Below are 72089 nucleotides of genomic sequence, written 5' to 3' on the forward strand. Positions count from 1 at the left end.
ACTGCTATCCAGAGATCAGCTACCTAGTCTAGCCCACACACTAGCCTCTATCAGCTACTCTCCATTCCCTCCTGGGGGAAGACGAAAAGGTAACTCTCTTAACACAGAACTGTGACAGCAGGGCTATCGGAACCTGGTGAGGGGACACATATGTACTGCCCTCTGTTCTGGGGGGACAGCGCCAGCTGGTACTCCTTCCTGTCCCATCCCCAGGCTAGGCCCTCCTTTATTGCAATCATCCCCTCATACACTGATCAATGCTTTCCTTGGGCTAGACCTTCTTCTGGGAGCTGAGGCCCCATGAAGGGACAAGGCAAAAGAAGCTCCACCTTCGTGGAACTTATGATCTTGTCAGGAAACCAGGCAACAAGAACATGGACTGAGTGAGGTCAGGGGTTCTAGAGACCATCTGAAGTGGGGTACAGGAAAGGATTGGAGTGGGGTGCAGCTAAGAAACAAGTGACTCTGGAGAAGTAAGGGGAAGTGGAGCGACGTGAATGGCTGAGGGAGGGGCAGGGGCACACACAAAGGCTGTGAGGTGGGGCGAGGATGTTCAAGGCTCACACAGGAGAAGACGACCCATATGGAGGGAGCCCTGGAACCAGAAGAGATCCTGCAAAGCCCTCCTGTAGGTGGGCCATGGCGATAATGGCTTTGGGTTGATTTCAGTGCAGTGGAGCTGCTAGGGAGGGAAGGACGTGAGGGCAGGCCTGGAAGGGCACCCTCCATCTGCACCTGCACTGTCTTGGCATAGACTTGGGGAATGGTTTCCATGTTCCAGAGGAGGCCCCTCCCTAAGCCTCCTCACCATCATTTCCCCTAGTCTTGGGGCCAGGCTCACCGAGTTCACACTGGCTCCACAGGCCTTCCATCTTGCCTGGAAGGCTCTGGTTTCTCTCTCAGGACCACTCCCTACTACCCTCTTCCACTTCTCCTTGCAGTTTAAGCAAGGCAGTCAGGGACTGTCTGGAAACTTTCCACGGTGTGGAGCTCTGGACAGTGTATTAGGCTCAGTAAACACGTGAAGCTTGCTAGTTCCCAAGAACTGGTGGGGGATGAAGGTGGGGGGTGGTCAGGGCTGAGGCAGCCAAAGGCTTGGGATGAGTCTGAATCTCAGGCGGGAACAGGCTGCTGGGCGTGGGAGATGTCAGGGGTAAAGGTTAGAAGCTCAGGAGTCTGTCTCTGGGGAGATGGTTACCTACCAGGCCCCAGATGAAGTTCTGCCCTAAGCAAGCTTTTTGCAGTTACGGGGTGGAGGGAGCAGGGGTCTGGATTCCAGGAGCCCATCTTCCCCCATCCCAAGTCACACCCAATCCTGAGGAACTCCTGCTTGTCCATGCCACTCCAGGAAGGCTCTGTAACAAGGGGGGCAGTTCTTCCCATATTCCCCACCAGCCAGGCTTACAGATAGTACACACCCTTAACTAACTGTAGTGACTGGCTCACTCTCTGTATTGATCGCCACGGTGAGCAGCTGTCCGCTCTTTCCACCACCTAGGTAGAGCGCACTACCAGCACTTGCAAAAGAGGCCCAGATGACAACTGGCCAGGCAGTTCAAGCTCTACTCCCTTTTCCACTGTCCCTTCTGCGGCACTGGTACTTAGAACTGTTCCTGAGTAGATCTGCTCGTAACAAAAAAATTAACCCCCAAGGTGCAGCCTGCAGTGGCCACGAGACATAGAGGCTCCGCAGGCACTGTCCAAGGTGAACTGGCTTCTCCTTGGCCAGGTAGGCCAAGCTTCTCACCACCATTTCAACACACCTAGATGGGGTGTTTCCAGGATGCTATCCAAGCTGCCCAATGTGATAAGGTATACGGTCCCTAGACCCCCTGGCAAAGATGAGCAACCTCAGACAAGCCACTGCCATTCAATTACACTGGGTGGAGGAACATTCCTAAAGGGCATAGGGAAGGAGAAATCAACAGGCCTCAAGTTCTTTTGAACAGTTAACCTCCTTTTCTGTGTGTGTTGAAAGGTAGTTAGACATAGTTTTTCTAGTCTCATGTCAGCTTGACACACAAACTAGAGTTATCTGGAAAAAGCAAACTTTAATTGAGAAAATACCTTCCTAAGATCTGGTTGTAAGACATTTTCTTAATTAGTTATTGACGTGGGAAGGTCCAGCCTACTGTGGGTAGTTCCATCCCTGGGCTGGCGGTCCTGAGTTCTATAAGAAAGCAGGCTCAGCAAGCCATAAGAAGAAAGGCAGTTAGCAGCTCCCCTCCATGGCCTCTGCATCAGCTCCTGCCTCCAGGATCCTGCCATTTTGAGTTCCTGACTTCCTGACTTTCCACTGATGCGGAAGTATAAGTCAAACAGATCCTTTCCTCCCAGCAGGCTTTTTTGCTCATGGTGTTTCACCACCGAAACAAACCCTAAGACGCAGCACAAATAACATAAAAAAATAAATAAAATGAAATCACAGAACTGTACCTCTGCCACATCTGCGTGGACTTGGATTTCTTGGGCTCAGTGAGGTTTTGGAAAACTAGACGCCCACCCCAGAGCTGTGCCAAACAAATGTGCTAAGAGTCAAGCTCTGAAGTGGTGGCTCGCTCAAGTTCTTGCAGCTGGCAGATGAGAGGCCGGGCGCACTGCTGAGAAAGCTGCCACAGCCTAGCTCATTTCCAAAAAGAAGCAAGAACACAGTCTTTGCTTAGTGTTTGGTGGAGTGCAGAGCTGCCAGGGCGGGGAGAAGGACCCTGGGGGGTTGGACATCACGAATCATCACGGTTAGTTCCTAAATACTGGAAGTCAGATGCCTTCTGCTTCGAGGTGATTAGAGACAGATGAAAGGGACAATAATCATACACCACAGCTAATGAGCAGCACTTGAACGTTAACCCAGCACTTCTTGAGAAACCCATGTGAGTCCCTTCCCCATCAGCCTCAGAAGTCGGCCTCTTCCCTCCCAGGTGTCCTTGCGGTGCGGTGCAGTTTCCCCTTGACCTCAGCCCGCTGATTTGACTGCAAACTTAGTGCTCGCTGTTCTGCTTGCTGGCTCGACTCCATGGGACTGTATGGGGCCCTGGTGATCAAGCGCTTGAGGATTCCTTGGTCTGGGATCTCTCCACAATCAGGACACACACTCTTCTGCTCCTTAGTGAATTATTTTCTGCAACAGGTATGCATACCACTGGTGTCCAACACAACTCAGTTTTGTTTTCTGGCCTTCGCTGTTCTGGTTTAACATGATGGGAGAGTGACAAGTGACTGGAACGAAGGCAGGCCTCGAGGCAGACTGTGTCTGGAATGAGACAGGTGTGCTTCAAATGCTCCACGTGCTCCTAACACGGCTCCTGAAACCTGAGCCTTTGTTTCCATCACCCGTCGCCTTCTGCCTCAGAACTGTCACAAATGACAACTGTCACAAGTCAGTCTGAAGCTTCTCTAGTGAGAACCTGAGGCTGGGAAGTGCCAGATGAGATGAACTTTCTGGCGTTCTTATTAGCACAGGGAGTAGGGAAGAGTCTACACTCACAGTGGGTACCGGGGGACCTCATGCCAATCTGTCACCAGTGAGACTTCACGAGGCAACAATTTGACTCCTGAATGGGAGTCATAAAAGTATTCTAGCCGGGCGGTGGTGGCGCACGCCTTTAATCCCAGCACTCGGGAGGCAGAGGCAGGCGGATCTCTGTGAGTTCGAGGCCAGCCTGGTCTACAAGAGCTAGTTCCAGGACAGGAACCAAAAGCTACGGAGAAACCCTGTCTCAAAAAATCAAAAAAAAAAAAAAGGATTAACAAAAATTAAAAAATAAATAAATAAATAAATAAAAGTATTCTATCAAGGATAGGGCAGTAACATTTTAGGTCTTTCAAGTCACCTGCCTTTGGTCGCACGTACCCCCATCAGCCTTCTAACAAGAACAACCAAAGGCAGTGACCATCCACCAGCACGACAGTGACCAGCAGGTGTGGGCATGGAGCTGCGGTAGCATTTTCTCCCTCTCCAGCCCTCCTCTCCAGCCTCTCTCCCAGCCAACCAGTGGCTTCATTTCTTCAAATGCTGGAGCTGCAGGAAGAAAACTGGCACCTCCAGGGACAGTCTTTATCTCAGCTCAGATGTATAGCCATTGGTCAAACCCAGTCTTTTCACCAAGGTGCCACATTGGTCTGGAATAAGCCATCTTCCTCAAGTACCCCTGATGCAGCTAACTTCAAAAATGGAAGACGGGAGTCTGGAAACTGCCCCCAAGTTGCTGGGAATCAGGGACTGAAACTTTGACCTGAAGTTGTATTTCTCAATGTCCCTGGAAAAATAAAGTAGGGGTGAAGGTGTTGTTCATCTGGCTATTTGGGGCTAAAAGAACCCATCTCAAAAAGAAAAAACTCAAAACAACAAAGTCTTGGCTGGGATTTTCCTTTATTTATCATTTTAATAGTCACAGATGTTTAAATTCTGAGCAATAATTTATAATAATCACATCTATTTGAAGAAAACAAAGGCAGAAAAATGTACAAAAGAGGCTTTAGAAATGAGGTTACTGGAATGTATCCTAGGAGTTAAAATTTAGACCATCCAAGACCACTAACACTAAATGTGAAGCTTAGACATGTTCCATGAAGACTGAGTCCCAAATACAAAACTCACCAATGCCTAAAGCAATGAATCCACTGTGTTCTCAAGGTGTCTTCAAATGCTCTGTCCTGCTGTGTCCTAAACAAATGCCTATCAACACAGGCACACACAGCACGTGTCTGAGAATCCATCAGTTGCACAATCTCTTGTTACAGATTCTTAAAATCTTTAAATTAATAAATGAGAAAGGAAAGCAATCCATTCTCTCGAGTTTTTAAGTTACAAATATTGAAAAGTAGTCACAGGGATCTTAAAAGCACTTTCCAAAAGAATGAACACTATACACTTTCCTACTGTGGGTCCCACGGGACACAGACCTGGCTCCAGAGCTGCCGGGACCTGCAGCCTTAAGAAGCTGGTGGCACAACTAACAGGGGCCAGGTCTTCACATCAGTCTGGACTGACCTTGACTGCGACTGTGAGCAGTCAGGCCAGTGCCCCTCACACCTTGCTTCCAACATTGGATTCCCTGCACAGAACATGTCACCCTTCTGTTAGTTCTTCCTTGGGGTATCCAAGCTCACTCAGTAACTCTCTGCCAGCTACTCCAGCTTTTGAAGCAAAATGCACGGCTCCCTGTTTAAAACCGAGGCTCTTCAGGCTTCGGGCATAGTCTGCATAGATGGCAGTGACGAGCTTCTGTAGACCTCAGTTAAGGAAGCCAAGAGCACAGATGCCAAAGTAGAAGGGCAGCTCTGCCCAGGTGCTCGGGGTGGGGGAGACGGGGCTAGTGGCCATGGGGAGCAGCATGTCACAAGTGTAGGCATTTCTTTATGAGGGGGAAGTGCTTCGGTCTGACCATGCTGTGCTCTGCACCAGCTGAGTCCAGTGTTCCTTGTAGAAGACCCCAGCCAGCGTCCTCAGATGCTCCTACCCCCGTACTCCACTGAGGACTGGAGAATGGCAGAGGACAGGAGAGAACCTCACATACCCCCACTCCATGTGGAAGTTTCTCAGAGACTGGCAGTCGGAGCAGAACACTTAGTTAGGGAAGAGGCTCTAAACAGCTGGGCACTGGGTTTTGAGATAGACAGCCCTGTTCTATTGTGTTTTGAAAAACTTGATAGCAGCCCAAGTGCACCAGTGACTGGGGCCGTGGCTTTGCCTAACCGTAGGCTTTAGTCACCTTTTCAAAAATTTTGCTTGAGTTTAGCTTTAAAAAGATGAGTATGTGCAGGGCTACATAACAACCAACATAGAGAAATTAGGTCAAATGCAGAAACTCAAGAAAAACTATAAGAGAAAAGGTAGTTTTGCAAACACGAGGACCTGGGAGCTATATTCACAAGCCCATTCTTTTCAAAAGAAGAAAGCACCCCAGGAGCTGGCTAGAAGAAATAGTGTCCCTGGTGTGGGCAGCTCCCAGCAGCCTGCCTGCATGGCACAACTCAAATGTTCTATCCTAGTAAATATCAGAGGCTTACTTGGGCACAGTGGGAGGTTTTCAAATTTTTTAATCTCTGTTTCCCGGGTAAACATACAAAACATGTTCCACAAAGCACGTCATTCTGAGTACTATTTTAAAATACTAGTACCACATGCTTTTCTAAATTATTCACTTTCCCTTCGCTTAAGTTCAAGCACACACTGGAAAGCACAGTCCTCGCCTCTCCTCTAACCAGCCTGCAGCCCCCCTTTCTCCTCTGGGTTTGCTGACTCATGACGTGGCCCTTTCTCCATATGATATAGTTGTAAATCCCACTCATGTTACCTCCTCTCCTCTTAGCACAAAGGATATCTGTGTCCTCGCTGACTTCAAACGCGCCATATTTGAGACAGGCTTCCACAAACAAGGCCGCTCTATCGAAGTACCTCATGCTGCTCAGCAGAACAGAAACAAGTCAGTTCTCAAGATCTGTCCTAGGTGGGCGGAGCCACCCAAGCATCTGACGATTTGCACACATTTCCCGTGGAAATGGAATGTTCTCCAAGTCATGCCAACACACTTCTAGGCCTGATTTATGAAGGAGAGAGCACACGTCTCCAAGTACAGGCTTCATGGTGGACAGTGCAGACCACTGTGCTAAGTTTAAATCACTGTAATCCAGGACCACAAATTCTTCATGGTGGACACTGCAGACCACTGTGCTAAGCAGTTTAAACCACTATAATCCAGGACCACAAATTCTTCTAAATTCTGTACCCATTGCCCAGTAATCTCTCAAGTTTGTCTCAATCTATTGCCTCTAGTTTTCAATAAGTCAATCTCCTATCAGAGTGAGATGCTCATGGGGACACCCCACCTTACCGTACTCTCCCACCTCTTACAGTTCTTGGGGCTTCTTCTCAGCTACTCTCTCAAGCCTGAACCCTCCCCAACTGTCTAAAGACTTCTATAGTCTTAAAATGTGTCATTCAGGCTTGGCAAACATGTTGGAAACTATTACAGCTCTAGAACAAATAACTAATCAACAGAGATACCCTATCCCCACTAGGGGCCACACAACCTTAGCTGTACCATTCTCCTTTCACATCACAGCCAAGAACTAGCTCCACCATTAGAACCCGAGAACATGGAGAAGTGGCCACCCAGTCTGAGTGGCCAGGGTTCACCAGTCATACCTGTGAAGTGTCTCTGCCACACTGACAAAGCAACCCAGAGAAAGAAGAACCAGGAGGGCCTTGGACTTCTGATTGACTTGTGGAGAACACAGGTGGTCAACCCACCGCTTCAGAACATCTGCACATTCTTCAGAATTTAACCGCACCTAAGAAAAAGGTCCACGTTAGAACAGAAACATCCTTCTGCTATGTGAGAAGGCCTTGCTGGTGAGAGGCCGTAGTCTATCATGGCCTGGCAGCTTTTCTCAAAGCTTGGCGACATGGGGACTCCCTCCCAGTGAACTTCCTGCTCTCTACCTGTCTTTACATTATCTGGAGAATGTCCCTGGGCCAGGAGGACTTATCTGAAAGCTGTCTCTAAGCCCGGATGCCCAATTTATATTTAACATGACCCTTGACACAGCTCCCTGCTAGAAGCCACCCCTGCCACACATACGGTAACTAAGACTTGTACTAGGAGCTTTGCTATACCATCTGCTGCCACTAACCCAGCCTTATGAAAGGAGTAGAACGCTTAATGCAAATTAGGTTTGTCACTACAACCCCCAATCCTATGCATTTCCTATACTCTAGAATCAAGCTGAGCTGATTTACTGAAGTCATCTCCCAAGGAAGAAGCAGAACCGCACGCTGTGGAGAAGCGAACTGTGCTTCACTGAAACAAACAGTTTATCACAAACTGCAGGGTTCAGCGCTGGAGGCCTGGCTGCATCGGATGCCAACAGGCAGGAATCAACTGTTTCACCTGACTGCTGTCAATGCAAGGTGTTTTCAATAAAAGCAGCCAGCTAATACTACTCAACCGGAGGTGAACAGCTTCGCAGCAAAAGAGCTGAGTTCTCTATGTCATTTCTCAGGACACCTACTGGGAATACCTACCTTTGCAAGCCATGCAGCTCGATTCCACTCGCCGTACGTCTGCAGGTAGCGGCAGGCATCCGCAGCCTTGTCTATCAGGCAGAGTAACTGAACGCCCTCTGGAAGACAGAAGAACAGTCCCCTCAACTGATCCTGCAGTGCTTTCTTTAACAAATTATTAAAAAGCAAAACTACATTTGACTTAAGTCTTGTACATTTTATACAAGGTAAGTACACTTAATTGTTTCAGATAAGAAGTATTTAACCTGGGAATAATGGGAAGTTGTCAAACTGAATTTTAAAATAAACTATTAGTACAGGGTTACCTCTACAATGTTACCTCTCAAGCACCCAGGGTAGTAAGCACGAGCACATTCTAAAGCATGAATTGGGGTGAAGCAGGGTCATGGGACCCTTGCTTACTGTCACTGCAATCATTAATACTCCTTAAAGTAAGCTCGACTCATGTGACTGCAGTCATCCTATACACAGCACTAGTTTTCCACAGCATCTATAGAGACGTGTCTTCAGCAGCCCAACCCAGCACTGACAGACGCAATAAAAGTGTGCCTTACCTGCCAGCTTGCCATTGGCGATCATATTGGTGGCCACCAGCTTAATGGTGCTCTGAGAAGGGCCTGAGGAGGTGACAGTGGTGACCAAACAAGCTTTCAGTGAGTCACAGTAATAGTGCTGGTTATCTGCACTCGTTTCCAACAGCAGCTGCACAGCTCTGTCTGTCTGGTAAGAGAAACACCTCCTCTAGTTACGGGGAATTCTCTTCCAACAGAGCCTATTAGAACCATAAGGTGGACTGTCTAAGTCTGCAGCATAGAGGTAATGTTCACTTGCAAACACTCCTGGATGCCTTAGCAACACATACAAGGCTGGTGAAAGTCCTGCACGTTGGCTCTAAGGCAAGCATAAAGACTGGCCTGGGGCAGAGCTGCTAGGAGCATCCACTTCAGCTGTGTACCACTAGGTGCAGCAAAGCAAACAGGTGCTGTCTGTTACAGAAGCTAAAGCTGCAGTGGGCTAACCACATGGCTCTGCGGCCTCACAATGTGTGCTGGTGGAACTGCTAAAGAAGCTTAAGTGTGTACAGAGAAGGACGCGCGTTCAAGTGGCTATATGCATATGGATGCACAAGTGAGAATATGCATGCACAACAAGGCTCTGAAATGTCCATCAACCAGCAACTCCACGAAGCATCAGAACTGACATACCTGACCCAAGAGTAGCAGCTGGTCTGTGCATTTCCTTGTGTGATCATAAGTTGACCGTTTTCCTTCCTGTAGATTAACTCTTTCTAGTTGAAACTTCTAAAGTAGGAAAAAAGAAGGAGGAGGAGCAAGAAAGGAGGAATAAGAAGAAAGAGAGAGAAAGGAAGAGAGGGAAGAAGAAAAAGGAAGGAATAAAGGAAGGAGAAAGGAGGAAGGAAGGAAGGAAGGAAGGAAGGAACGAAGGAAGGAACGAAGGAAGGAAGGAAGGAAGTTAGTTAGTTTAGTTTGGGCTATCAAACTTTTTAAGTCAAGTAAACACTGAGATTTATTGAAAATTGAAGTGAGCAAATTAAAATAAACTTTCCAAGTTAAAAAATTTAAGACAAAAATCAACCTTTTGTGTGTGAGTATGCATTAAAACTTAGTGTTTATAAGCTTTCAAAGAATCAGGCTTTTCATACAACGTGCCACAACACTTATTTCTAGGAAGGGCTCAAAAGTTCCCTAAGTTTAGGATACTCAGGAAAAGGTCAACAATGAAGAAGGTATCTGTGACTAAGGCTTTGCTCAGGGCAGCGGCAGCACCTGGAAGTAGGCGTTCTCACAGAGCACGTCGTAGCAGATATCCAGAGGGTTGTTCAGCCTGTCCTGAGGAGCGCCTTCCTTGGTTACCACTGCGTCTCCAGACTTGGCTTGGGACAAGCTGTGCAGGTAGTGGGCTGCCACTGTCCAGAAGTGCAGCTCTGACTCATCACCGTAGAGCCTGGAAGGAGGAAAGCGAGGCCTCCATGAATTTACACTCCAGGGTCGGATCAGGCTCCCTCGAGTGTCCTCAAGTCCCGAGTCCACCAGGGAAAGCGCTAAGCAGTGGGTCCTCGAGCCTGGTTACTGGGTTCCCAACAGCACAAGGCCTGACCACAACGAGCCCTTCACATCCAACAGCTCCCCAGGTCTGCTCTCCCAGTATCTCTGTGTTTGGGCATCAGCTCCACAGGAAAAGCTTCTGGATAAAGTGTCAAAACAATCTGCCACTTGTTCTCTGGAACACGGAGGGAAATGCCCGCATTGTAAGCGACTCTGCTAAACACTAGGAAAGCGCAAGTAATTGCTTTCGATAGTAACGCATAGGTATGTTTATCAATACACTTAGATGCACAGTTTTAGCTGACATTTTTAAAGCTGCCTATATGTGGAAGTCCTTGAGCACAGCAAGCCCAGGCCTCATTCAAGATGTCACCAGACTTCGGGTTTGTATCAGCATGCTTAAATGGGTTGTAAGTCAAATCTAAAGGAGGTGCTTGGATTTTGAAAACATGTCAGAGTTCGGTTGTAATGTACTAAGCCTCAATAAAAGAAATAAGTTAACTTGAAATTATCTCTTACACAACACATCAGAGAGCATTACCTGGAAACAAGGAGGCACCTCTGCAAGAGAGTGAATTCGGGATCAAGCAGGAGTTTCTTTATGTCGCTGCAACAGGAATCCAGAGAGAGGTAGGGCAAACATTTCCAACCAAACAAAAGCAAAGAGATGTATCAACACATGTTCAGGATTTCTAAGAGCAGTTACTGTCTTGGCTCCCAACTTACACAAGTGGAAGGATGCTGTCAATCACCCTGAGCACTAGGGCCAGGACTCTGCTTTGTAGTCTTGCAACAGTTTACTTGACTGCAAGAACAAGGATGTCACTGCTGACATTATTCTTAAAGTCTACAGTTTCCCAATTAAACACAAATGTTAATCTTAGAAAACTGAAGACAAGTAAGTAATTATTTTGAAATTTGCATTAATCAAGTACTTGTTAAAGATTATTATTACATATGGAAGATTCTAGACTGCAAATAAAACGCTCTATTTTACCAAGAACTTCATGTGAACCTTTATTTTGTCTCCTCCTTTTGCAAAATAATTCTCAATAGTTACTTTTAATTGCTCATGGCTCTAAGGAGCACCAGTTTCTTAGCCCAAATTGTGCACTCACAGCACCGGGCACAGGCTGTCTCAGAGTCACCTGCCTGCATTCTCTAACACAGCTCCATGAGGCGTTCACGGGCATGGAACTCCTGATAGAGCACAGCAGTTTGAGAGCTGGGAACTGGGAGAGACGGACACTCTCTCCCTGCAGTTACTAAGTTAGTCCTTCTAGCAAACAGAGCTGCAAAGAGGAACAAACCTATGTCAACAAATTGTCTCTCTGTGGGCCATTAACACTTAGGAAAAAAACTGCTTGGGTTTTAAAAAGTCAAATTAACGTGTGTCACTTTCCAGTGTTCTTATCTGCTATGAAATACAGTGCTTACTTAGATAGCGCATTCAACTGTTCTTGAAGGAGAGTCTTTATTTCTTCATTTTCTGGATAATCACTGTGCAGAAAAAAAGTGTGAATCATTCATTATCTCTGCATTTACTACCATGTATTTCTTTACTAAAAAAAGGGTTGTATTAACATAGAAATAACCTTTTTATAACCTCTTGTTAAAAACTTGGCTACAGGATAAAGTAGTAACAAAGGGCCTGGGACCCACCGACCATTTTTATGGCTGTCTCTGTCTTACTGAACAGAAGAAACAAGGAAATGAATAAAGACAACCACAGGTTTCCAAAGAGGAGAAAACTGGTTGGCTGGCTCACAGAACGACCAGGTCTAGATTCCTTTCAGTAAAGAACCTACAATGAACGATGACTAATGTGATTTGCTCCCTCTGCCCTGTAGGATGGCATTTGTTTCTCTAAGTAGATAGTTCTTAGGCAACAGAGACTCATTGCCTTAAAAACAACAAAACCCTCATATCACACTACCCTGTGCCATCCACATATGATAAGTTCAGTAAACTGTAGTAAATAATTTCTGGTTTGTTCCTATGAAGACTTTTTGCAGTGAGGTAGACACTGATTTATAAACACCCTTCTGATTCTACTTTATAAAGAATTAGGCCTGGCCCCAAACCTCCAGCAACTCTTGGCCTTCTTCACAGTCATCTTTCCCCTCTGTCCTGATGCAGCCCTGTGTGATGATCACCCAGCCCTGAGAGCATCCTAGGCACCAGCAGCTCCTCTCCATACTGACCCACTCTTCTGCCACGGCCCCACAGCAGTGAACAGGTAGAAGAGGAATCCGTGTAGTGATGTGGTATTTCTCTCTGTGTGCTGTGATTACCATAAAGAAACTGCTTTGGACCTACAGCAGGGCAGAACTTAGCTAGGCAGGGAAAACTAAACTGAACGCTGGGAGAAGGAAGGTGGAGTAGAGAGAAGCCATGGCGCCACTGCTAGAGACAGACATGCTGAAACTTTGCTGGTAGGCCACGACCTCGTGGTGATGCATAGATTAATGGAGATGGGTTAAATTAAGATGTAAGAGTTAGCAAATAAGGAGCTAGAGCAAATGGGCCAAACAGTGATTTAAATAATATAGTTTCTGTGTGATTATTTCGGTTCTGGGCCGCTGGGACAAACAAGCGGCCTCTTTACAATATGTGCAGTCCCTCTGCCTTTGCTTGGATTGGTGCTAGGGCTTCATTCCTTCTAAGTTTTGGACTATAAGCCATGGCTATTTTTCATGAGTGACCCTCAACCCCAAGTAAATTATGCACAGAAAACAAAAGGAAATAACTTACATGTGAGAAATGTCCAAAGAATATCGGCCATTCCAAGGCTGGTGTAGTAAGAAGGCTTTCAAGGCAAGGGCGGCCCTTGGAACAAGGAGGTATGGGCACCACACAGGCTCTAGGCAGCAAAAGAGTGCTTCTCAATGAAATGAACTTTTATCCCTCAAGAGTCTCAGCTATGGACCATTTACAGGACAGTCAGAAGACCAATGCCTACACCTGGTGCACCTGGGACTTTATTCCAGAGGAGGGGTTCTCTGCATCAAGTTTGATTAGTACATTCTCCTTCTTCTTTTTAATGTTTCAATATCTGGAATGATACAAAGCTCTGTACTACTGAAAAAAAGATTCAATGTAATAACTCAATTCATAACAATAAAGCTCATTTTAAAAAACATTAAAAACAACTACATTTACCTGCATTGTCTGTACCACCAGATAGGTTTTTTTCTGAGACTATTAAACTAACATGGTCTACCCATCCATCAGGAGTTTGTTGTGAAGGAACTGGGTGACCTCTGATCTCTGTTATTCCCATGAGTCCTTTATGAAGTCTTTTGCACACAGGGATAATTTTCTACAGCCCCCAACATGCAGCAGCTACTTATTAGGACAATACAAAGCAAATAAGAGCTGGCTGTTTTCAGCACATTCCAATGGAAAGAAACTTAGCAGCTACACACAGCATCTCCCTCCACTGGCTCCCCACCTTTGACCCACTGCCCAGGGGCCCACAGGCTTTCGCTACCCAGTTTCCTCCAGCACACGTGGAGCCTTTCTTCCCTGGTCTCTTGAACAGAAACGATCAGTTAAAATGGCCAAACGTATGACAGACTGTGCCATCTAATATGAAAGAAACCTACTGAGCACCTGAAAGATGGCTAGCATGAAGAAGAGAGAATAATTTAATACATCCTGATACTTGGCTCAGTCATTATGTAACTTCTAAGTAGATTTGAAGTGACTTGAATATGTAGCTACTGCTTACAAGAAATATTATAAAATTCAAACAGGACTCGAATATTTCTGCTGAAAATTTGTCCTCAGAGTTATACAGCTAACCCAATTTAGGTGGCAATACAGATAAAATATCAACAAGATCTCAAAGACTTAGTGCTTTAAAAAGGTAAAATATCATAAGTAATTATTAATAAAGATTATACTTGAAATGATAATTTTTTATATATTTAAGTTAATAAAATCTTTATTAAGATCAACTTTATCTCTTTCTTTTTAGTTCTTAAGGAAAATTTCAAGCAACCCATCTGACTCATGCTTCTAGGAAGCAATGCTGCTTTAGCAAGCATTCTATATGCCACATCAAAATTAAACTGGCGACAAATACTATGCACAGGCTTTCCAACTCGAGAGTCAGAAAAGGTAAGAAATGTTTTCACACCTGAGACTTTTACTGCTGATTCTGTAAAAGCACCTAAAATACTATCCACATTGAAAGGCTGTTAGTTACTCCCCAAACATCTTGATAATTATATTATTTTTAAAAACCTAGAGTCTATTTGGATGCTCACCTTCCTGGACCTGGGGGGAGCAGGGAGGTCCTTAGACTTCCCATAGGGTAGGGAACCCTGACTGCTCCTTGGACTGGAGAGGGAGGGGGAGAGGAGGGAAGTGGGAGGAGGTGGAAATTTTCAATAAAAAATAAAACAAACAAACAAAAAACCTAGAGTCTGGGAGCTAGGGACACAATAGTGTACGCACTTAGCAAGTCAAAGGCTCTGGAGTCAACCCTGAGAACCAGGGCGAAGAAAAGACAAAGGACTTGGAGCCCAATAAAGGCTGCTTTTTTACCCTCCCTGGGAAGCTAGTGACCAGCAGTGACCCTTCCCCATCACTATGTTAAAATCCACCTTTCTGGCTGAGGCTATACCACTAGAGATTGAACGGGAGTAATATTTTTCTTTTTAATTTAGTCAAGTTTAGAGTATGATGATGTAAACCCTGGTTCCCAGCCAGATGTTTAAATACAGTCTACACGGTGAATATGATGGACTCCAGTTCCGTAGCGCACATTAGAGTGATGATGGAGCCTTGAGATTTAAATTTTAAATCAAAAGTAAAAAAAAATTCTAAATACTTAGATTTTATTTACCTACTTCTCAGCTTAGAACTAGCAACTGTTTTGTGTTTTAAACATCACCCTTGGTGTTCCCTCAATTTCCTTGGCTCCTCAGCTGTGAAGTGTTCGCTTGTGTTCGTCTCCCTTGGCGAGGAGGCCCTCACACCTCTGCGGAGCTGACAAATGACTCAAGAACAAGCATGGGAATGCAACAAGTGGCTTTTCCTTTACCTGATGGCAGTCCCAGCTACAAAGAAAGAAGAGCTAGTGCCCCAATACAGCGGGCAGGGGTTGGGGTGACAAGCAATGCACAGCACATGTCAGTGACACCACGAGCACTGTGGCAGGGACGCCGGCACTGTCACAAAGCCTCAGTCTCCCAAGTCCCAAAGAGGAGCTGGCTCTACAAAGCACAGGCAGCTCTGAGTTGAGTCAATGAACGAATGACCAAGGCTCTAAGAAATTTCTATAAAACAGACAGCCAGGAGTGCACATGGAGGATGACAAGAGGATACTTGGAGCTGGAAGTTCCTGGCTACCCCAGTTAGGACCAGAAACACTGTTGCCCTTCTTTTCTTTTTTTTTTTTTTTTTTTTGTTTTTCGAGACAGGGTTTCTCTGTGGTTTTGGAGCCTGTCCTGGAACTAGCTCTTGTAGACCAGGCTGGTCTCGAACTCACAGAGATCCGCCTGCCTCTGCCTCCTGAGTGCTGGGATTAAAGGCGTGCGCCACCACCACCCAACCACTGTTGCCCTTTGAAAGAGCATTCTAAAGAGGATTCCCCTCTGAAAGTCAAAAACCGCCTTTTAAACAGTTAGGTGGATATGCTTGCAATTTTCTTATCTTTTCTTTAGGAAAAACAAGTCACAAATGCAGTTTTTGTTATGTTTAGTTTTTTTACTACTCTTTTAATTTTTGTAAAAGAACAAACTCAAGGGGCTGGAGAGATGGCTCAGTGGTTAAGAGCACTGGCTGCTCTTCCAAAGGTCCTGAGTTCAATTCCCAGCAACCACATGGTGGCTCACAACCATCTGTAATGAGATCTGATGCCCTCTTCTGGCCTGCAGGCATACAAGCAGGCAGAACACTGTACACATAATAAGTAAATAAATCTAAATAAAAAAAAAACAAACTCAAAACAACCACACAAAAAAGGAGCAGGATAGTGCAATCACCTAGTTTAGCTTTGGTTGATCATAGACAGGACAGAAACATCATGACACACAGAACCATGCACCAGAGTGGATCTGCACTGATACAAAATGCAGGACACATAAAGCTTCATAAAGCTTACTCCTGAAGTCATCAGAGTCACAGTTTCCCAAGAGCTCTCTGAAATGAGGCAGCAGGTGCCATCTGTCTAGATAGCCATAGCCTGTGGCAGCAAGCACCCTCTCAGGAGTGCGCCTTACCTGTTAACTCCTGCTCATCCATTCTAAAACACGAAGACTTCATTGACATCTCCAGGACTCTGATGCACCCGTCATCAGATGCCAAGATCACCTTATCTGATGTGCACCAATCTACATCCAAAATCCGAAAGGTCACATTTCTTCCACTTCTTAAACTGCTCACCATCTGCACCTGTAAGAGTGATTGACAGAAAATAAAGTTGTTTACCATTCTGGATCAAATGGTCAGAGGCTGTGTGGCAGAGGCCCAGAATATGTCTGCAGATGAAAAGCCTCTGGCAGCCCGCCTCCCACCCGCAGTCTGCACTCCACAGGTCTCAGGCACAGTGATGGCACTAAAAGCCCATCAATCAATCTGTCCCGCTGTCTCACTTCTCTAACAAATAATTTCTTATAAGAAACTGGACATACTTATTGAATATTCCATTTTCAGAAAAAGTGGAAAAGAGAACCAGTTCCCATACCAATAGCTTCCCTGGCTTCATCGGCAGACTATAGGGCTGGGCCTACCTCTTTAGTGTCCCATACTTCAGCGCCATCATTATACATTGCTATCAGCTTCTGGTTTCCTTTGCCAGGGGCGAAACGAATCTTCCTCACCCAACTTCTATGTGTGGGTATTCCTCTAAAGACAAAGAAATAAAAACACCAACATAATACGAAATTGAACACTGTCGGTCAGTGTGTCCACTATCCTAATCAGGAGTGAGAGAATAGGAAACACACTGGACAGGGGGTCTGCCCATTAATATTGTTGGAACGAGGTCCCAGGGCTTCTGCATGGCTGCCTGCAGATCAGAGTCTACCGTACTGATCGGAGCCTGGCTCATGACCACTCTTCTTCCAAAGTCTAGACAGTACAGGATTCAAAGCTCCAATTTACACCCAAGTTTATCAGTCCTATTATCAGTAAGTTTCCATTTGAAGACAGATTTCCTTGGCTCCTACCTGGATACTCTGCCTTTCAAATCCCAGAAGTTTAGATTTCCATCCATATCTCCGAGCACTAAGGTATCCCCTTTCCAAGCGATGCAGGTAATGCTGCCCATACTACCCTAGAAGCAATAAAACCACACATGAACTTCTCTACTGAGTCACCATCAGAATAAAGTATTTCCCTGTAGCAATAACAATGAAATAAGAAATGCATTACTTATAAAGCATTACTTCCTATGAATGCCATCAAATCCTAAAACTTTGAACACTGAAAGAGCCATTGCATACCAACTTCAACTGTGCTGAAACAGGACACTACAATCTGAAGAACAACCAAATTGTCCATTCAAATGAACACTGGATATAGTTGTCCAAACTTCATCTATAGAGAAGATGTGTATTTAGAAAGAAATACTTTAGGGGAAAAAAATCCCAAGAAGAAAAACCTAAATTGCAGTCTAGAGAGCCACCTCTAATTTGTCTCATTACTAAAGGTTATCTAAACATACCCAAGGGAAGCCCAGCCACTCTCTGTGTAGTACACTGGAAGAGAAGTCCTGGTACTTTGCCGACACATTACTGTAAGAGGTGAGCGTAACGGGAGACCCAGCAGAGGCACAGGGTAGAGCGGAGGCCCCAGCACTAGTGCTCTGGCATCAGACTGCCCTGCCAGGCCCCTGTTTTGCCTCTTAAGGTGGCACGGGATTGGGAGTGCTTATTTAACCTTGCTGTGCCTTGGGCCTGTTATTGTTGGTGGAGTCAGGTGCTGCTGGTAAATCTATGAAGTTAAAGCCCTGAAAGCAATGTCTGCCACACTGGAAATACGCAGTTCAAGTTAGTAGTAAACAATGTGGTTACTTACTGCTTCTCCACTCATTAAAAGAAAACTCACTTTGCACTTACAGAACAATAAAAGCATTCAGAGGGGCCTCTATGGTTAGGTCTGAAACGTGCCAATGTTTGGCAAAATGACCGACTGCCTCCCTAAATATTACATAAATCCTAGTAATACCCCAGAAATTAAAAATCAGTTTTGCAATGAGCTTAGTAACAAAAACAACTTACATTAAGTACATGAGATTCTGTGTAATATGAAGCTATGTTCTCAGATCTTATTTCCAGTTCTCTGGAATCCGAATGGAATGTTTGACTTTGCCTTCAGTTTACTTTGTCTTGGATACTTTCACATTTTAAATCTTACTTTCCCTTTCATATTTAAAAATGAGATTATAGGTTAAATTAGCCCACAAATTAGCGTAGCTGTGTTAAGTCAACTGTGCAGACATGTGGACCCTCTCCTGCAGTGCTAAGGGGAGCATCAGAGGTGCTTCTGAGGACCTGCTGTGCATCCCCATGGCCCTCAATGCCCTGTGCAGAGCTCACTGCCCTGCTGCTGCCCTGCCCACATGCCAGGCAGATGCACAACGAGCAACATTCACTGTCACACTCTTTCCATTTTCAAGATAAAGGAAGTCATTGAGGATTACACATACGTACAATTTAAAATATGCCAGGATGCCAGGCGCTCTCTCTTCTTTTACCATTTTATGTACTTCATAGTTTGGGGGCCAAAGTCCAGAGGGAAATTTTCAATTCAAAATCAATGCTTAGAACTTTACATTTGAAAGAACAATAAGAAAAATCTTTTTCTACATACTACATTATAGTCGCTTGAAAGAAATTCAGCTTCAAAAAACTTACAAACCAAAACCAATTCCCACATAGTATATAGATTATCAATTCCTTCCTGACATAATGTGCTTCATCTGAAATGCATGCCAATCTCACTGGAGACTCCATGCTTACAGTCGTTCCTTCAGAGAATGCCATTCATTTGAAATAAAAGGATTCGGCAGAATAAAGAGACCACAAAACAGAGGTGACCCCTTGTAAGCTGTGTGGCATGACTACCTTGAAAAAGGCATTTACAGGACCAGTGCTTAGATGGTAGTCTCCAAGCCTGGCCACCAGAGTTGAGGCCTGGAATCTATATGGTAGGAAGACAGGACTGACTGCTACAAGTTGTCCTGTGACTGCCATGTGTACACTGTAAATAATAATGTAATAAATTAAAAAATAAACATTTCCAAAGTTCATGGCTTTTTCTCTGGATTAGTCAGAAGGACTGGTATTTTGAGTTTCTGGCCTCGTTACACACTAACCTTCATGTGAAGCAACTGCAAAGTGGAGACTTTCTATTGGTGGGAGCTCTGTGAGAGCCCACATGACACCTTTCCTGGGCTTCTAAACAGGAGCTCTGTGGAGGCTAAAGGAGCACGGTGCGCTCTCCCACCTTCTAGCAGCCTTAGCTACAACAGCTTTTCTCTGCAAACAGTTACGTTACTTTCCTATCATAATCACCAAATGTCAACTCTTCACATTCATATCACCATACCATCCTTCCAAAATCCTAAAAATGTGACAATATCAGATGTACTTAGAAACAGATACTACTAAGTCTTATATATGACTTAGTCTATGTAATAATCAAATGTATGCTATAATATGAAAAGATTCTTACATTAACTTTAATTTGGGGATAATGGTTTTAGGGCAATGCCTTCAATTCTTTGACGGTTAATAGAGGAGACTTGGTAGCTAGCCTCTAGAGGACTCCATCCATTCAAGGGCCTCAGTAGTTACTCCTTACAATAAGTAGGACTGATCCAAGGACAAACACCATGTCACTTCTGAAAGTAGGACATATGACTTGGTTCTCTTGACTCATTCACTTGAGGAGAAGCCAGCTGCCAGGATTCGAGGTGACACAGAAGTTCTGGGGAGCCTGGAGAAGCACCTGGCTCTTGCCACCAGCAGCTTTAACTTTAAAAGCCATGTGACGGCACCATTTTGGAGTGGATACCATGTTGGCTGGTTTTTTATGTCAGCTTTACACAGGAGGGTCATCTGGGAAAAGGTAAGCTCAACTGAGACAATGGCTCCAGCAGATTGGCCTGTGGGGCATTTTCTTGATTGATGATTGATATGGTATGGCCCAGCTCACTGTGGGCAATGCCATCCCTGTGCAGGTAGAGCAAGTCGTGGCAAGCAAGCCAGTAAGCAGCATTCCTCCATGGCCTGTTTCGGTTCCTGCCTTGACTCCCCTCAGTGACAGCATGTGACCTGAGAGACGTAGGATGAAATGAGCCCTTTCTTCCCATAGCTATAGCCACGGTGTTCATCACAGCAACAGAGACCCCAACTGATCTGTCCCTTTGCCTCATTTAACTTTAATGACTGCAGCTAGTCAAGATCCTTACTGAGCCACTTTAAATATGGGAGTCAGCTTTCTGCGAGGACATCTATTCTTAGGCAGGAATTTTAATTAAATGCACATTGTATGAAATCCCTCCTCATGTCTCCATTTAATTATAATCTGTACTGGTTAACAGTTTATTAACTCATCTATTAAAAGAAATCTGTAAGATGTATGCCGATGCCAATTATTTACTATAATTGAATCCACAAGGCCAAAAAAGATAGCTACGAATACGTAAATATTAATGCCACTAAACTCACAATCTGATTATCATTATCCCAAACTAACCAAGTTTTTAATAAAAATCTATGGGATGGAAACAGGATGGCTGCTGATGTCAGACAGGGATGAGTTCCAAACATGGCTCTGTCATGACTCGGCCATGAACCCTAGAAAGTCCCTTCCTGTCCTCAGCTTCATAAGCAAACAGAGACAGTTCCTGTGGACCACCATCACGGTACATGGTACATGATGATGTGATCTAGAATCACGAGGCTATGTTTGTTTGCAGAGGTATGGACCAAGTTCAACCAGAGATGACTTCTCAAATAGCAACATTAATTTTATTAGGCTTTTCTCAAGATGTTTTCCTTAACTATGTCTTCACTGAATATGGATAAATGAGACCCCTGACCACACTCCTCACAGAGATGTACTTGAGGATGACACTCACGTCTGGTGGAATCCGAGCACTGTCCTTCACAGAGTTCCCTTCAACAGTGAGATGATAAACTTGGCCATCGGCATCAGTAAACACAAAGTGCTCCCGAGCTGAGATGTTCTGACTGAGTTCAGACTTACTTTCTGCCTCCTGTAATAAGCTTTAAGATAGAGGGAAAAGATCATTTTTTTCTTCCTAAAGTGATACCCACAGATACCCACTGTATAGATGCATTTACAGGAGGTCCAAGACCATTTACAAACTTCTGAAGTTTAGTACAACAATCGAGGATCACCAGGACATTTTATGAGATGGTAATTCTATCTCTAGGCATATCAGTGTTCATTTTGCATTTTCCACTTTTGAGGGATAGAAAGGTGCCGACAGGTTAGCAGCACTGTGTGTTACTGACAACACTGAGCACAAGAGCAAAGCTCAACTTCAGTCAGTCACCTGGGTCTGCACTGAACGAATCTCAGTGAGTCTATCACATTACGCCAGGCACTCTGCCAGGATGTGGGTGTGGGCAGCACAAAGGTACACCGACAGAAAGCAGCACATAGTACCTGATCACAGACGACTCCACGGCACCCAGCTCTGCATCCGAGACAACAGTCTGGCGGGCCATGGCCTCCCGGGTGGCAAGTTGTTTCTTTCTTAGGCTCTTCAAGTTGTGAGATGGTGACCACTCCTGTATAGCAGAGATGACAGACATGCCAGACTCCCTTCTATCAAAGACTGCTTAGAGCAGCCAGGCAGGGCTACTTTCTATCAGCACACAGCTGGTTTCCCAGTAAAGACATCGTTTAATGGCAAACTTCTAAAAGTAGGTTTTCATGCTTTCTTTTTCACAAGCTGAAATGAATTCCACTAAAGTCCTGTGCATTCCCGCCCATCCAGGACTAGAGAACTGTGGTCTCCCATCAGGCCGCCCTCAGGTATAGGTGCTCACACAGTTGCTCATTTACCTGAGCTCTACCTACTTTAAAGAGCTTAGTCCAGAATCGCCCCATGTAACAGTTCCTGTGACAGCTCTACAGGACCAACATTAAAAAAAGTTTATTTTATAGGTGTGTGTGTGTGTGTGTGTGTGTGTGTTTTGTTCGTATATATGTCTGTGTGCCACATGCTCATCGACAGTTGTGAGCCACCACATGGGTGCTGGAAATTGAACCCAGTCTTCTGAAAAAGCAGTGCGTGCTCTTAACCACTGAACTGTCTCCAGCCCTGTTATACAGAAGTCTTAACATGCAGTTATTGTACACATGCGTATTTGTAAGACAGTCTTCCTTCCTTCTGCTGTCCAGCTCAGGCTGTATGAAATGAGCTGCCCTCCCTCTTCTGCCTCTCCAGTGCTGGGATTTCAGGGTGTGTTCCCATGACCAATTCTCACATACATGAGAATCTAATTTACGTACGCAGTGCTGTGTTAATACCACCTGTTTCTTACTCTTTTTTATTTTTTTCCATTTAAGTAGGAAAGTTTTTGTCTAGAGGGACACAGGGTACAAGTGAGCGGTCTGAGAGTGGAGAAAAGGGAGAGTTGGGGGTGCTTAACATACAATGTATACTTGCATGACAACTTAAAAATAAAAGGGGAAACTCTTTTCTTACACTGCTGAACAGTCTGACTACCCTCTCTGATTTGCATATGGCTATACTGTGTATTTGGACCCCAAATACCAACGGGGTTGTTTCTGAACTCTTTCTGATACTGATCCATTTCCTCTTCTTATGTCAATAAGGCACCAGTTTTATTTCTATGGCTTTTAAAAAGTACTAATACCAGATATCAGGGCCAACTTTATATGTTTTTATGTCAAGAATGACAATCATTTAAGGCCCATCTTCTTTCATAACTATGTCTATTATGTTCCTCAAGATATTCAAATGTTAACGTATTTGATGTGAACTCAAGCTACAGAAAGGCAGCTACCACACAGATCTGTGCCCAGGAAACTCAGCCGTCAGGCTGTGACTTACCAGTGCAGTTATGGCAGGAAAGCTTTTAGACATTTCTCTAAGAAGGGTGCAAGTTCTAATATCCCATAATTCCAGGGGCTTATCTTTGAAAATGACTGCTAAATACTGCCTAAATTAAACAACAGAAAATAAAATTTATCAAAAAAGATCCCTTTTTACGACAACAACGAAACATCATGAATTAGTTAATAAACCAAGAAAGAAAAAAAAACCTCAGATGGCATGTCCCATGCATATGCAATGACATTCAGACCCCATAAGAAATCACGTTCAAAGTTGCACTGAGTATCACTGAGAAGCCGAGAGAAGATTAGCACTGACTGGTCCACGCAAGAGGAAACATAACTAAGACAGAGACTTGGTTGCAGTTTTAGTGAAAATGATCAGAAATACAACCAATACAGGAAACTGCCAACACTACTGAAATAGCAAAATCACTTTCAGGGAAGGAGAAGTTACAAATGAAGGCATTTTTAGAGAGTTTGCAGAGGAGATGAAGACAGGAGAGCTGAGTGGGCTGAGATGTAAAAAGGATGCTGGAGGATCCCATACACCCTAAGCAGACAAGTCTAGGAGTAAGCTTCCAGCATCCACCGTCCAGAAGAAAACCTGACAGGATGTACACAGAAGGATAAACAAATATAAATACCAATCCAAACAAAACTGTACTGGCCGCTCCAGTACCAGACTATCCAGACTTAATTCCAAATGTAGAATACCCAAGAGAAAGGATCCTTCCTTGTAATAAAAAGCGATCAACAACACTGATCTTAAATGTGTGTCTGATTAGAGCACAGAACAACCCATAAGATCTTGAGCTCTTCAAGAGAAAAGTAAATGAGCCCAGAACTAATGTAGGGAACTCAGCAATACACAGAAAACTAACATGAACACAGCAGCCTTGCGTAAGTATGGAGAACCAAACTCGCAGAATGTTGAAGGAACAACAGCTTTTCAAGTCACGGGGACATTCATTAAGACAGACCTGATACTGAGACATGTGACAAATCACATTAAATCTAAGGAGTCTGAAATAAGATAAAATGTACTGACTACAACAGAACTAGAAAATAACAGAAAGACGTATCTGTGGAAAAAACCCCAAATGTATAAATATGCTATGGGAATGTTAAGATAGTATGACATGAAATAAAATAAAATATACCATATCAAAAAGAATAGGTCATGTTAAAATAGTGCCATACAATAGGAAAATATTTATGTTAAAGGGCCAGGGCTTAAGATCCTGACACATGGTAATTGTGCGCTCTTGCCACTTGCAGGCAACATTTACTGGCAGCCCTACTCAGTGCAACAACTACAACAAAAAGGGCTAGAGAAGAAAAAGAAAGATCAGCAGAGTCTTTATGAGCAACACAACTGTCTACAAAGTCTTCTAAAAAAAATCAACAAAAATATTACTAGAACTAGTAACTCAGCTTAGCATGATTACAAGAGTCAAGGTAACCATCACAAACTTAATTGTATTTCAATTATAATATAAATTATATATAACTGTATTTCAATTATAATAAATAATTGGAAATTGAGACTAAAAATTCATTTATAACAGCCATAAAAGATACAAAATATTAAATGATATATAAAGACTTAAATATCGGTTGATGTACAATGCTGCATGTAATACCATACTGAAAAGTCTGTAATATTTCTGGACAAAGATGAGCTAAATGGGTGGTGTTACAAGCCACATTCATGAATTGTAAAATTTGTTAAGATGTCCATTCTTCCCAGCTCTGATTCATAGATCAAAACCCGAAGGTGTTTTGGGTAGACCTGACAAGCTGGTTATAAACTTCACACAGAAATCCCAGAATACATTGCTATCACTTTAACTGTTTTCTAAAACAATATGACATTGGAGTGAATTTTATATGTCATGAGATTAATAAAGCCAGCTGTCCTAGTCAGGGTGTCTACGGCTGCAATAAAACACCATGACCAAAAGCAAGCTGGGCAGGAAAGGGTTTATTTAGCTTACACTTCCACAGTTCTGTTTATTATTGGAGGAAGTCAAGACAGAAACTCAAACAGGGCAGGAGCCTGGAAGCAGGAGCTGATGCAGAGCCCATGGAGGGTGCTGCTTACTGGCCTGCTCCCTATGGCTTGCTCAGCCTGCTTTCTTATAGAGCTCAGGACCATCAGCGCAGGGATGGCCCCACACACAGCGGTTTGGGTCTTCTCCCATCAATCACTAACTAAGGGATGCCTTTCAGTTGGATCTTATGGAAGTATTTTCTCAATTGTGGTTCATCCCTCTTTTCAGATGACCCTAGCTTGATCCAGTTTTATGAAATGACAAAATGTAATTTTCCTGATTGTTGCCTTTTAAGTCTTATGCCCTTTTGAGCATGGGATTATTACAAAAGATCTCATTTTCTCTACGTACAATTTAGGTTCGTTTTATTTCTAATAGTCTTTTGAATTTTTGATACAAGGAAAAATACATATAAAGCAGGATTGCTAAAAACAAAGAAAGGGAGGTGGGGAGGAAAGCAGAAGGGACAGAGCATCTCAAGGCTGTCTTCACACCTGTGGTCAAATATGCTTTTCATGTGGCTGATGGAGGAAGGTCATTGGTTAAATAAAAAGAAACTCCTTGGCCCTCATTGGTTAGAAGATAGGTGGGAGGAGTAAACAGAACAGAACGCTGGGAGGAAGAGGAAGTGAGCTCAGACTCCACAGCTCTCCTCTCGGGAGCAGATGCCTCAGCAAAGACGCCATGCTCCCAGCTCCTGGGCAGACGCACGCGATGAAGCTCCGACCCAGGATGGACATAGGCTAGAATCTTCCCGGTAAGCGCACATAGGGGCGCTACACAGATGATTAGAAATGGGCTAAATTAATATGTGAGAATTAGCCTAGAAGAGGCTAGATAGAAATGGGCCAAGCAGTGATTAAATGAATACAGTTTGTGTGTTGTTATTTCGGGCATAAGCTAGCCAGGCAGCCAGGGTGCTGGGGACGGAGCCCCGCTGCTCCTATTACTACATGTGGCCACACATAACTATTTGCTATTGCTGACAAATTCTAGAAATATTAACACATCCCTACTTTCTTAAAAGTGAAAACCAATTGTGAGGTTCCACCACTGAGACAGAACTGTAGACGGTGCAGCTGACACTTACTTCAGATGAGATACTTTGATCATTTCAATGGGCGATTCATCATTGCCTCGGTCACCACGAAAAGCAGTGCTCCTCCCTTTAATTGAAAAACAAAAAGGTGAACAGCACGTACCATACGAAAACAAGACACTGTACTGCCTGACATGGTTGGCCATGCAGCCACGCCCTCTCCCTCCTGTTCGTTCATTACTTTGCTTCAAAGCTAGGTCTAATAGCTGAATTTTAAAATATTCCTAAAATGTGAAAAGGAAACAAAACTATATTTCTTACATTTAAATATTTATTTTATAAAAAATTATTTTAATGTTGTACAGATTTTTAAATTTAATTTTTTTTTAGAAACTTGGAGATACCTACCACTGTCTAAAAGTTTAGGCTTATCTGTGGACTGGCAGCAATTGCTGTGTACTTAAAGTCTTAGAAGACATATTCGTGTGTTCATGTACCAATTAGTTGGGAAGAAAAAAAATCTCCTAAAATGAGTATTTAAGATTTCTTATGCTATGTGCAAAGTATTAAGTAAAATATCTGAGCATATTCCTACCAAAATGCCTCTCTAAGTAAAATTTGGGACTTAAAACTATACACTATATTAGTGCCAAAAAAGATAGCCATTTTTATAAATGAAAACATAAGTTCTACCTTTTTTATCTGAACAAATATATTTTAATATTTTCTTGAGAGATTTTTGTTTACATTGAATTAAAGAATGTAACGTGAAAAATAACTGAACACACCTACTGTCCCTGCTCCTACAGGCAGCAAGTGCAGTCTATGCTCCCCAAACAGGCCTTTCTAGAATGTGCTATTCTTCTAACCTCTAGAGCAGGGGTTCTCAACCTGTGGGTCATGATCCCCAAAACAGGTCGAATGACCCTTTCACAGGTGCCACCTAAGACCACTGGAAAACACGGGTATTTACATTATGATTCAGAACAGTAGCAAAATTACAGTTATGAAGTAACAACAAAAATAATTTCATGGTTGGGGTCACCACAGCATGAGGAACTGTGTTAAAGGGTCACAGCACTAGGAAGGGTGAGAACCACTGCTCTAGAGTTTCCTGCTACAAAAACCTACACTGAGTGCTCGCGCTCCCCTCTTGAGGACATCAGAAACTGCTGACTATTACAGACCAGAGAAACCTGCAACAACAGACTCTAAATTAGCCAACAGTTCCGCTGAAGAAAACAAACGGGGATTCTGAAACAGTGGATGACTAATAATAGTCTTGCCCAAACTCTGGGATATGACACTGCTTGAGAGAAAGCAGAGCCAGTATGCCAGCAAAGAAGAAACACAGGACCTCAAGTGCCCAGCCAGGTCACTTCCTGACACTACAGCAACACTGGAATATGGGCACACTGATTCTTTAAGTTAACACCAACTGTATACAGTAAAACAACCGAACACCTGTTACACCTACACGTCATTATTGTTTAAAATCATCTGTATATACTGACTTTACTATTGCTTGTTTGTTTTTTTTATTTTGACTATTTTTTCCATTTTTTTATTGAGAAAAGGAGAAAAAAAAAACAAGTTTCCACCTCCTCCCAGCCTCCCATTTCCCTCCCCCTCCTCCCACCCTTCTCCCCCTCCCCCCACTCCTCTCCCCATCCCTCTCCAGTCCAAAGAGCAGTCAGGGTTCCCTGCCCTGTGCTAAGTCCTAGGTCCTCCCCTCTCCATCCATTTCTAGGAAGGTGAACATCCAAACTGGCTAGGCTCCCACAAAGCCAGCACATTACGTAGGTTCAAAACCCCGTGCCATTGTCCTTGGCTTCTCATCAGCCCTCATTGTTCGCCATGCTCAGAGAGTCCAGTTTTATCCCATGCTTTTGTTTTGTTTTTATGAGAGACGGTCTCACCATGTAGCTCTGGCTAGCCTGGAACTCAATGAGAGTGGCAGCTTCTGCATTATTTTGAGGAAACTCACTAAGATCATGGTCTTTAAAACTCATGTGCTACTACAGTCTAAAGTTCTCCATTCCTTAAATTCACTGAGCTACACGTTGTAAATAATGCCCAACAAGTTACTCTCCTGGTATTCTTCTTTCTCCACATTGAGCTATCTACTGAGTGTGCACAGGCAGAAGTCAGAAGAACCCTTGTGGGATCAGTTCTCTACCTCCACTGTGTGGTTACCTGATGAGCCATCTCCCAAATTAAGAAACGCTTTTTGAAAATTATGAGACGGGGCTCACATGTCCTAGGCTGGCCTTGAACTCATGTAGCTGAGGATAATGTTCCTCCTAACTTCTGCGGTCACTCCTGGTTATGTGGTGCTGAGCAAGAACTTAGGGCTCCAACATGCTAGGCAAGCACGGAAGAATGGGGCTACATCCCTAGCCCTGAAATATTTTCTATTGCAAAGACTTCCTAAAATCAAGCCTCCATAATCCAGTCAGCCTGTAGCTATCAAAGTTTTAAATTTGAGCTTTTAAAAACCATTACTAACCTATAAAACTTTTGAAGGTTTCCTACAATGGTCCAAACTCAAAGCAGAAGCCCTAGGGAGATGGCTTAAAAACTGATCTTTCAGAGGGCCAGTGAGATGGCTCAGTGGCTCAGCGAGTAAAATCACTGCAATTGAGTTCAACCCCAGGAGCCAAGAGGTTAAAAAGAACTGACTCGCACAGGCTGTCCTCTGACCTCTACATGAACACTGTCACACATTAAGCACTGAGTGCAAACGAAGACTGGGTCCCCCTTTTGTTAGGCACCTGCGCATTCAGGCTGATGGTTTTCTACATTACTAGTATGTACACGGAAGGAATGCTATGGCTTTTCTAGGGCAATTACTACCCAAAGAATGTGTAACAACAGGGTGTAAGAACACACACCAGGTGAGAGAAAATGTTCTGAGCATGTTTTACACAAACAGTGTCTTCCATCGGCAGGATAGACCACCCCAGGCTTTCTGTCGGCCGACACAGACCTGTTGGGAGATCAACCAGCTGGAGCTCATTTCTCACTAATCCCATGTTGTTTGGGGTCGAAGCAGCGAAAGAAAGGAAACTGGTCAAGCTCGTCCACTCAATACCCCTAGAAAGCAAACAAATTTCAGTTTTGTACCTTTTTTTTCTCATTTGAAATGTTTATTTGAAAAATAAGGTTTTCCTAAGACCTCATTTTATTAATAATGTAATTAAAATGTTATTCTTACCCTTTTCCGCAACGTCACTGAATATTATGACATATATGAAATTTGTTCAAATTGAAATTTTATCTCCAAGTGTAATGACAAGATAGTTACTGGAATCTAAACCATCATTAAAATGGATACTAAAATTCAGCTGGGGAGAAACACTTCAGAGCAATTTTCAAGAACCTAAGTGTTTAAAACAAGCAGCGCAGAAACACTCAGAGAAGAATCCTTAAAGTGACTACGAGGGATGCTATCAAAACTCCCAGCTGCAAAACAGGAGCAAAGCTTGACTGGGCAAATCATCTGCCTCCAGCTTTGAGAAGGAGGAGGAGACAGAAGTCCCGAGAGTTCCATCACAGAGAAAGCAAGGCCTCAACAGGGCTGTCCTGACAGGACAGCAGAGGGGCTGACAGGCAATGGTGACACAGTTTCTTCCCTGTAGTAAGGCTGCTTGGGACAAAAGTCTCCATCTGGGTCCCATTTACAGTTCATCAGGATTCAGAGGTCAGCCATTGGTGCCTAAGGCTGCTCTCATAACACAATGGCGGACTTGAGCAGTTGTGAGAGGCTTCAGATCTAAACTCTTCAGCCTCAACACTTTATTACTGATCCTTTAAAAGAAATGTTTATTGACCTCTGATCTACAGCAACCTGCATGCAATCACTAGATTTGCATGAGGTAGGGTTTTTATTTTCCATTTTGCTTTTTTGCCCAAGCAGTACAGGTGAATCCTGTGCCAATGTAAGCCAGTTTGCAACTTTTGAGACCATCAGACATTGCCTCGTCCACGCTTACCGCTCTACCTTCAGAACCTTAGCTGCTGCCATTTATTTTCTTTCTGAGACAGTCTTTCTCTGTACCCCAGGTTGAACTCAAGCATACTGTGAGGTCCATGAGAATACTCGTGCCTCAGCCTCTCAACTGTAAGATTACTGGAGTAAGACACCCCAGTCAACTCTGTATCTGCTATGTTAACTACAAGGATTTTCCTCACTGGTTCCTGTGTAACTTCTCTTTTGGTAAAAGGACAACAAAATCCACAGAGAGCTAAAAATAGCAGTTGAAGCAGTAGCAATAGCTGTGATAGCTAGGATTACAACCATTTCAGAGTAAAGCTGTACTGACACACTCAGACTAATGGTTGCCTGAAATGAGTACAGTTTCAACTTACACTCCAGACACTACCTCTCTCCATCCTTCTTTAGATACAACTGGAACACACTGACTCTAGTGCTTGCTTACTCGGGTCTCTGCGTCTCAGTTTTATTTGTTACAGCACTGGAAACACTACTGACTACACATGGACGGGTTGGCTATAACACACTCACGGTTAGCACAGTGATTCAGGAACTAACTAAAGCTGTGCTTTCTTCCTCAGGCCTGTCTTAAATAAACAGACCCACAGAGATGATCATCTAACTGGGTTAACCACTAGAAAAGTCCTTTAGTCTCCTCTTTCTATTTTTGTCCCCCTAACAGGGAAGCCTTCAACTTTTCTAGAGTAAATGGAAGGAATCACTGTATTTGATCTACGGTCTATAAGCCTGGCCGTGTTCAAGCAGATGTCCGCCTACAGATTCCCTAAGAGCATTTCCCAAGTCCTGTTGCTGGCAGTATCAACTCACTAGTTTGTTACTATACTTGGTATAGTGGTGTCCGTAGCTCTGGGGACTGGCAACCGCCCTCCTACCTCTCATCCACTGGGTTAAAATGAATCCATTAAGTAGCTAACATGTGCCAGTGGCTTTGTGAGGCGCTGTGAATGAGACAGACATAGCTGCTGCCCATCTGGAGCTTATATCCTGGCAGAAAAGGGACATATGCAAGTGTATTTTGTAATATCTATTATAAAAGAGATGATGCTGGGAAGTAGAAAAAGACAAGATCTCCTGAGTAAATTGGGAGCATGGGGACCTTGGGGGAGGGTTGAAGGGTGGAGGGGAGAGGCAGGGAGGGGAACAGAGAAAAATGTAGAGCTCAATAAAAATCAATAGAAAAAGACACCTTAGCCGGGCGGTGGTGGCGCACGCCTTTAATCCCAGCACTCAGGAGGCAGAGGCAGGCAGATCTCTGTGAGTTTGAGACCAGCCTGGTGTACAAGAGCTAGTTCCAGGACAACCTCTAAAGCTACAGAGAAACCCTGTCTCGAAAAAACAAAAAAACAAACAAACAAAAAAAATTACCTTTGCATCAGTCAGTCTGTGGAGAACTAAGTGATCAGTCTAAGACAGTCAAGGAGTGTTGCAGGGGTGCATCCTCTCACCAGTACTTTTTCATATATCCCCTGGAATTAATAATAGCAACAGCCCTAGAGGATATGTATGAATGCAAATGTATGTTCTTTTTATCCTGTCTGATTAATAGTTCTAAATGGACAATAATATTCATTTAAAATGTTTAACATTTAAAATTTTTGTGCATGCATTAAGTAAAATTCTTTTGAGGGCCTGGAACAATGGCTCAGAGGTTAAGAAAAAAAAAGAGATGATGCAGAGCTCAACAAGAGCGGCTTGAGCCACACACTCTGACCTCAGGGCCAGGCCAGTTTCCCAAGAGGACTGTGAAACTGTGCCATTTGATCTCACGCTGACCAACCAAGGCAACAGTGTAAGAAGCAATAAGCTAGTTGTGAGTATTGCTGGGGATTGAACCCAAGGCCTCACCAGTGTTCAGGGACCGACACTCCTAGCACCCTGGACTGTCTTTTGCATCTTGCCTAGCACCCCTCTTCTGTTGAGCAGTGTGACACAGATTCATGAAGTGTTCCCTGTTCACAAGCAGTCCCAGTCCAGGAGCTGTAGCGGAACCTGCAGGGGCTGCTCATTTGTAATCTGGCAGTGTGACCAAGTTTGCCTTTGAAGAGAATACAACAGCAGTTTATACCTTCTTAAATAAAATAAAATCAAATTGGATTTCAAACTGGATTAGATATGGAAGGGGCTATCTGTTGGAAGAGAAGAAAAACTCTTGTCAGACATAGCTGAGCTTCCCGCTACCGCTGGGATTAGAACAGTTATCCGGGCTCTCCTCTACACGGAGGAGCTGAAGGACTAAGAACAGCAGCTCATTCCTGATCCAGGAGCTCTCTAATCTTTTTTGGTAAAATCCCTGGCCACTGAACAACTGTAATCTTAGGATTTATCATAGGTTGTCATGGGTTCACAAGCTGAGCATGCTGGACATCTATCTAAGGGGAACACAGAAGCTCCTTCTCAACAGGGGTTGAGAGCACATAATGCTCAAGACCTTCATCCTAAAATTCTCCTGTGAATCTCTAGGTAATTAAGAGAGAACATTCACTTTCCACAAACATTTTAATGTAATCAAAGCAATACTGAGTCAAGCCATGTCTATGTAAGTTATTATCTATAAGTTCTTCAGAGTACCAGACTGTTTTAAACTCGGGCCACCGGACAACGATAGAAACTCATGATCTAACAGAGTCTACCCTTCCACTGTGTAACTTCTGTATCTGCCACTGGACTGTCAGCACCAACTTCCCCCATTATAGTTTTACAGAAAATGTTCACTAGGTATCTGTGAACCACCCCTTGTAAAACACTGAAACGTATGTCCCCTATCCAACCTTGCACCCCCACAACTATGTCATTATATAGTCCTTGGCCACAACTATGTCATTTATAGTCCTTGGTCACAACTATGTCATTATATAGTCCTTGGTCACAACTATATCATTATATAGTCCTTGGTCACAACTATGCCATTATATAGTCCTTGGTCACAACTATGCCATTATATAGTCCTTGGTCACAACTATGCCATTATATAGTCCTTGGCCACATGTCTGCATTAAGATTCAAGTACAAAAGTTAGTCTTAGCCGGGCAGTGGTGGCGCACGCCTTTAATCCCAGCACTCGGGAGGCAGAGGCAGGCGGATCTCTGTGAGTTCGAGACCAGCCTGGTCTACAAGAGCTAGTTCCTGGACAGGCTCCAAAAGCCACAGAGAAACCCTGTCTCGAAAAACCAAAAAAAAAAAAAAAAAAAAAAAAAGTTAGTCTTATTTTGCATGTGAAAAATCAAGACTACTTTGGGTTTACTACTAATTGCTTCAGATTTTTTCTAGCACATCTGTGAAATTTTCATAATGGTTTTAATTGTAATACTAAACTCAACACAAAGACAGCAGGATTTTAGCATCCTCAAGGGCAACATCTCTGACTATAAAGTGAATTACCTTCAAAATGTCAGCAAAGAGGGAAAGTCGTATGAAAGGTGGGCATCTGCATATGATCATCCCTGAGCTCCTCTGTGTGAGTCACACCTCCCCCATAGTATTCGCTGTCCAGACCACAGCGTCAGGATGACTCAGCCGTAAATACCACAGGATGTGCGAGTACGTGGCAATATGCACACCCTGACTGATCCGGGTCAGAACTTTGCAATAAGCCGGTTACTGAGGTTCAGAACTAATGACAACATGCTTGATCTTCTGGAAGCTCATGTCAAATTCTCAGTAAGATTCTTGGCTCAGTCAACATTTATTTTTATTGCAATCCCCAAGTCCCAATCCATGGACGTCCTTAGCAGGAAACCTGCACACAGACCATACAGATACAAGTACAGAGCTCAGGCTCTGACGCCTGAGAGCCGGGAGGAAATCCCACCAAGGGAATCCCACCCTCTGTCCCTCAGGTGCTGCATTACTCAGTTTCTCTGTCTGTCAGTTGGGAAGGAGACAGCGCCCACTCTTTATGGTTAAGGTGGGGTCAGTGAAATGATGGGCACAACAAACTCACACAAAACAAAATCTTAGAGCAGTGCCAGTTAGCACTGCAGAGTTCTGACTGGTTGGTGTCAGCCATAAAAGGAACTCCTATGTACACAAGATAAGAGTAAAGGGAAACATAGACAGGAAAGGAAGGGACAGAGAAGATACAAAGGACAGTGCCAGCAGAGACCACTGGAAGAAGTGTCAGAATGGTCAGAGCTGGAGACCAAAGAGGTTCAGTGTTGCTGTACCCTAAGTTCAGTGTCTTGAAGACACTACTATTCCATGTAAACGTATTTGCAGAGACACTGGAGGGGCACAACATAAGATGATAAAAAACAGCAACCTGGGCAGTGCCCTTAAAAGAGATTTCTATTATAACCTCAAGTTGTGATACTCAAAAGGTTAACCTTGCTCCATCTAGAACACAGATTTATACTGAAATATGTCCATTAGATTCACTAAGGCTTTCAATGTACACAAGAGACTAAATTATAAACCATACAAAAACAAGAACCTTTCTTACATTTAATTACAGATCACTAAAGCAATGGTCATTTTACATACAAACACATATTTTCATAGTGTATCACTCATGGGAAAAAAAACAGTTCTGCATTCAGCAAATTAAAGCTGTAGGGTATGTCTAAAGCAGCACACTACAGTATTACAGGAGCAGGTCTGAGACAGCACACTACAGTATTACAGGAGCAGGTCTGAGACAGCACACTACAGTATTACAGGAGCAGGTCTGAGACAGCACACTACAGTATTGCAGGAGCAGGTCTGAGACAGCACACTACAGTATTGCAGGAGCAGGTCTGAGACAGCACACTACAGTATTACAGGAGCAGGTCTGAGACAGCACACTACAGTATTGCAGGAGCAGGTCTGAGACAGCACACTACAGTATTACAGGAGCAGGTCTGAGACAGCACACTACAGTATTACAGGAGCAGGTCTGAGACAGCACACTACAGTATTACAGGAGCAGGTCTGAGACAGCACACTACAGTATTACAGGAGCAGGTCTGAGACAGCACACTACAGTATTGCAGGAGCAGGTCTGAGACAGCACACTACAGTATTGCAGGAGCAGGTCTGAGACAGCACACTACAGTATTACAGGAGCAGGTCTGAGACAGCACACTACAGTATTGCAGGAGCAGGTCTGAGACAGCACACTACAGTATTACAGGAGCAGGTCTGAGACAGCACACTACAGTATTACAGGAGCAGGTCTGAGACAGCACACTACAGTATTACAGGAGCAGGTCTGAGACAGCACACTACAGTATTACAGGAGCAGGTCTGAGACAGCACACTACAGTATCACAGGAGCAGGTCTGAGACAGCACACTACAGTATTACAGGAACAGGTCTGAGACAGCACACTACAGTATCACAGGAGCAGGTCTGAGACAGCACACTACAGTATCACAGGAGCAGGTCTGAGACAGCACACTACAGCACTGCAGGAGTAGGTCTGAGACAGCACACTACAGTATTACAGGAGCAGGTCTGAGACAGCACACTACAGTATTACAGGAGCAGGTCTGAGACAGCACACTACAGTATTGCAGGAGCAGGTCTGAGACAGCACACTACAGTATCACAGGAGCAGGTCTGAGACAGCACACTACAGTATTACAGGAGCAGGTCTGAGACAGCACACTACAGTATTGCAGGAGCAGGTCTGAGACAGCACGCTACAGTATTGCAGGAGCAGGTCTGAGACAGCACACTACAGTATTGCAGGAGCAGGTCTGAGGCAGCACTACAGCAGATGCAGAGGCTGTCTGCTCCCGATTTAGCCTTCTTTCAGAAGCCTCTGCACTCACATGCAGACTGCATCTCAAAATAAACAGATGCTTCTCAGTTTGTATCTCTCCTGGTGATATTCAAACTAACAACTAAAAATGACTATTCCAATTTGCCATGAGCAGTCTTGACAGATCTTAATCAAACAGAGAAATAAACTGTACAAACCTGGCAACATAGTGATTTCCAGTGAGACAATAACCTGGAATCAGGAGAAATCCTCAAGCACAATGTCCTAACAAAGCAGACAATGCGTGCCCATTTCTGATGAACCACCACACACACCAGAACAGACCACTCAATGCAGAAAAGTCTACGAGACTCATTGAGGAGAACTGTTCTGATACCATATATGTCTGTAATCTCAATGACACAAAGCCATACTCACTTGACTTCACACGAGTGGACACTCAGCTCCTTGTGTAGCAGACCGCTGGTGAGGTGGTACACCAGGACAGAACCGTTGCTTGTACCTATCAAAACGACAGGAGAGACGAGTGCTAATTTAGCAGGAGAGTCAATTCCACCAAAGTATTTTGTTAAATTTACCTTCTACAAAAGGATCCAAACTACATACTTAAAAACAAGTGAACAGGTAGGAAAATCTATTTCCTTTCATGTCAAAATGAGGTCTAATCGCATCACTCGGAAACCTTACTTAACTTCAAGGACATATTTTCTCTGAAAGACTTTTAAATATAAATCAATATTTATAATAATTTATTTTTTTTATTTTTTTGTTCATTAGAAAGTATGCAAAATATTTATTAAGGGCTTTGCCTGCAGAGGCACAACATAAATAGAACAAGTCCTCCTGAAATGTAATCAGAGTACACACTAACCAGTTGAGAATTGGTGGTGAAGGGGTGGCACTCGAGCCGGGACTGGGTTCCCTGGCGGAACGTGGGCATGGCCCGGACAAGCTGGGCTCCAGAGCCAGGTCAGGCAACTGCTTCTGCCACCGGCTCTGCAAAAGTCTGCTAGGCAAATGCAAAAGTGCACGCAGAACTTGCTGGAAGGGCAGTGCCCCCGACGCAGGAGGCCTTAATCCACCCCTTCAAAGCCTTAATTTAAACTTTTCTATACGTGAAAGTTTATATTTTTGAGACTCAACGGTTTTTATAAACGCAGCTAACATGAGCTCATTAACTGGACTGTTGTTTTAAACAAGTCTCGACAAGATAATGTATTATGATTGTTAAATGGGATTTCTGAAGTTAAAGAAACTTTGATTCACGCCTTCGATGAACTGCTTACCCAACAGCAAACCTACATTTTTACCTCTTAGGCTAGGAAAACAGAAAATCTAACTTTCAGATATTAGATGGGAAAATGTACATAAAGCGTGGAGCACAGCCTTGGTCACTGGTGTCAGCTTGGTTAATCAGCATTTCCACCACCACCACACTGAACAACAGCTCACAGCCATTGCCACTCCTAAAGCTTGCTGTCTGTCCCACAGAGCTCCTGATAGTTCAGAAATGCATTGACAGAGATCATCTCACGCTCATGAGCTCCGTGCAATTAAAATGAAAAAATTAGAAAAATATTTCAAGGGAAATATTTATACATTTTTTCCCCAACCTGTTTCTTCTTTTAAAACATCCCCAAAGAGAATAAAGGACTTTCTAGAAATTCAGAAACCTAAGCATCTTATAAAATGAGTTTAACAAAAGAACAGGCCAAGTACCCACCAACAGCAAGGAGGGGCTGATACATCTTTATGTTTTTTGTGGTCAGTGGTGGGCACATCCGGATGGCAAACTGAGGAGATGGGAGTCCTGAGAGCAGTCCTGTCAGCAGGAATTTAAGGTGCACTTCCTGCAGAATGGAGCCTTTGGGATGCTCTTCCCCAGCAATTGCACTTTGCCCTGAAATGTAATGGAAAGTATAAATGATTAATTATAAATATGCTGACCTTAAAAACCTACATATGCTCACCTGGCCTAGAAACAAACGTGTGAGGGCTCTCTCTAGGGCAGCAGTTCTCAATCTGTGGGTCGCAACCCCCGACCCTTTCACAGGGGTCACCGAAGACCACAGGAATACAGATATTTACATTATGATTATAACAGTAGCAAAATTACAGTTATGAAGTAGCAACAAAAATAATCTTATGGTTGGGTGACACCACAACACGAGGGACTGCATTAAGGGGCCGCAGCACTAGGAAGGCTGAAAACCCGCTCTAGGGCTCTGCTAGCAAGCTCACAACAGCCCAGAGCTGCCCATGGATCATAAGTCACATCACTAATAGCTTAAGACTAGGTCTTGCTACCCAGAATTCAGGGACCTGTGTCTTCAGAGAAACACTGCTTCAGACAGGGCTCCTGGGTGAGAAGAGGCCGCAGGAGGAGAGCAGGAGGCCTGGCTGAGAGCACTGTCTGTGGAGTGCGTGCATCACCACCTCACTACCTTTCCTTCCTGTGGGGCTGCTTTTCAATCAGAGGGACTTTGTAAGACACATTAAACTAGTAAGCACAAACACTCAAAGGACTCGTGATTTCTAATAAGAAGCTATAATAATAGTATAATAAATAATAATTATATATAATATATAATAATAAGCTATATATCATAGCTACAAAAACTATAGTTTATACGAAATATTTCATATTTAAGTATGTAAAATAAACAAACATATTAATAAAGAATATATGCCACATACAAAAAAATCATTGTAGATAGATAGTTATCCTTTTCCTTTTGAGACTGTACTCTGACTGACTTGACTCGTATAACCCAGGACGACCTTGAACTGATTCTGTGACCCCACCTCTAGGACATTATATGCTTGACATGTCTGAAATTACAGACTTGACAGGTTAAGTATCAAGTTACATTATTTACATATGCATTGTATGTACAAATTAAACAATGACTCCAGTTAAAAACTATCCTAACAGAATTTAAGTACAATAAAGTCAAGACTGTCTGCTAAAAACGCACAAACTTCCTTCTGTAAACCACTACTGAACACTGGATTTGCCAAAAGCACACAACAAAGAATACACACATACACTGTGAGGTTAAATTACTGAGAGCGGGTGAGTATAATCTACTGAAGTTATAAACTTTTTTAGTACTACCATTCTGAAGTCTACAGAAGTCATAGAAAAAAATCATTAGTTTAATCCAGTTAAAACAATTCCTTGGGATTGGCCACACAATTGATACCAACCAGGGGGATACTGGGAAAACAGGTTTGAGAGGTGTAGCGCGGACACCAGACTCCTGGGAACTGTCGCGTTTCTTGCATTTTCCCTAAGAAAATGAGCTTAGGCCTCAATGAGCAGCAGCCTTTACTTAGTAAATATAAGCCACTCTCCATATCTCACAGAATTGCTTTCCATTATGGCCTAGAAAACAGTGAGTTTCAAATTATAAGTTTAATTAAAAGTTTTAATTAAAATGCTTGCAAGTGACAAAGCTTCATTTATTTAACATTTAAACTCCATTGTAAGGAACTGCTTGACAGTCTCTATCTTTCATTTTAAATACGGTAATTTGTATCACTTAGACACCTAAACAACATAAAAATTCACCTGAGTGTGGGCTTCATGGTGCTGATTAGTTTTGTTCATTTGCATACATAATTCTTTTTACTTTAATATTTTATGCTAAAAATAAATTCAATTAACTCAGAAAATTGTTAATGACCAAATAATTTTGCAAAACTTGTCAGTGTGTTCAAACTTCCTCATAAGCATTTGTCTAGAAGAATAGACGGAACTAAAAGATGGTGTAACTGAACAAGGGGCTCTACAACAGGATGAATCAGGACACAAGTAAGATCTTCAAGGTTGGGGTCTTGCCCCAGATAACCGTGGAACACATAGGACTGGAGACCACTTTTAAGTGCCTTCCCAGAGCCGGGAAGATAGGGTTTACATGTGGTGTTTTCCATCTACTGCTGTGCGGGTGAGGTCATGTTTGCAAACTTCTCTGGGACTCATCCCTACATACATGAAGGCATATTAACTATGCTGCAGGGCTGACTAGTGCAGTACTAAGCACACAGAAAGTATCACTTGATTACTATGATCAATAATGTAATGTTCTTTGTAGTATATGACCTGGCATATAAACAAAATGAGTCACTAGGTAATATCCATTCTCATTACATTATGTAAAATTCAATGCAGAAAATCCTTTATAAACCATGTTGATAATTTGGAAAGAATTAAATGTCAACATTGCTTGGCATATTATAAAGTCTTACAATTCCAAATGTCACAACATTTGACACTGTTAAGTCCCTATTCTTCCTTTCATATCCTAGTCCCAGGATCATGCAATGACTGAATATTTTATTTATAAGTATCTGCTGAAAGTAAGAATCTTCAGAAGAGAAACATCAAAAAGTGTTATCTTTTCTAATACTGTTCAGCTAATTTATTCTTTTGGTGAATCTTGATGGCACATCTACAAAGCGCAGTCCTGGGGATACAGAACTGAATCACTGAACTGTTCCTGTAGAATTAAGACCTACTAGAAGAGAGAGATAGCACCACTGTGGGTCATTACTAGGGACTATAAAGAAAGAGCACCTAAATGAGCTAGATCAAGAACAACACTGGCTGAATTTTAAATTACAAGCAACAGAAAAAGGGGAAAGAGGCAAGCAATGAATGCTAAGCTGTGGCTCAGGGAGCATGCAGGCCCCGAGGAGGGAGGTCTGCAAAGCAGGGCTCTCCACCCAGAATCCAGACATCTGTGATCCTCTCTTTCAGTCTCTTTCATCTAGATCAGAAGCTCTCAAGGATCAGGCTTTCTGATTCCAACAACTGTGGAGCCCAACCAAGCCACCCAGATATCTTCATGCTTAAATAGTTTAGACTCCACTGGTTTACCTAGAGAAAACATAAAAACATCTCCACATTTTTAGTTTTCCTGAATATTAACTTTGACTTTACAATACTTGCCAAGTCAGTTACACTATTAATTTTGCACTTCAAAAGAACATTTTATGTGCAAGTTAGAGGAGAAAACAAGCTTACCAATCATATTATCTAGGGAGAGGTCTGGGAGCTTATTCTGTAGCGTTCCGACAGGAATCCCACAGAAGGACACTGGTGAGTATAAAGGAGACACTCCGGAACTGCTGCAGAGACACCGTGATCAGAGGGTTACACACATTTAGAGTCAGCATTACACATCAGGTCCTCAAATACCAATCCCAGGCCACAGCATTTTTCTTTTACAGTGGCAGTTGTTAATCCTGGCCACAGGTGAAGCAACTGTCGGAACATAACCCTAGTGAGCCAGTACATATGTTCTTTATAATGACTTTATAAAAACAAAACTCTTTGTATATGATTCTGGTAATTAAAAAACAGAAACAGCCAGGCGGTGGTGGCGCACGCCTTTATTAATCCCAGCACTTGGGAGGCAGAGGCAGGCGGATCTCTGTGAGTTTGAGACCAGCCTGGTCTACAAGAGCTAGTTCCAGGACAGGCTCCAAAACCACAGAGAAACCCTGTCTCGAAAACCAAAAAAAAAAATAAAATAAAATAAAATAAAATAAAATAAAAAACAGAAACAGAAGACAACAATCAAAGCCCAAACCACAAGCCTATGCGTTCACTCACCTGTTCCGTGCATTTCGACTGCACACGGCAGACTTCAGTTCCCATATCATGACCCTGCCGTCACTCACTATGAGGGCGGCTGCATTCTCATTAACAGGACAGCACACCATACTGAAGGGACGGACAGTTTTCGTCACCCTGATTGCATCACACTGGCTTCTCAAGTCATAGGTAAGCTCCTGAACGGGATCTAGATCTTAAGGGAAAATCATCTCTTTCAGATGGCAGTGAGGAAGCACAGACAAACACCACCTGTTTTGGTGTCAACAACCTCAACCATAAGGACATCATTCTGTCACTAGTGCAAACTGCCCAAACCAGTGTCACAGTCCACTGTCACTAATTCCTTCAGACTCCACATAATGCACATGAGAAGTACAAGTGTAATCCTAGGGCAGCAACAATCACCACACTTGTGTCTAAGAACGTTAAAGCACCAGCAAAGAGCACACTGCAGACCACACCTGGCAGTAGTCTCTAAAGTCTGGAAACACCCACACTCCATACAATTTCCTCCATCTATGTGTGCACATCATTTCACAAAAACATACTCCCCGAAAGATCAGACAACAGGGTGCCTTGGAGACTAACTAACCTTTGCTGTTTACAGTGAACGCTATCCTTGAGCAAAGGTCAAGAGCGCAAGGCTAGAGGGAACACAGCAGAGGACACAGTCACAGGGGTTACATCTATCTGGCCTGCGCACATGTCAAGAAGGAATGACAGAGAGCTGTCTCTGCTGCACAAAGGAGGCACTGCTGTAACGTCTAGAGATAAGCTGGGCATGTGCACTGTTCTGTGCACTTTCTCAAGACAAGGAGATGTCATCAGCGCTATTCCATGAGATGCTTTCTAAGACCATTTTGGAGAAAAATATCATTAATATCACCGTGAGATGTGCGCTCACCTGGCTCATCGTTTGAAGTAGCAAAGACGCTATTATAAGACCTCCGGACACGCAAGGTGATGCAGCCATTTTCATGTAGGCAAAACAGGCCATCGCGCTGAGAGCAGGGTATAACCTTTAAACAGAGACAGGTTGGTTTGTAAAATCCAACAGAGCATTAAATATATGTCAGGAAACTCAGCTCATATTTGAAGAATATGGACAAAATAGGAGACACACACAAATATTTCTCTAAGATTTAATGAAATAAACATTTCAGCCGGGCGGTGGTGGCGCACGCCTTTAATCCCAGCACTTGGGAGGCAGAGACAGGTGGATCTCTGTGAGTTCAAGGCCAGCCTGGTCTACAGAGCTAGTTCCAGGATAGGCTCCAAAGCCACAGAGAAACCCTGTCTCGAAAAAAACAAAAAAAAAAAAATTTCAAAAATCTATTTGGAAACCTAAAATTAACTTGTCCTTGACATCTATATAAATTGAATTACAGTTTTGTGTGTGTATATATTTTTGAGACAGAGTCTTGCTAGGTCTCCTAGGCTGGCCTGGAACTCACTTTGGAGCCCAGACTGGCCTTGAATTAAAGGTGACCCTTCTGTCTCAGTCTCCTGAGACGTGAGGTTACAAGCATACACCACCATGCTTGGCTCTTACCTACTAGTTTAGTAAATAGTTCAGCACCAATTAGAACAATTTTTAGTTAAGTCCAACCAATTAGAAGTGCAGGAAATAAGGGGCACTGAGTAAGATCACTGCTATCTCAATAGAAGATAGAAGGGGACACATAGCTTTGGCAAGATCATGGGCTTGCTAAATAACGTTCATAGTAATTGATAGATACCTGCAGAAAGGGAACTCCAGTTCTTTCTATTGCAATCACGCCCACTGTTTGATTCACTTCCAGGTCAAGGATTAAAATCTCCCGGGGGTAGAGCAACAGCATGTGGTTCCTTTTGGAAGGCAGATAGGCCAACTGGAGGCAGTCGTTGAGAGCTACAAATTCAGCACTGAGAAAAGCAAGAAAGAGGAATCATCATCAACGTCGGCATCAAGACCCCATCACATAAAAACTGTCAAGAATGAACTAGTTCCTGAAATGACCAAAATGGATTAGCATCTGAAACATAGACCTCTGCTAATTGCCAGAACTCAAATGGGCTGGGCAGACACACGTGTTTTTAAATCTCTGTGACATATAAACAGTCCAGAATTCTGATTATAATGAAATGGTGGCAGTACTGACACTCACAAGACAGATTTATTTTTCCTTTGCAATTAGAAGCATTAGATTGCTGAAATACAGACTTGGGTTTAAAACATAAAACATTCAGGGTGACAAGAACCACCAAATTGGGAGTACTGCTGCCGTCTATGTGAACGGGGCAGGCACCTCCTCTCCTCTGTCCTCATACTTTAATGCTATCCTAAATGTGGACGTGAAAGCATTCAGTCCAGTTCACTTATGGGACACGAGGCTCTTTCCAAAGCTCAAGATCACATGATAGAAAACAAAGCAAGTACAACAAAACTATGCAGTCTGCTAAACGATTACATTATTTGCTTGTGACAATGAATCCACAAAAATGTAAAGGGCTATCAGGGCACTTAAAAGGCAATCTTAAACCATCTCAGCAAAGGATAGGAGATGCATTACCAGTAAATTGAATCAGACTATGGCTCAATATACAAAAGCAGCATCAATCTACAAATTCAAAATGTATTTATAGCACAATCTTTTAGCAGATTCATTCAATTAATTATTCACAATCTAAGCAGAATAATTCTAACATATTAAAGATGATTTCGAAACAAATACCAAGCAAACTTCCAAAGCTATAAAAAAATATAAACTTGTAGTTCTAGCAAACACCAGTAATCTATTTGTAATGCACACAGAGAGTTCCTTGTAATTTTACTCAGCTGCGATTTCTTACACAGTCCCAGTTCACACTTTCTGAACGCACGGAACATGTCTGGCACTACACTAAGTGCTGGACGGATACACTGTGTCTGTCCACCTCTGTCACAAGTCTCTAAGTGCTCTAAAGCCCTGATGCACAGACTGGGAGAGTGAATCTGAACAAGGTTAAAGATGTGTTCATAGTCAGTGTATCCTTGGCCCCCAGCTTTCAGCCACACTGGGCAATGTCTTCACTCGCATACAAATGTCCACCTCTTCTTGACCGGGGCCCAGCATGTAAGCGAGGAAGTGTATCAGTGTGAAAATCCAGCTTCCTCCAGTCTTCACGTGGCCAATGACCGCGGCTATAAAATTATTTCCTATTTTCACAAGTAAAACTAGGACGTTATATATTTTAACCTATAAAACTAGTGAGGAGGTCCTAGCACAACAGGGGACTGAAGAGGACAGTGAATGCTGAGTCTCTCCAGGGGAGGTGAAAGAGAAAGTTTATCATAATGTAGCTTCAAAATTAACCTTCTCAGAAGTAATGGGCAGAGCTGCGAGCTCACAGCAGTCTTTGCCCTGCACTCACCTAGGTTTCTCCTGAGTGATTAAAATCTTTACTTTATGAAGAGCCTTCTTGGCTCCCGTGGCCGTGGCCAGCTTGTTATGAGCTGGGCTGGAGTGTGGGCTGGAGATGTACACTTTCTTCCCAGGGCCTGAGGGAGGCTTGGATGGAGAGAAGTCCGAGATAAAAACAATGCCCTCGCTGGTGAGTACTGTATCAAGAGAAGCAGAACTCTGATTAAGGGTCAACCCAGGTTAGCACACAGCTCTACTCCAGCCCATGAAAGCAAGATAATGGTACTTTAAGGCTTGAGTAGGCAATGCTATACTGACCACTTGGAATGCTGTCCCATAGAAACAAGAGTCCACAACAGCTCACCAGAAGCCTCCAAACTGAGATTCTGAATTACATCTTTTTTGTTTGTTTGTTTTGGTTTGGTTTTGGTTTTTTGAGACAGGGTTTCTCTGCAGCTTTGGAGCCTGTCCTGGAACTATCTCTTGTGGACCAGGCTGGTCTCGAACCCACATAGATCCGCCTGCCTCTGCCTCCCGAGTGCTGGGATTAAAGGCATGCGCCACCACTGCCTGGCTCTGAATTACATTTTATATTAAAAAGATTTTGCAAGATTTTTGGCATCAAGAACATTGGTTCTTTCAGAAAAAAAAATCTATGCATAGACTTCCATTCCCATTTTATCCCATAATTCAAGCATTTTTTTAGAATATACAAGCCACACGTGAAGACTATTACATGTAAGAAACCTCGTGTTGGCCAGGCGGTTCTCTGTGAGTTCGAGGCCAGCCTGGTCTATAAGAACTAGTTCCAGGACAGGTACCAAAACTACAGAGAACCCCCCCTCCCCCCCCAAAAAAAAACCATAAAAAGAGAAAAAGAAACCTTGTGTTACCTTCAGCCAAGCACAAATATTTGATTTGATGACACTAGATTTTTACGATTATTCTGGGCTACTAAGTCTAATAAGTATCTTTTTCCTTTAAAAAGAACAGCCTAAACCTTAGGATAAAAGTATTTGTTTGTATCTGTATGTCTACATATAACACACATACACACACATGCCTGCACACAAAGCAGAATGCCAACCAAAACTTCCTATCCATGAGACAAAAGTATCTCAGCACCACACTTAGTAATACAACTTAAGCCTTCCTGTGACTTAGAAAAATCGTTTCCCTCACACCCTGGCTGATACTGCGTATACGGCAGGGAACCACACATGTGCTAGGTCCTGACATCAGTGACGCCACTGTAGGCACAGGGATCCAGGCAATGTTATGACAAGGTCGGCACATTCTGTGCAAGTGTAAACACAAAGTGGCAGCTGACACGTGAAAAGTAGAGAAGGCAGGACACACGTGATGGATACCTGAAATCCAGCAGTCAAGAGACCAGGGAATCATGGGTTTGAAGCCAATCTGGAGATCTTTTCTCAAACTAATAATACACACATACATGTGTGCAATGAGTGTGTGTGTGTGCACGCGCACGCACACACATACACACACACACATACTCACACAGTGCCTCTACGAGTCAAATAAGAGACACAGGATTAACACAATGAACTCAGCCTAGTCCTTACCACCTCTTTCAGGTTCTGAAATGCATCCTCCCACGTCTCACTGGCTGCCTTCTTTCAGGCCACTGTACTACACTGACTATAATGAACCTATTGTTCCTTTTACTGAATTTTTCAGCAAACCAATAGGTAAGTGTATATGTATAAGTACATACACAGACAGGCCTGAACAAAATGTACTGATTTTATTTTTATAGCCAAGTTTTTCTCTTTACTTTTCTTTCTCTTTCAACATAGACACACTAAAACACACTGCCTCTCTCAATAAATTCTGATAGATAAAATCAGAATTTTGAATCACTGAAATCCAGGGAAAACACTATAGCTCACAGCTAACTCCTCTGCCTCCTTCAAGCCTCTGATCATTACTAAAATAAAGTTTATTCTGGCCATTAATCTAATGTAACTTTACAACCCTCAGTTCCCATCTCTCCCCCATCTCCTTCATCGGATTTTATTTTTTTTTATACCATTCATCACCTTTTAAAGACTTATTATTTTTGTGTGTGGGGGGGGAGGGGTGCCACATACATGTGGTTGTTGAATTCCATGAAGCTGGATTTATAGGAGGTTGTGAGCCATCCAACATCAACATGGGTGCCAGAAACCACACGAGGGTCCTCTGCTAGAATGGTCCATCCTCTGAACTGCTGAGTCATTCTTACAGCCCCCACTTAATATCTCTTAATACACTAGAACTTATGTATTCGCTCCATTCATAGTTCAGAGTCTGAAGCTGGGAAATTCCATCTTGGTTCCCAGAATAGGAATACTAGCTAAAGCAGTATCTGTTGAATCATAGAATAAAGTGTATTTTTAAACAATAGAACTACACAAATATCTAAAACAATTCTCATCTTTAGATAATTTAATATACAAAACACAAAGTTAGCAAAAAACTTCTACAAAAAAAAAAAATTCTCACGAGCTTTGACTACAGATGAAACGAAATTCCTGACTCAAGCAGGATCACAGCAGCCCTCTGTCCCAAAGTAGTCCAATACTATTCAGCCATGAATTCAACATGTGTATTGAAGGGACACTAGCCCACTTGAGCATGTGGCTTTGGCAGGCCTTGATCTTCCTCTCCATTCCCTCTGTCTTGCTAAAAACCATTAGATTACATTCCTAATAGCCACCAAGGTCTATTCCTTCATTTGGCTACTTTTTCCTCCTGATGCTGACTACTAAAGTCTAGCTATCTGAAGCCCCTTTAGTTCATCTAATTAACATACCTAATTAAAATTAAACACCTCATCCTAACACAGGGTTTCCCCCTTTACCTTTATAAACCACCAACTGCCTATGTCCACGTCTGTCTTCTCTCTATCCAGAGATAGTCCTTTGTCCCTCTGGGACAAATACCCCTTCCCCTTTTTCCTTGTCCCTTTTCTCCCTCGTCCCCTATCTCCTTAACCACCACAGTCTAGCCCACTCTAACACAGAATTCCCCTTCCCCTCTTCTTAAGTTACACTTGCAAAATCCTTTGCTGCTGTTTGCTGCCTGAGCCAGAAAGCAGCTACTTTAACTTTTCTTCCCTGCTTAAAACAGGTGTTTGGGTGTGGTTTGTGTCTAATCTGGGGTCTGGGAGGAAGCCCCTACTGTGCAGTAGTTCCCCTTCATGTATGGCTTGCTAGTATAAGTAAAGTACCTGCAAATGGTGTGGGGATACAATTCACTACGTACATCAGAAACTGCAGCTATGTGGAGGTGTGCTTCTCCAGTGCTCACTTTAAAAGTCACTGAGGACAGATAATGCATGCCGTGTATATAATACTAATTTCGTTTTTATGCTTCCTAAAACTAACTTTCTATAAATAATTATACTTACAAGTTAAATGGGAGGGATCAAAAGGGTCAAAGGAAAACGAAAGGATGTTATCTGCATAGCTCTTCTTCCACAGCTTGGTGCCAGTGTCTGCATTCCAGAGCACGATGTAATTTGGTGGGTGGATAGCAAGCAGCAAGTCTCGGGAGGCATCTTGATTCCACAGCCACTGCACATCTGCACCAGAAAGATGAGAGAAAAACCTCAAAATGGGGCTGGAGAAATGGCTCAGCGGTTAAGAGCACTGACTGCTCTTCCAGAGGACCCGGGTTCAATTCCCAGCACCCACATGGCAGCTCACAACTGTCTGAAAATCCAGTTCCAGGGGATCTGACACCTTCACACCAATGCACATAAAAAAATAAAGATAAATAAATTAAAAAAAAACTCAAAATGTCTGATCACTTTGTTCTTGATACTTTTCCAAATATATAACCCTTAAAATACAATACCCGCCCCCCCAAATGTGATCTACATGCATTATCAGGCTAATTTTATATAGATATGAATTGTTTGGTTCACATCTCGATTAACCTAGTCTAACTTGAGGGCCCAGCCATGGGGGAGCCCATGCCTGACACTGCCTGGATGGCCAAAATCTGGAAGCTGATGGCTCACTGGACCCTTTTCCTCCTACTGAGTTGTCTCATGTAGCCTTGATATGAAGGTTTGTATCCAGTCTTTATTGCAACTTGTTTAGCCGTGTATGGTTGATATACTGGGAAGGGGAAGCTGCAGTCAGGATGTACTGTATGAGATAAGAATTAAGAAAAAGAAAGCAAAAAAAATTATGCAGGGCTGGGGAGACGGCTCAGTAACTGAAGTGCATGCTTGGGGACCTGAGTTCGGATCACTAGAGTCTATGTAAAAAGCTGGGCACGGTTGCACATACCCGTAATTGCAGCATTGCTATGGCTAGATGGGGGCAAATAGGATGATTCCTGGAAGCTCACTGGCCAGCTAACCTGGCTTGTGTGATAAAGCTCCAGGCCAACCAGAGACTCTGCTCAAACCCAAGGGAGAAGGCACCTGAGGACTGGCACCCGAGACTGTCCTTTGTCCTCCACATTGCAGACATACACTGGGATATACTTTTGCACTCAAATCCACCTCCTCACATCCCCTCATATTCCACACGTGTGCGTGTGTGTGTGTGTATGTGCTTCAGCCCAGCAGGAGACATTCTAAAAGACTAGTCTAAAGAACACTGTAATAGTTTTAGAAGAATAACATTAAAAGAAAAAAACCAAGCACCTCGGTTTGTTGATCTCTAAGACTTTATCATCAGTACTGAAAGCCGTTTCACTGCAGTCATCAGACAATGCACTTGACAGTTGGTGCTGCCATAACTCAAGAGTCTCATCAATATAGCTGAGCCCAACACTGAAACTAATGCCTTTTACTATAGCATGAATCAGTTAAAATTTAAGGAAACAGTGCCCAAAGTGTACTGACAGGGGAAAGGAATGTGAAATTCCTATCAGAAGATAGGCTAAATACCTCCAAGAGTTAGACTGGAAATAACAAAAGCAATCAAACGGAGAGAACTAACGACAAGACCTTCCAAGAGCGTGAATCACCAAGCTCCGCAGAGCTGGGGACTCACCTTGGATGGGCTTGGCATGCTCTTGGATCTCACACTGAGCAACGCCTGCTGCTACATCCCACACGATGATCTTGCCGTTGACATCGGCAGAAGCCAGGCGCAGACAATACGGTGAGCCAATGTGATGGTGGTAGTTCTCCCGGGCCCACTTAACCTGTGCCAGATGACATCAGACATCATCTCCCAAAACATCAACCATTCGGACAATAAAAATAGTTTGGTATGACTGAGTAGAAAACTAGCATTAATTTTGAAAGGAAGACATCTTTATTATTTATTTTTAAGTGGTATATTTGATTTAAAGTTTCACAATGCCTTTGAAATGTGAAAAATGATGATGGATAGCCTAGATATTTTATTAACATCAAGTATGAAAACAAAATTTCTCAAATGCTTGGTTAAATTCCAAGCCATCTTGTAACTTAGTTTTCCGAAAATCTAATTTTGGCAGAACATCTAAAATCATGAATAACTAAGAAGAATATTTTCTATACTTAAAAGGCCATGGAGGCCTTGTATTTATTATTATCCTAATTAGAAAAACACGTAATCCAAGAGCTAGGGAGGAAGAGGCCGGGATCTCTCTCTGAGGAAAGCTGTCTGGCTACACTTTTCATTCAAACTGATGAACTTTGGGTTCAGCAGGAGACCCCAACTCAATACATAAGATGGACAGCAAACAAGTAAGACACCACCCAGGGTCAACCTCTAGAAACCACTCAGGCAGGCACACACAGCTCTTGTGCGGGCTAGCTTGTGTCAACTTGACACAAGCTGGAGTCACTTCAGCAGAGGGAATTTCAGTTGAGAAAATGCCCCTTTCAGATTGGCCTTGATTGATGATTGAGTGCTGTAAGAAAGCAGGCTGAGCAAGCCATGAGAAGCAAGCCAGTAGTGTTCTTCCATGGCCTCTGCATCTGTTCCTGTCTCTTGTTCCTGCGCTGATTCCGTGCATGATGAACTACAAGCCAGAAGCTGAACTAAGCAAGCAAGCCCTTTCCTCCCCAAGTTGCTTTTAGTTGTGTTTTATCACAGCAATAGAAATCCTAACTAAGACAGCCCCATAAACACGCGTGTCCACACATGCAAGCATGGGTATATGCACACACAACATACATTAATTCTCAAAGCACATTAAAATATAAAAATAAAGTTTGGCCTGTTGGTGCACTAATAATTCCTGATATTCTGGAGGCTGAGGAAGAAGGATACAAGCTCCAGGCCAGCCTGGGAATGCAGCAGCATCCTGTCTCAAAATTGGAACTAAGTGAAATAAGGGCTGGGTATGCAGCTCAATGGTCATGTGCATGGTAAGCATGGTGAGCATGTGCAAGCCCTACCCAGTGTCACAAACACAAATTAAAAGTCTACCAGAACTCTAAAGTAAATCTGATCAAATTATTGAACACTGACTATTCACAGAGTAAGAGGTACATCTTATAGTTGTCACCATAAGTCAAAGCATTCCCTGGCTAGCTGGTGCTCATAACCATCCCTTCTTCTCTCTCAGCAGCCTGTTATTGGACGATGTGTTATTACCAGCTCTACACAGCAGACCATGGAGGCCTTGTGCTTTTATTCCGTAACCTCAGTGTAGATTCTAAATCTGCTGTTCAATGTGTTTAACTGATAAACATCATAAATCTTCATATACACAGAAACATAGGTAAGCACACATGTCTACACATATAAACAGTTATGTGTAATGAATGTCAAAGTAGAAAAATAATAAATTATAACAGAACTTATGGAGAAGGCAGAAATAAGTTTTCTGAATATGAATTTTACTAATCTTTACACTCCTCAGGTAAAATCTTTTTAATAAATGTGTCTGTGTCTGTGCATGTATGTATACATTTGCTTTTGAACATCATGTGTATTGTGTGTACTATCTACACACAGGTACATCTGGTGGACTTCCACTATCTGCAGTTTGCAAACATGAACTCCCCTTCTTGCTAATGTGTGTTTATCATGCAAAGCCAATACTTGGAGGGCATTTGCAGAGAAGGACAGCCAGGTGACTAAGCAGAGTTGACCAATACATGCAGGGGACCAGCTGTGGAAAATAAGGCATCCTTACTTCTTCTCTCATGGTGCAAATAAGTGTCCAACTTACAGCCATTTACTGCTATGTTGTCCATATTTGGGCTTTTTCTTGGCAATGTTATTGTCTAAAATGCTCCCAGCCCACTGCTGCTTACTGTACCTAAGTGTAATAGGTTACAATGTACCTAACCAGATAAAAAGTGTGAAGTACCCTTGTTCAGAGATACAGTTGTTGGTAATGAGTTCAATTTCAACAAAAACACAAGTGCACAAAGGTTGTGTACTGACATAGTGATACAATGTGTGCTTAAAGGCTCATCGGATTCTGACTGCTTGGAAGAAACAAGGTATTAGTAGTCCCTAACTCAGTGTCTGAAGTGACTTCATGGAATATAATGACTTGGAATAACAAGAAATGTGTGCGCATGTTTACAGGTGCAGTGCTGTAGGCTACTTACAAAATTCCAAGGAGTTTATAAACTTCTGAAAACCCCATTATGCACCCTGAGCTACTAAAACAGAGAAAACACAGGAAGGTACACTGCACACAGAGAACCAAGACAAGAAGTTTTCACCAGTGATTAGTGAGACAGGAAAGTGATATTCTAACATTACTACTAGGAAATACAATTACCAATGCAGCAGTCTACATCCGTTGAGAGTATTTTTTTTAAATAAAAATTACTTACAATAATTTCTTCAGGCAAAATAAATAGACTATCAAACTGAAGCTTGAATCTACACATAAATGAAACTCTAGAGAAGACAAAAGGGGAAAGGGAAGGAGTGGAGATGACAATACTTCTATTCCTGAAAGACTCAAACCAAAAACCTCTCTACAGTTCATAATACTTAATGGTGAAAAACCGGGTGCCTTCCCCTACGCTAAGAAAGGAGATAAAAGTACCATTTAGTATCCTGATTCACTGAAGTTAGAGTCCTGGCCAATACAATATGGAAAGAAAAAACTGAAGCAAATACAGACTATCAAATTAAACTCTGATCCTTAGTGGATACCATGAATCGATGCATAAAAATCCAGCTCAAAATTACTAGTTTTAAGAGGTGGTGAGTTTATCAACATCATAGGACATAAGTGAAGATACAAAAACCAATTGATACTGGTTTCCTCAACCTCATATCATAGGCAAAATTAACTTTAAATGTATCAAAGACCTAAATAAAGAGCTACAAACAAAATTGTAATTTGTCTTGATGATGGAGAAAGCCATGATTTCTTGAATATAGCAGAAATGTACATGTTAAAGAAAGAATAAATTATATAAAACATAAAACTATTTATTCTTGAAAAGGCACCATCTAAAGAAGTGAAAAGAAGATCCAATAATGAGAGAAAATGTCTGCAGATCACGTGTTTGTCTGATGAGGGGCTCATCCTTAAAACATACCGCTATGGCTTATAACTTAATAACAGAAAGACAATACATTTCAAAATGGGAAAAGAATCCAAGTAGACAATTTTACAAAGACACACAAACAGCCAACAAGCCTGTGAAAAGATGCTCGTGATCATCCACTGGGAAAACCCTAATCAAAACCACAGTGAGACTCACTCCCACCCACAAAGAAGGTTCATGTTTATACGCTCAGCACATGGCAGTCAGTGTTCAAAACTAACGGACCAGTCAGTGAGACGGTAAGTGACAGAACTGGTGTTTTCACTAACCTCTTCAAAATGCCCTAGAATGAGCACTTGGCAATGCACTCTGGGTGGACATTAAGTCATGTATGTGTAAATGCTAGGCAGCCCTAGAAACTGTATTTAAAGATGGTTTGACATTCATAACTATGACTTAATGAGAACCTGATGATGTAATAAACTTAAGGCAGACTGTTATGGGATTAATGTGCGATTGAACTTACCTTAACAATATCAGCTTTATGTTTTTCTAGAACTTGCAGAGTTTGGGCAGTATTGGAATCAATCACTACCACAAGCGAATGACATCCATAAGCAATTAAACCTTGCCAGCCCCTGCCAAAACAGCAATGTTAAAACGTAATTAAAAAACAAAGCAACTGAACTTTCCTCTTGCCTATCATAAATGACTCTAATTCATATGTACCATCATTAATAGTATTAGTTAAAATCAAAAGTTTATGATATCCTTCTATTTATATAAGGCCCTAGCTAAGCTTACAAATAATTTAAGAGGCGTTTCCACTTAACCGGACAGTTCTAAAAGATGTATACATTGAGCTTTGATGTGTAAGCCAATCTGTGCTGGCTTTGTATGTACACACTTTATCTCATTCAGTGTCCAATAATGTTTATTTTTTATAACAACATAGAATCCGCAGTGTGCCTAGGATAAGTGACTCGTCTTAGTCCTTCCAACCAGATTTAAAAAAAAAAAAATAACAGAAGACGTTTCGGCCTCCATAGCAACATTCCCAGCATCACAGCCATGAATCACACATTATTAATACTTCTCAAAGCTTCGGTGTTATTTTACTGTAGAAAGAGAACCGGCTGTGGAGAGGGCTGTGCCTCACAGGTGCACAGGACAGTCTGGGGCACTGCTGAATGGATGTAAGTGAAAAAGAGGAGCATGAGCGGCTAAGAAAAAGACAGGACCGGGAAGAGAAAAGGTGACAGGGAGTAGAGGGGGTGAAGCCCTCGCAGGTCCAGATTGGCAAAGAGGAAACGGGCACAGCAAAGGAATAAGAAGCGGAGAAAAGAACACAGGAATGAAACCGTGTTTGCACCTAGGAATTGCCCACTCGGGACGTTTGCGACTTATATGACAACAAAAGCATCTCAGCTAAAAGAAAATCTGGGAGCTGTGGGTGACCGGAGGCGGTCTAGGGGGGAAGACCGGAAGCCCCGTGTTCTTCCCCGTCCCCTCGCGAACTGCGACCTAGGCCGGCGGCCGGAAGCACTGCCCTCACCAGTCTACCGCCGCCTTGTTGTGCGCGTTGAGCACCCCGGTGAGGGTGCGCGCCGACACCTTGAAGTTCACGGTGTAGGGTAACATCCCGGCGGCACAGCGGCCCTCCCCACCGGCAGGCAGGAAGCGACACGCGCAGCCCTTCCGTTCCAAAGTCCGGGTAGCCGCGTCAGCGCCGCTGTCTGGTTCCGTGGGATCCAAGGTTCCTCCTTCCAAGAGTCCGTGTCTGTCTAGGATCTCACTCTCCAAGTTCCTCCCTCTCCGGAGTTCCGAGAGTCGAGTGAGTCCCACGCTTTGTGCCCTTTGCAGCTACGCATGGAAGAAGGGTTCTGCTGCCAGTCGTACCGGTTTCTTCCTTTTGGGAGACAGATTGCTGGAAATCATGAAAACAAAACAATGAAGACCCACTTTACCTTTCTGACTCGGATTTGCTAATGTGGAGCAACTACCATTGCCAGGCTCTGTTTGTTGGAGACCTGTAGGGATATGCAAATGAAGACAGTGCCTTTGCGCTCATAAAGAGTATGGAGAATAATAATCAAGGTATTTTAGATTTGCAGTTACAGGATTCTCGGAGAACCCTGAAAGTATTTGCAGAAAAGAACAAAAGAACACCAGCGAGGGAAAGCAGGGGCAGAAGCGGTGACCAATTGCAAGAGGACAATTAAGAGCCAAAAGTTTCACTGGCTTTACCAACTAAAATTGGTAATTATTTGAGAAAGCAGTTTCCCAAGAATGATAAAATAGCTCAGTGATATTACCAATATGTCCTACTTGGCATCCGAAGCCTATAACAGATTTCCTTACCTTGCTCTAACCTGCCTACCTGATTTTTTTTCCACCTATGTGTTTGAAAAATACAGTAAATGTCTGGGTGCATTTTGATCCTAGAGTTGGGGGACTTAAGCACCAGGAGAAAGTTCTGAGTATAGGCAAGGCCAAAGAAGTGCAGCTGAGTGAGGGCCTAGGAGGAGATAGAGTCCCCAACGCGCTGAATTTTGTACTAGTGATCACTTACCATCCCTCACCTCTCGGAATTTGCAGGTAACCTAAGAAATTCCTCAGCAGCTCCTGATGGAGTCAGCAGGAAGTTACAGCCAGAGTGACTACCCCAGCTCAGGGTTTCAGCAGGGAAGTAGGTGGGACCTCTCTGGCAGTTCAAGTTCCAACCAGTATGTTCTTGCCTGTGTGAGGATGGCCTGACCTTTAGAAGAGGCCATTAGCAACTGGGTGTCGGAGTCTAGGCTTGTAATCCCCTCACTTTAGCATTTAGAAGGAGGCTGCAGCAGGAAGACTGAGGTAAATTAGAGACCAACCTGGAGCTACACAGGGCTCTCACTGGTGCGAGGTCAGGTGACCCCTCCATTCCACGGGGCTCTGTATGATCAAACACCTGACAGCAGGACAGGTGCCAATTACAGGGAATAGAGGAGAGGAGGGCTTTCTGGAGGCCTGGGCAATTCCCAGCCTGGAGCAGAGGCAGGCACTAGCCTCCATGATCCATCTTCTTTTTAACCCTGTTCTCACTTCCTTTTTATACTGTTTGGGACTCCAACCCCTAGAAGGGTAATGCTGACATTCATGGAGGGCTTCTCAGCTCAGTTAAACTTCTCAAGAAACATCTTCACAGATACACAGAGAGATTTGTCTTCTAGGTGATCAAAGCCAGGGGTTGCTATGGGGATGCAGATAACCAGAAAGCAGCCAACTAAAAAGCCAAAAAGCAAATGAGAACTGATCAAGCCAGCCCCTAGTCTCTTGGCATTATTCACATATATTCGTGTGTGTGTGTGTGTGTGTGTGTGTGTGTGTGTGTGTGTGTTGGAGGAGGAAAGATGGCTTGGGGACAACTTTCGTGAGTCAAGGCTCAGCACTTTATATCTGCCTTCCCTCATTGAATTCTCATGGCCCATAGTTAAGGGTTAATGGCCTAAAGCCTCAGGAGAACTGAGAAGCTGTGGTCAAGAAAGTTGACTTGACCAACACCCGTGGAAGCTTCTAATCAGGGATCCACAAACCAAACACAGTCCCCACTCTGGGGAGAGACTGCGACCCTTCAATCATTCTGGTTAAAGAACAATTCTGATTCTGGAGATACCTGTCTGCTTTCTTTAATTCCCATGTGGCCTCCCATCAGTTTAACCCAATTTAAGCCAGAGAGAGAAATAGTGTATCTATTCTCTTCACAGAGTTGCTAATTTTGCTCATGTCACCTTAAGAAAAAGCTGACAGCCCTAATAAGATAGCCTGTTTCCAATTTCCCATCCTCCAAAGTAGCCACATAGATTCGTGACCTGAAACTCTTCTTACAAAAACAAAAAACAAACAACAAAAATCACCCAGAATATTTGTGTTTGCTTTCTCAAGACTGGAACTAAGCAATTTGTCGATGACAGAGTTTATTTGGCTTATATGTCTATTTCATAGCCCATCACTAAAGGAAGCCAAGGCAGGAACTCAAGAGGGAAAGGAACCTGGAGGCAGGCACTGAAGAAGGGGTTATAGAGGAGTGTGACTCCTGGCTTGCTTCTCACGGGCTTGCTTTCTTACACAAGCCAGAATCCCCTGCCCACGGAGGGGCAGGCACCACCCCCAGTGGGCTGATCCCTCCCACATCAATCATTAAACAAGGAAGTTCCCCACAGACTTGCCTACAGGCAGTCTGGTGAAGGCAATTTTTTTTATCAACATTTCCTCTTCCCAGAGGACTCTAGCTTGTGACAAGTTGATGAAAAGATAGGCAGCACAGTGCTTCTGAGACTGTGAAGATAGATCTGGGCTCTGAGTGTGAAATCCAATCTGTGCGCTTTCCGCTATCATCCTTGTGTTCACAAGCATGACACACACAGGCAGCATGGCCATGTGACCTAAAGTGACTTGGAGCAGCCAGGATGCAAACAAGAAAAAGGTCTCTGGGATCCTAGGACTTAAAGACAGCCTCTGTGTCACAGAGATGGTGACCATGAGTCCCTAGAGAAGGCACACGTGCAGACTGAACATCCTTCTAAGGCTCTTATATGGTTCATCCCCTTCAGCATAGTTCTGGACTCTGTGTTTAGAACCACACATGGCTAGAGTTTATACTTAGGAGATAGCCAATCTAGCTGGGATAATAGTTTTATCCTAACACTGTTATTATTATTGCTTCAAATTCTCTCTCTCTCTCTCTCTCTCTCTCTCTCTCTCTCTCTCTCAGTTTTTTTGAGACAGGGTTTCTCTGTGGCTTTTGAGCCTGTCCTGGAACTAGCTCTTGTAGACCAGGATGGCCTCGAACTCACAGAGCTCCAACTACCTCTGCCTCCAGAGTGCTGGGATTAAAGGTGTGTGCCACCACCGCCCGGCTGCTTCAAATTCTTGTGTAAAAATTGCGGAAGGCTTCAGAGTCACTTTATGCAGAAAAAAACAAGAGCTGTCTTGATAACAGGCATTCAAAATTCCTGACTTAGAACCAAAGGAAGATTCATTCTGATGAGGAAGTAAGCAAGCAAAGTAAAGTAACTAACATAAACAGAGGCTGATTATAGAAATCTAGGAAGAAATGCTGCTGCCCAACGTGGTATTTAGCATCACACAGGCCTCACTATGTCCCAGGTGGTTTATATAATAACTCACTTCAGTGTTAGCAACCTGAAAAGACAGGGCCCACTGTTTTTCTCCCTTCACAGGGGAGGAAACCAAGGCACAGAAGTGACTCAGGGTCACGGGGCTAGCTGTGCGGTGTCAGTTGTCTTTGGCCTTGGGAATATCCCAGTCTACTTTTGGTAAGAACGCCCCTTGTATCTTGGGGTAACTGCTCATCCCGGGGATCTTATTGTCTCTATTTTCTTGAGGCTTCAAGGTCCCTACCTCCCACTTACAGATTTCCGTGTGTGGAGGTGTGACTCAGACCTAGGCTAATCAGTGATGGTTTACAGAGATTGTCAACAAGACAGGATCTAGGATCACTGGGAGGCACTTCTCAGGGTGTGTCTGTAAGGGATTTGCTATATTATGCAAACTGAAGTGGGAAGACCCACCCTGCACTAATTTGGTGGCGCGAATTCATTGGCTGGATTCACAGAGTGAACTGCTAACTGAATGGTGGCATTCTTTGCTCTCTGTTTCCTGACCATGGACACACTGTGATCAGCTACTTCCCGCTTCCGCCACCAGAACTTCCCTGCCATGAAGGACAACACCCTCAAACGATGAAACCAAATAGACACTGCCTCCTGAAGTGGCTTTTGTCACATATTTTTTCACAGCAACAAGAAAAGTAACTACTGCACACACTGACCCTGGCTGCAATGGCTAGTCGGCATGGCCGCAGACAGTCAAGCTGAATTTTTGCATATACGGTTTAAAGGGATTTCTTTAGGGCTTTGCTCAAAGCTGGATGAATGCAAGTCTGGTAGAAAAGGCAGCCTGAAGGTGGTCACCTCAGAAGAGAGGATAAGTTACAGAGAGTTAGGCCTGATGATGTCATTGAAACCTTCACCCAATCACTTCCAAACACTACCCTGGGCTTGTTACACTTAAAAAATAAATCTGGTGAGTTTGTTTTGTATATTTTTGCAAGCCTAGACAATAATCCACACTAGCTAAGTTCTGAAGTTCTAACACTCTGAAAGAAACCCTGAACTCACTAGCATCCCTTTCTCACCAGCCCTTGATGAACACTAATCTGATTTGATCTCCCCTGTACCCGACATGGATTCATGTGGTGTGCGACTTCTGTGGTTGACTTCTTTCATTTAGCATGTTTGTGAAGGGTTTATCCATATTGAGATTACCTGGCGCGAGTGAGAAGGAAACATGGAACATGCAACAAACCCACTTAGAAGTTTATTGAGGGTGTGTGTGTACAGGCCTGGTGAAGGTCGGTGTGCAGAGAAAGAGAGAGCTGAAGATGGTGCTTCCAGCTTTGAAAGGCCACCCAGTGCATGCGCACAAGGAGATGATGTGGCTGCATCAAATGCAGATAACGGAGCGCACACGTGTGTGAAAGGGCTCATGCAACTGTGTCATTCATAGATGATGCAACCATGTTGCATGTGGGTCATGTGGGGTCCTTTAAGATTCCCGGGGCCATTATGTACTTCTGCCTGAGGGTTTATCCACACATGTGTGACCCCGGAACCAGGAAGTGTCAGCCATATTGTGGCTGAAATCATAACACATATAGCATATGTCAATAGCTCATTTTTCCTTTTGTGTCCAAACTGCAGTGCCCTAAATGGCAGCCCCACATTTTGCTTTTCTCTCTATTCTTTTATTTTGTAAAGGTCTACTTTATTTATCCATGTATAAACACACGCACACACATATGCACGTGCCACGGGGCTTATGGAAGTCAGAGGAGAACTTTTAGGAATCCCTTCTCTTCTTCCACTGTGAGTCCTGGTGATCGAATTTAGACCCTCAGACATACATGACAGGTGCTTTTACCCATGGAACCATCTAGACGGCCTTTGATTTATGGATGAAGACTTTGAAGACAGACTTGTCAGATTCTTTTTCAAAACTGATTACAGCATGACACCTTTTGGGTGTTATCTTTCAGTCTTGTTGGAATTTAACTCATCGGGTTTTGTTTGGTTTCTTATGTGCTAAACCAACTTCGGATTTTCGGGATAAATTGAACTTAGTCATGGCACATAATTCTATTACATGTTCCTGAATTTAATTTGCTAAATGTCTGTTGTTAAAGGAGTTCACATTCAAATGCATGAAGTATATTGGTTAGTAGTTTTCTTATAATGCCAAGTTTTAATAAGAGGGAAATACTGGTCCCTGGAGATGAATTGAAAAGTGTTACGATTTTTTCTTTCTTCTTTTTTAAATATTTGGGAAAGCTTGCTTTTAATTCTTTTATTTACATTTATTTATTTATTCTTTGTGTCTTTCACATCATGCCTCCCGATTCCACCTGTCTCCCTCTTACCTCAAAAAATAAATTAACAAAACAAGATTGAATGGGAAAAAGGGGAAAATCTCACCATAGAAGCTGCAGTGTGACATAGTGAGTCACACAGTAAACCCCTTTATCCATCTATTTTTACATGCAGGCATTTATCACAAAGAATTATTGCTCTGGTTCAAGGCCCCTGATCTCTGCTGCACCATCAACACTGGACCCTCACTGGGAAACTTCCTGAACATCCCATTGCTGCTCTGTCTTGGAGATCTTGCAACCCTGGGTCCACAGGACTGACTGCCTCTGCCCCCATCCCATCATACTCCATCAGATCACAGATGGGGTGGGCCAACACATAACCCTGGTTCTGGGTCTGGGTAGTTGCTTGGTTGGTCAGTCCCCCAGTTCTCCCCTGACTTCGCCACCAGGGTGAGTTCTGCTTTGCCCTTTCTAGGATTTCACATCCTCAAGGTTGGCTCTCCAGCACTCTCCTGAGTGCTGTAGCTGACAGGCATTGATCGGGGAGGGGAAGGGAACCTTCCCCCTGGCACCTCCCCCACACTCATGCTGCCTCTAGACAGATGAGCGGTAGGGTCAGCTCTCCCATGCTCACAACCTCAGGGCTGGCCTACCCACACCTCTGCCAACAGGGTTCTCTATTGTACTGCAGGGTCTGCTCTCCTGAGTATTACAACTGCTAGGGTTAAGGACAGCTCTTTGCTCTTTTGACCTCAAGGCAAACTCTCCCACCTACCACATTGATGGGTGTGGAGGTTGGGCTTTAATTCTTTAAATGTTTAGTAGATTCTTCAGCCTTGAGTCTTCCTTCTGTGAGGGTTTTGTATGTAAACAATCTTGTGCTTCTTATCGATCTGTTCAGATTTTCTATTTCTTCTTGAGTCAGTGTTGCTCATTGTGGTTTAGGAATTTGTCCATTTCCTCCAGGCTGTCTAGTTTGTTGTCATGAGATTGTTCATTTTATCCCTTTCCATCCCTTTTATTTCTGTAAGTAATAATGTCTCCTCCTTCATTCCTAATATTAGTAACAGCAGCCTTCTCTCTTCTTTCTCTTTATTTTCTTTTCCCCTCCTCTTCCTCCCCTTCTTCCCTTCTTCCTTTTCATTTAGCCAAAGGTTGCCAGTTGTAGTCATCTCTTCAGCTAGTGACTTTTAGGCCCAGCTGTTGTTATCCCTTCACGGGCAGCTACAAAGTTAAGGACCTGCCCAGAACTGTTTTAAACAAAAACACCCTGGGGACAAGGACTTTTACACTGGGAAAATACCAAACCAGGTTAAATCCAGATAGTACAAAGTGAGGTCTTTCAAAGAGCCAGCACACAGGTTGGGTAATGACAAGAACTTAAATAAGAGAGCTGCGTCTTGGCTACGGTCTGCGTACATGTGTACCCCCAATTTCACATGGTAGAAACTCGATTTCTAATGTGATGATGTTCGGAGATGTTTAGGTCACCAGAGCTGCAATACACGAGTAGACCAATGCTGCTACAAAGAGGGCTTGTGGAAGTGGCTCATCTTCTCCTGTCCTTCCTCCTTATACCATGGAAGGACACAGCGATAAACTACTTAACCCACACTATAACCTTAGCTTGTGCTTTTCAGCTTCCAGAAGAATGAGAAATGTTCTTCATAAATTGTCTAGACTCAGACATTCTGCTACAGCAGCTCTAACGGAGTACAACCATGCCCACTGTGCTCTCTCAGTGGTCTCCATCTATGACAGGAGTACACTCCGTAGTTTGTCAAGAGTGCTGAGGGGCGAGATAGTGGGGAAGTGATTAGAACAAGCCGAATGCCACGAAGCCCACTGTCCTTAATGAATTCAGCTGTATTTCATTAGTAAGCATTCTAGGGTGCGGAGAGACATCATTTAATCCCCAGGATGCTGAAGGGGCTCCAGTTTTGCTTCTCACCATTGTTACCAAGAGCAGACAGAAGCCTGATTTTACCTACATGATTTTTTGTTTGTTCGTTTTTTTGTCTTGTTTTGTTTTTAACTAACACACCCCCTTTTGTATATTTGAAAGATTCCTGAAATGAATGCATCATGATTGATAATTTGATGCCATTTAATAGGCAACACCTGAGTGATGTAAAATGACGGCGCATGTTAGCTTAGACATTATTTGAGTTGACAGATTTACTTCTGAATCATTTGTCTTGAGACAGATGTTCTTCCTTTTTAAATGAATAAATGTCATGTAGCTGTCCAGAGATAGAGACAGCCGCTGAAGGATCCGAATTGAAAGACATTGGGACTCTGAGTCAGGCTAATGACCAGCAAATGTCATCAGGGACTGTCACTGCCCCTCCTTCCCCTTATGTGAGGCAAACGCTGGGCTTATCCCAGGCTGCCTGAATTCCAAACCTTGCTCTTTCCCTCATCAGCAGGATCTTCCACTTATCACAGAAACCTGTTACTGCAGAATTAGGACCATAATAACAATACCAGTCCAGGAAAGATGAAGTAAGATGGTCTTTCCGAAAACATGGCACATTTAGCTGAGATTATTCTAATGGTCACAAGTGCGCTACCAAGCGACATTTCATTTCAGTGAGAGGAAGTTTTCAATTCCTTCTAATCCTTTTCAAATAATTCCCAGAGGAAGTTTCCATCTCATATAAGCAGCTCCTCTGAATCTATTAATGTCCTGGATGGGAGAGCAGGGAAGGAAATTCTTTACTGAGACAGCAAAACACAGCTTGGTACCAGAAGCTGACCATAAAGTAAACGAAGAGTCTCAGTGGGTAGTGAGATCAGTTATCTTACTTCTCAAACCAGAACATGATGGAAGGAGATGCCTTTCAAAATTACTCTATGACAACAGGCATCACCTGGACACGTCGTGCCCCACCCCCATTCCCACGGTCCAGAACAGCAGAAGTGACCAAATGTTGCTGCAAGTGTCTCGGCAATGTGTCCTATCCCCCGGCCTTACAGGCCGCAGAGGCGATCCCAAAGGCTGGTGCTAGCTTGCTTGTTCTGCCCTCCATGCAGGTGACCCTAGCTAGCCCTGCCATCTGTTGGTGGCAGCTCATCTGGAGGCTTTTGCTCCGCAGACAGCTTTGCTGCTGCATTGGGAAACTCACCATGTGGATTTGGCAGTTCAGACCCCCCCTGCCATTACTGCTGCTAGCAGCCGGAGAGGTCAGTTATGTGTCCCAATCATGTTTTTTTCTTCCTCTCAAGTGTAAATTGAAGTACAGGGAGACTGGGACTTCTGGGTAGCAAAGCAAGCGACAAGGCATGACACCTGGCTTTCCATGTGTGCCAATTACAGTGATTCTTTCCATCACAGTTATAAGACAGGTGGCAGTCTGCTCCACCCAAGATACACCTAGATTGCAAGAACATGAACAAAGTGTTTGCTTCAAATATTTCTAAGTAGCGAAATTGCATCAAGATGACCAACGTGGGTGCATTCGTACCCCCTTTCTTTCCTCTCACATCTAATGTAAATGAGTAGAAAGTTTTTATTGTAAAGACTTGCTTGGATATGCTCAACTTCAATTAGAGAGATGTATTCACAGACTTTAATTAAGAGCAGTAATTGCCTGTGACCCAACTTCCACTCCACCATGACTCACTAGGGCATGGAACCCCATGTCTGGAAAGGGGGTTCTCCTTCACAGTGCTCTGTCTCTGGAGAAATTTAAAAAAATATCAAGCAATAAATAAAACCACTATTTAATCACTATTTGGTCTTATTCTTTGTTTTTTAATTTCTTGTTGGAACTCAAATCAAATCTTCTAGTTAAGCCCGCGAGCTTTGGGAAGATAGCAGAAGCTAACTGGGTCAGTAGCGGTAAGAGGTCTAGAAGTCGAGCTACCTGTGGAGCAAAGTCATGAGCATCAAAGAGGTTACGGGGAGACTGATGTCTTTAGAAAGGAATTCACTTTCTCTCAGTTTAGAGGTTGTTACTCTGATAAAGTAAATGGTTATGTGGGGAGGTTGAAGTGGGGCGTTATCGCCCATCCCATCCCTCTAACTCTTCAATTAAAATGACAATGACTGTACTGTGGGTCCCTCCAGCCTTCAGAGACGTGGTGGCAGCTGTGAGCGTGGAGCAGCAACCTCTAACAACCAAGGAGAAGGATGGACGATCCTCTCTCCTCTGAGAGCTTGGAATGGCGTTTTCTCCTCCACTGAATTGCATTTTTCTTTGCCATGGTCCTAAATTCTCTGCCTCGCTGACAGAAACACACTCCCTTCTCATTACACACAGCAGGTCTGACTGACAGTGTACAAGCTGCACTCTGGTCTGGCAGGGATCCTGGGCTGGGAGGGGAGAAAGCCAGAACCCACCAAGTCTTAGTTGTAAGCCGTAGAGTTGAAGAGGCTTCAGAGTGAAAGGGAAGCCCGGGATGGGGGAGGGGGGGCTGCAGTTTGTGAGTTAGCCCTCAGGCAGCCTTTCTTGCCCTCCATCTCGCTTAGTCATTTTCCTCTCTCCCTCCCATGCCACCCCCTCTTCCCACACCACCCACAATTCATATATGTACTTGTGGAACCCCCTAAATACTGGATTTCAGTCTAGGCAGTTTGAGAAGTGTCTCTGCACAGAATCTGCATGTTAGGTAAAGGCAGAAAGCTGAGAGAGGACTCAGCATGCTCAGAGGTCCAGCACGCCCCTCTCCTTGCCTCAGAAAGCTGAGGGAAGACTCAGCATGCCCAGAGGTCCGGCATGTCCCTTTTCTGGTCTCTCTACTTTGTTTGCTACTTGCTCTGATTCAGGAAAGAAGCATTATTTCTAACAGTTCTCCGATAAACTGAAAGCAACCTGTTGCAGGAGCGCCTTCTGCTCCTTCAGCCAATAGCCGTTGAGATACCAGCCCATTGGTTTTAAAGGGAGAGAGACCACACCCCAATGGGCTGGTATCTCAACGGCTATTGGCTGAAGGAGCAGAAGGAGCTCCCGCAACAGCAACCAATATAGAATGTCCAGAAATTGGCATTTAAACTATTCTTAAAACACAGGCTTTATAATTTGGACACATGTCTCCATGCAGGACTGATGGTGGTGAAGACAGCAGGGAGCTGAATTTGGAGAGGTAGCTCAGTCTTGGAAGAGGGGCCTCCTTTTTGGAGAAGGCCCTCATCTGCACCATGACCAGCTATGGCTGCTGTAGAGAACTTGTGTTTTAGGAAGCTTTTGCCAACAAGTTCTAGAGGATCCCTCTGTTATTTGCATGATCTTGATATAATCCCCCTCTAATCAATTCACTTCATTACTGATCCAGCTAATAGAGAAATCAAAATAAACTCCCCAAAGCCATGGCTGTGCGGTGTTAAAAATGTATGCAGAGAAATGATTTCGGAAAAAAAAAAGCAGCAAGTTTTGACTAATTATAGCAGCTTCTATTAGTAGATAAACAATCTTGTTTCCTAAGGCCAGCACTGTGCCATCGCTCAGCTGAGAAAGGCTGGTTAAAGAAGCTTATTTCCCAACTTAGAGTCAGGTGATAATTACTTCAGCAATGATTCCATGTAGAGCAGGATACGTGGGCAGTCCGAGTACTTTAGAAGAGGTTTCCTCTCCAGCACCAGGAGTATCTGTCCTTGTTTCTACTGCTATCAGCCCAGCCCTAAAAGTCCCCTTTAAAACATCATCAGGGCTTCGGGAGCCGCCGGTTACCCTCAGGGTGCAGGTGGCCCGCTCTGAGGATCCCCAGCCCAGATCTTACGTCTCTCCTGCAGGTCCAGCCATGGCCAAGTCCAAGAACCACACCACACACAACCAGTCCCGGAAATGGCACAGAAACGGCATCAAGAAACCCCGGTCACAAAGATACGAATCTCTCAAGGGGGTTGACCCCAAGTTCCTGAGGAACATGCGCTTTGCCAAGAAGCACAACAAGAAAGGCCTGAAGAAGATGCAGGCAAATAATGCAAAGGCCATGAGCGCACGTGCGGAGGCCATCAAGGCCCTGGTGAAGCCCCAGGTGGTGAAGCCCAAGGTGCCAAAGGGCCCCACCCGCAAACTCACCTGTCTGGCTTTAATTGCTCACCCCAAGCTTGGGAAGCGGATTAGAAGCTACATGGCCAGGGGTCGTAGGCTCCAAAAAACAAAGCCCAAGGTTCAAGCCAAGGCAGAGGCCTCAGCTGCAGCTCAGGCTCCCAAAGGTGCCCAGGCCCCTGTGAAGGCCCCATAAAAAAGGTCGCAGTCTGCCAGTGTGAAGACAGATGGACTGGTGTGAACACCTACACAGTATTTGCAGATGTTCAGGACCTTATGCTGTTTTTACAAATAAACTTGAGGCAAGTTCTGTTAAAAAAAAATAAAAAAAAATAAAACATTATCAGACCTGGTCCACGAAGATGACGAATACTGTTTCACAGATGGAGAGACAAAGGTGCTCAGCATCTTATAGAACTGGGATTTGAAAACTAGAGGGAAGCAGAGCCATCTCTAACTCAACCTCAGAGCTGCAGGCTCTCCAGCCCAATCTGTCCATTGATACGTGCAAGGATGTCTCCTTTGACATCTACAGGTCTAAGACTCACCTCTCAGCTAGTGGCCTCTGCCTCTGGGATGTTCAACCTGGCCATCCATTTCTTTTTGATGAGTGACTATCAGTGAGCATTTGGCTCTGTGTTCTTTGCTTTTGAAATTACCACAGCATGCTTTTGTCTCTAATTAGCAATCATCACCTGCTGTTAGGAGTCAACCCAAAGGGTCTGGCTGGTGTTCTGTCTCCATGACATGAAGTAGAAATACCTTATTCCTGCTAAAAGTACTCCAAGTGACACCCCCATCCTTCCCTTCTTCATCACAACATCTCTTTCATGCAGCAAGTCACAGAGAGGACTCTGAGGAAGCCCAGGAGCCAAGATCTTCCTGGTTGAGAAAAATCGCTTAGGACTTGGAGGCCCTTGGCTACTTTGGTTTTGCTGAATGAGTCATTTGAGCCTGGGCTTTTCTAATTATCTGTTATCTAGTATTTATCTATTGCCTATCTATCATCTCTCAATCATCTATCTATCCATCATTCTATCTTTTTTTTCTGTTGCTATAAAAGTAACACTATGAAATTCATCCCTTAAATTGTAGATTTCCATGTATTTTATGGAGTTAGAAATCATTGCTTCTGAATTCCAGAACATGTTCATGGCCCTCAAAAGGCATGCTGTACTTATGAGCAATCACTCCCTATTTATTTCTGTTTGTTTATCTCTCAGACCCTGACAATTGCTCATTCACTTCCTGTCTTTGTGGGTTTGGGTACTTCCTTTCTAAAGCTCTGCTAAGAGGTTCAGTTGCCACTTGCCCATTAACAGTCATGAAAAAGGAGAAATGAAAGTCTGGGGAAAGGAGGGAAAGGTAGAGAAAGCCGGGCAGTGCACTATGCAAGACTCTTAGTGCATAGAGAAGTGGTGTAATCACATGGTCATGTGTCATCTAGTAACCAGGATACTATGTGAAGCCTGCATCGTTGTGTGCTTTTTCACCATTGTGTGCATCACAGTGTATTGACATAAATTAAGATGGCTACAATTGTCGGAGACCAGCTTCAACAAAAATATCACTTACCAGGCTAGGGGCATGGGGATTAGAAAAATAGTAAAGAGAACAAAGATGTGAGTGAAAAGAACAACACAGAAAACACAGGATAGTACCAGGAGGGAGACCCAGGGAATACTGAAATCCACTTGCATTTAGTTTTCAATACATTTTTATACACCAATACAATAGGGGGAAGGAGACAAAAGACTGTTTTAACATAGTACAAAAGACAACTAGAAAAGTTATTTGCTTCAATACTTTGAGACATCAAGCCACGAGAAAAAAAAAGTTTTTGTTTAGGCAGTGAATCCACCCTAGAACAAGTTTCCTGAAGGCAGCCACTCCCAAGGTCAAACCTCCTATTTCAAAGGAAGGAACAGAAGTATGCTTGAATACCCTGACCATTGGTCAGGGTGGAGTGGATCTACCTGTATGCGCCATCTTTTTTTTTTTTCTGAATGTGCCATCTTATGTCAAAGAACCAAGTAACCCCACACTCTAGGTCAGGATGTATAGCCATTTCTTGTCAACAATTTTGAGCAACTTCAAACTCTCTGACCTTCAGATGAGGTTTGAAATAGGCTCACATTTTTGGGCCTCTACATACAATGTCATCTTAGTAGACACAAAGTTATAGGATGGCAATCTATTATTCGACTATTTAGCTTCCCTTGAGGAGAGATTGTAATAGAAGCTTGGCATGGTGGTACATGACTGTCTAGAGTTAGAGAATATGCTGGGCTCTGTATCAAGGTCTTTTCCAAAACAAACACTGCCAGAAGTCATAAGGAAATCCTACTGTTAGAAATGGGCATCTCCTTGTGTATTGTTGGCAAGGGAGGTTTCTAAGAATTCCCAAACAATAGAGGCTATTGCTGCTGCTGTTGACTACCCACTAGAACTAGATGTTAAGTCCCTATTGATGAAGACACCATACACTTTGGTTACAAGACATAGAGAAACTAACATGGAACTAAATTTGGAAGGCTTCTTCCTACTGGCTAGCATTTACAATGCTGCAAAGTGCTATAGAAACTGTTTGGGAAGAACTGTCACCAACAGTCTTACTCAGATGTGGACCCTGCAGGCTACACTATCTTCTGGCAAGGCAAGCTGTGCCCATTGGAAGAATACATGGCTGTTTTGGAGATAACCAATCACTTGAAGACCATTCCACAGGAGGGGATTCAAAGTTTCTCAAACTCATAGCTGAAAAGACATAGGCTCTAGTGAGGCAGCAACAGATAACATGCTAAACACACATGATATGCCTGTCAAGTGGCTTTCTTCATGTTTGTGCTGTGTTGGTCAAGGAAGCCTTTTATTGCAGTGGGTAGCTGCCATTTAAAGAGACATAATTGATTAAAGCATTGAGGATAAGTGACTGTTGAATGATTATCCCTAAAGGGAGCTGCTTTACTGAACCCTCTACAGCTAAAGGACATACATGGCAGAAGAAGTAGTAAGAATGGAGAGTCAGAAGAAGGACTGGCATGTCGCAGAGAGCTGTCCTCTAGGCAGGACATGATCAGCATGCTCTTGAAGCCTCTACAGCTCTAGCTAACTCCACAAGACTCACAAGAGGTTGTATCCACCAGAACTCTGTCACAGAGTGGGAAGGGGCTATTGAGGATTGGTAGGTAGTTAACTGTTACTGGGGGAGGGAGAGAGATGTTTCCTATAGCAATGTAGACATGGGTAAATTATCATGGTCCTGTAAACACCCACCAGCCATGCTCTTATACGGAACTCTAATGGAATGTATTGGCAACCAAAAAAAAAAAAAGTGAAAGTGAAAGAGGACTACTACAGAAGATGACAGAGGTCAGAGGGAGTAGGGGGGCACAGGAGGAGGGGTAGGAGCAAAATACAGTATACACATTATGAAATGTCTCCGTGAAACCATTGTTACGTATAATTAAAATATGCTAATACGAATTCTAAAACAGACATCTAAAGTACTGTAATACATGAAAATAGGATTATCTTATATGTATGCAATCTACTTGAATTGAGTCTGGAGAATATGCTGCTTTTTAGGTTTATAGCTTTAATTGTGTGCGAGTTTGTGCAAGTACCAGATGGTTGGGGTTCTCTGGAGCTGGAGTTGTAGGTGGTTGTGAGGTCCTGAGAATTGAATTCTGGTCCTCTGTAAGAACAGTACATGTTCTCAACCACTGAGCTGTTGTAAGAAGAGGGCTGCTTGTTTGTGCCAGCCGCCTAGCTAGCTTAGCCCTGAAATAATCACACAGATACTGTATTAATTAAATCACTGCTTGACCAATTAGCTCTAACTTCTTATTGGCTAACTCTTACATATTAGTTTAACCCATTTCTATTAATCTGTGTATCACCATGAGGTCATGGCCTACCAGCAAAATCTCAGCACGTCTATCTCCAGAGGCGGGTCCATGGCGTCTCCTGACTCCACCTCCTTTCTCCCAGCAGGCCATTTAGTTTTCTTTGCCTACCTAAGTTATGCCCTATCAACAGGCCCAAAGCAGTTTCTTTATTAACCAATGAAAGAAACACAAAGACAGAAGGGACCTCCTATACCACTGAGCCATCTCTCCAGCTCTTCATTTTAAAATATAGATATTGTTTACTTTGACCTGAGTTAGGCTTAAAACTGTTGGAAAATGAATCAACAAATAACTTAAAATATGTTTTAACTTTAACACTCACACACAATTCTACCAAGGGCAATTTATAGATTCAATGCAATCCCATTAAAGTCCCATCAAAATTCTCACAAATCTTGAGAGAACATTAATCAACTTTATATGGAAAAACAAAAAACCCAGGATAGCCAAAACAATCTTATACAATAAAGGAACTTCTGGAGGCATTACCATCCCTGACTTCAAACTCTATTACAGAGCTTCAGTATTGAAAACAGCTTGGTATTGGCATAAAAACAGAGAAATCGATCAATGGAATAGAGTAGAAGACCCGGATTTTAACCCACAAACCTATGAACACCTGAGTTTTGATAAAGGAGCTAAAAGCATTCAATGGAAGAAAGATAGCATCTTCAACAAATGGTGCTGGCAGAACTGGTTGTCAACCTGTAGAAGAATGAAAATAGATCCATATCTATCGCCATGCACAAAAATCAAGTCCAAATGGATTAAAGACCTCAATATCAGGCTGAACACACTGAACCTGATAGAAGAGAAAGTGGGAAGTACTCTACAACATATGGGCACAGGAGATCACTTCCTACGTATAACTCCAGCAGCACAGACAATAAGGACAACATTGAATAAATGGGACCTCCTGAAACTGAGAAGCTTCTGTAAAGCAAAGGACACTGTCACTAAGATAAAAAGGCAACCCACTGACTGGGAGAAGATCTTCACCAACCCTGCAACAGACAAAGGTCTGATCTCCAAAATATATAAAGAACTCAAGAAACTAGACTGTAAAAGGCTAATTAACCCAATTAAAAAATGGGGCACTGAACTGAACAGAGAATTCTCAACAGAAGAAATTCAAATGGCCAAAAGACACTTAAGGTCATGCTCAACTTCCTTAGCGATCAGGGAAATGCAAATTAAAACAACTTTGAGATACCATCTCACACCTGTGAGAATGGCTAAAGTCAAAAACACCAATGATAGCCTTTACTAGAGAGGCTGTGGAGAAAGGGGTACACTCATCCATTGCTGGTGGGAATGCAAACTTGTGCAACCACTTTGGAA

The 72089-nt window shown here is 43.4% G+C and overlaps 1 protein-coding gene across 1 annotated transcript; it reads right to left on the minus strand.

The window, feature by feature from the left end:
• Positions 1-4356: 4356 nt before the first annotated feature.
• On the minus strand, positions 4357-55100 carry Wdr11 (WD repeat domain 11). Its single transcript, XM_041667129.1, has 29 exons — positions 54971-55100; positions 53942-54053; positions 50009-50162; positions 48406-48579; positions 45001-45187; positions 43347-43512; positions 42512-42626; positions 41605-41800; positions 41014-41117; positions 37708-37884; positions 36402-36486; positions 29252-29358; positions 26314-26389; positions 23165-23273; positions 21748-21872; positions 21194-21341; positions 17274-17380; positions 16836-16950; positions 16326-16497; positions 12847-12955; positions 11530-11592; positions 10634-10699; positions 9814-9991; positions 9232-9327; positions 8581-8746; positions 8027-8124; positions 7148-7293; positions 6324-6403; positions 4357-5226 (listed from the first exon to the last, which is right to left on the minus strand). The coding sequence occupies exons 1-29, from the start codon at positions 55054-55056 to the stop codon at positions 5069-5071; spliced, it is 3675 nt and encodes a 1224-aa protein (XP_041523063.1). The 5' UTR covers positions 55057-55100; the 3' UTR covers positions 4357-5068.
• Positions 55101-72089: the final 16989 nt, after the last annotated feature.

This window comes from Microtus oregoni, unplaced genomic scaffold (assembly GCF_018167655.1).
Source record: "Microtus oregoni isolate MIOR12 unplaced genomic scaffold, Mior012 000016F_ref0000370, whole genome shotgun sequence".
NCBI lineage: Eukaryota > Metazoa > Chordata > Mammalia > Rodentia > Cricetidae > Microtus > Microtus oregoni.

Coding starts and splice junctions, on each gene's coding strand:
- Wdr11 (XM_041667129.1), bottom strand. CDS start 55,056: ATGTTACCCTACACCGTGAACTTCAAGGTGTCGGCGCGCACCCTCACC. Junction 41,118..41,604: donor AGTCGAAATGCACGGAACAG/GTGAGTGAACGC, acceptor GTGTCTCTGCAG/CAGTTCCGGAGTGTCTCCTT. Junction 16,498..16,835: donor AAGTATGGGACACTAAAGAG/GTAGGCCCAGCC, acceptor TCACTCTTACAG/GTGCAGATGGTGAGCAGTTT.